General features: G+C 44.9%; 1 protein-coding gene across 7 annotated transcripts; it reads left to right on the top strand.

Moving 5' to 3' along the window:
- The first annotated feature begins 21,394 nt into the window (after positions 1 to 21,394).
- Positions 21,395 to 52,684, top strand: GABBR1 (gamma-aminobutyric acid type B receptor subunit 1). Of its 7 annotated transcripts, XM_007532279.3 has the most exons (23): positions 21,410 to 21,702; positions 22,120 to 22,213; positions 22,881 to 23,084; positions 23,878 to 24,063; positions 25,711 to 25,731; positions 27,170 to 27,330; positions 31,154 to 31,288; positions 31,658 to 31,828; positions 33,217 to 33,318; positions 34,178 to 34,243; positions 34,994 to 35,185; positions 41,426 to 41,668; positions 42,296 to 42,359; positions 43,988 to 44,065; positions 45,491 to 45,641; positions 46,052 to 46,184; positions 47,589 to 47,705; positions 47,792 to 47,899; positions 48,320 to 48,413; positions 49,131 to 49,258; positions 51,127 to 51,255; positions 51,477 to 51,620; positions 52,348 to 52,684. In XM_007532279.3, exons 2-23 carry the CDS (start codon positions 22,120 to 22,122, stop codon positions 52,519 to 52,521), a joined length of 2,895 nt encoding a protein of 964 aa, XP_007532341.1. In that variant the 5' UTR covers positions 21,410 to 21,702; the 3' UTR covers positions 52,522 to 52,684. The 7 variants fall into 7 exon arrangements, with proteins under 7 accessions (XP_060045354.1, XP_007532341.1, XP_060045351.1 ...); XM_060189368.1 differs by lacking the exon at positions 23,878 to 24,063; XM_060189367.1 differs by lacking the exon at positions 25,711 to 25,731.
- Positions 52,685 to 57,605: the final 4,921 nt, after the last annotated feature.

Raw genomic sequence — 57,605 nt, 5'->3', positions numbered from 1 at the left:
TCTCTCTCCCTCCCTTCCTCTCTGGTTCTTCTCTTTCACACGAAATAAGTAAAGCAAATCTTTAAAAAAAAAAAAAAGATCACTGAGACTTGGTTTTTTCCCTAATGTTTCATAACTGTCATTACTGGGCCATTCTTTATGTTTAAGCTCTCTCTCTCTTTTTTTCTTTTAAAAATATTTTTATTTATTTATTGTTGGATAGAGACAGAGAGAAATTGAGAAGGGAAGGAGAGATAGAGAGGGAAAAAAACAGAGAGACACCTGCAGCCCTGCTTCACCACTCATGAAGCTTTCTCCCTGCAGGTGGGGGCCAGAAACTTGAACTCGGGTCCTTGTGCACCGCAATGAGAGTGCTTAACCAGGTACGCCACCACCTGGCCCCCTAAGCTCTCTCTTTTCTACTGTAAATCCAAAGTCCAGGGCTGGGGAGACAGCATAATGGTCATGCAAAAACAAACATAAAAACAAATTCTCATGTCTGTGGAACCAAAATTCCCAGGTTCAATCCCCCACCTGTACCACTATAAGCCAGAGCTAAACAGTGCTCTGGCTTATGGTAATGTGGGGGATTGAACCCAGGACATTGGAGCCTCAGGTATGAGAGCCTGCATAACTACCTGCTTAAACTCCCTTCCTGTGTTCAGATGTCTGTTGGGTTGCTTGGACTTAGATAACCTGTTGCTCCCCAAAGCATAATCAAGTAGGAATTGGCACAACCTGTGATCAGGTACATCTACAGGAAGGAGAAGTAACAGAGTCAGCAACTGTAAACGGTGGGGCATAAGGACTGAGACAGCAGTCAGGGCCCGCTCCTTATCCACCTCTCCACCCCCCACCCCTCCAACTTGTCTGGGCATTACCTGCTGATTTCCTTAGTGTCACAGGGGAAAGCAAGACCTGGAATGGCAATATGGCCTTTCTTTCCTTCCTTCCTTTAATTATGTTTATTGATTTATTGGATAAAGGCAGCTAGAAAGCAAGAGAGAAGGGGGGAAGAGAGAGAGAGAGAGAGAGACCTGCAGCCCTGCTTCACCACTAGCAAAGCTCTCCCCCTGCAGGTGGGGACTGGGGTCTTGAACCTGGGTACTTGTGTATTGTAACATGTGTGCTCAACCAGATGCACCATCACCCTCACTCTTCCTTCCTTTCTCTCTCTCTCCTTCCTTCCTTCCTTCCTTCCTTCCTTCCTTCCTTCCTTCTTTCTTTCTTTCTTTCATTCATCTTTATTTATTTATTACATAGAGACAGCTAGAAATCAAGAGGGTAGGGGGAGATAGAAGAGAGAAAGAAACATCTTCAGCACTGCCTGTCCTCTCGAAAAGCTTTTCGCCTGCAGGTGGGGACCAGGAGCTCAAACCTGCATCCTTGTGTTTTGTAACATGTGCTCAGCCAGGTTCACCACTACTTGGCCTCTCTTTCTGTTTTTTTCTACCTTTTCCTTTCTTTCTCCCTTTCTTCTTCCCCTTTTACATTCTTTCTTTTCTTTTTATAACACACACACACATATATATATTTGATAGGACAGAGAGAAATTGAGAGGGCAAGGGGAGATAGAAAGAGAGATCCCTGAAGCCCTGTTTCACCGCGTGTGAAGCTTCCCTCCTGTAGGGGATTGGGGGCTTGAATCTAGATCTTTTCACGCTGCAATGTGTGCACTCAGTCAGGCGCACCATGACCCAGCCCTCGGTCTTTGGTCTTTTCCTTAATCCTTGAGTCTAGGGGCAAGGCACCTTTTTTTTTTTTTTCCCAACAAGGGAATACACACACACACACACACACACACACACACACACACACACACACACAATTTGCTTTCCCTTCTGCACCTTATAATACTCCTTACTTCCTTTCTTCTTTATTTATAATTGGATAGAGACAGAGAGATATTGAGAGGGGAGATAGAGAGAGGAAAACAGAGAGACACCTGCAGCCCTGGTTCACCACTTGTGAAGCTTTCTCCAGAGGCTTGAGTCTGAGTCATTGGGCACCACCGTGTTGTTAAAATTCGGAAGGCTCTTGCCGTGCGGGTTAGCTTCACGGTCAGGTAACAGAGACGCGGAGACAATGGCTGGGCAGGGAAGCTGTATTTCTTTATTCAGGAACAATGATTCATAAACTAAGACAAACTAATCACCAAACCGAACTCCGCTGTCTCTTTGCGGCGGCGCAAGCACTCTCTCTCTTACTCTGGAACTCAGGAACTCTCTCTTACTCTGTAACTCTGGAACTCTCATACTGGGGAACCCTCTCAAAACTCTGGCACTCTCGAACTCTGGCGGGTTTCCTTGGGGCAGGGCCAAGCGGGCCCGCGAAATTAGCAGGACTGATCCAATTCTCTTGGCGGGGGAGGGCTAGAACAAACCAATGTAAAGCATACGACACCACCGCCTGGCCCCCTCACTTCCTTTCTATCCCCCTGGAACTTTACTTTAAAAATTTAACATAAGATAGGGAACTTTACTTTAAAAATTTAACATAAGATAGGGAGAGGGAACATCAGAACATCACTGTGGCACATGACATGCCAGAGATAAAGCTCAGAACCTCATGCTTCCAAGTTCATTGCCTACTCACTGTGCCACCTCCCTAACCCTGACACCTTCATTTTTCGCCAGCTCCCTGAGATCTTGTGGATGAACTACCAAGACACACCCAGCCTGCCCAGCAACAGTGACTTCACGGCTTTCTCATGTTGCTAGGAACCTTTGGGGATTCTGTTGGGACAGACTGCGTTTGCAAGTCTCTTAGTGACATACAACTCCCACTAGGCCCTCTCATATCTACTGTCCTTGGCTACCGGCTTGCTTGTGGTATCTGCCTTTTTCTCTGCTTTAGTTCGTTGTGGATTATGGAGGCCAATAATGTTGCTTGATCAGTGAATAGCTCAGAGAGGGAAGACACAGGTGGTCATTCTGGTACATAGCCTAGTCTCTGAGACCATCCGTCTGGTGGTGGTCCTTTAGTCACTGCCTAGTTGCTTGGACACTGGGTGGTGACTAACTTGGAATCAGACAACTTTCATTTTGCCAGTCTCAGAACCAGGCAACTATATAGTCTTATATCTATTTTTTCTGGTTGAGAAAAATATAGGAGATCTTTCAGGACTAGTAATATTCCTATTATAAGAATATGAGGGTGTCAGGTGATAGTGCAGTGGGTTAAGCACAGGTGGCACAAAGCGCAAGGACTGGAGTAAGGATCCTGGTTTGAGCCCCCGCTTCCCCACCTGTAGGGGAGTCACTTCATAAGCAGTGAAGCAGGTCTGCAGGTGTCCATCTCTCTCCCCCGCTGTCTTCCCCTCCTCTCTCCATTTCTCTCTGTCCTCTCCAACAATGATGACATCAGTAACAACTATAATAATAACTACAACAATTAAAAACAACAAGGGCAACAAAAAGGGAATAAAAAAAAAGCATATGAAGAGGGGGCCAGGTGGTAGTGCAACGGGTTAAGCACGTGTGGCAAGAAACGTAAGGGTCAGTGTAAGGATCCTGGTTCGAGCCCCTGGCTCCCCACCTGCAGGGAGTCGCTTCATATGCGGTGAAGCAGGTCTGCAGGTGTCTATCTTTCTCTACCCCTCTCTGTCTTCCCCTTTTCTCCATTTCTCTCTGTCCTATCCAACAGCAATAACAACAACAACAACGATAAACAATGAGGGCAACAAAAGGGAAAAAATAGCCTCCAGGAGTAGTGAATTTGTAGTGTAGGCACTGAGCCCCAGCAATAACCCTGGAGGGGGAAAAAAAAGAAAATGAAGAACTCTGTATCTTCATGTGTAAAATACTTTAATTAAATTCTAGCTCCACTCAGTTGGTTGCAGAATAGGTCAGACTACTGCTCTGTGGGAAGACCTGTGACCTTGATAGACAGTTAACAATAATAACCTTGGGTTATTAACTGTAAAATGGGGATTATACCACCGACTCCCATGGCTGAAAAATACATTAAAGGAGTCAGATGGTGGTGCACCTGGCTGAGAGTACATGTTAAAATGTGCAAAGACCTGGGTTCAAGCCTCCAATCCCCACCTGCAGGGGGAAAGCTTTTATTTGAGCATATCTTTTTTTAATCTTTATTTATTTTCCCTTTTGTTGCCCTTGTTTTTTTTTTTATTGTTGTTGTAGGTATTATTGTTGTTATTGATATTGTTGTTGGATAGGACAGAGAGAAATGGAGAGAGGAGGGGAAGGCAGGGGGGGGGGGGCAAGAAAGATAGACACCTGCAGACCTGCTTCACCGCCTGTGAAGCAGCCAGGCTCCTTACTTGGTCCTTGCATTTTGCGCCACCTGAGCTTAACCCACGGCGCTACTGCCTGACTCCCTCTTCCCTTTCTTTTTAACCTTTTTCATCTCTTCTTATTTTTCCCCACTGCTAATGCCACAACTTCCAAGACTCTCCAGGATATGGATCTTTTCTGTTCATGTTCCCTCCTGTTCAGGGAAGGAGACACATTCGTATTTCCCATTAGTGGCAATAGGACATATGCCGGGGAATGTTGGTGCTTCTAGACCTCTAGCACTCAGCCCAGAGGTCCATTCAAGGGTCTTATAGGTGTGAGAGAAAGAAACTGAGATCTAGATTTTTTTTTTTAAATTTTATTTTATTTATTTATTCCCTTTTGTTGCTCTTGTTTTATTGTTGTAGTTATTATTGTTGTTGTCGTCATTGTTGGATAGGACGGAGAGAAATGGAGAGAGGAGGGGAAGACAGAGAGGAGGAGAGAAAGATAGACACCTGCAGACCTGCTTCACCGCCTGTGAAGCGACTCCCCTGCAGGTGGGGAGCCGGGGTTCGAACCGGGATCCTTATGCCGGTCCTTGTGCTTTGCGCGATCTAGATTTTTTTTTTTTTAAGTTAAACCAAACTTAGTTTTTCTTTCATAGGAGTGTAAATTTTATTTATTATTTAAAAATATTTTATATTTATTTTTATGAGAGATGCAGAGAGAAACACCAGAGCACTGCTAAGCTCTGGCTTATGTTGGTTCTGGGGATTGAACCTGGGAGTTTGGAGTCTTAGGCATGAGTAAATTTTATGACAGATATTTTGACCAACTGGAGCAATCTGAATTGTTGTCATTGCCAGCTCACTGAGTATGAAGATATGGATAGTTACAGCTTTATCCTAGAAAAAAAACTTGTGGATGGGAAAACTTTTTGGTTAATATTTCAATACTTATAAAAGATCTAACATGTTCTTTGAAACTATTGATTAAGATACTGATTTAATAAACTCACTAATATCCTGAAATTTCGCCAGGTCAGTTAGTTGGTTAGTTGACTAATGCTATTCCTTTAGGAAAGGATGAAGACTCTTATTCTCTCCCCTCCTTCCATCCTCCCTCCCTTCCTTCTTGCCTTCCTTCCTTCCTTTCTTTTGCGGGGTAGGGAGCCATGACCTCACACATGTTAACTCCTCTTGGTTGGTTTTTCATTTAGATAGGGAGAGAGAGAGAGTAAGGGGGGGAGGGAGAGGGAGAGGGAGAGACCAAGACCACAACAGCAGTGTATCCTTCAATTCCATAGCATCTCCCGTGTGGTTCTTCTTCTAGCGTTTGCCCTTCTTCCGTAGCCAGTCAACAGCATCAGGTTGAGCCTGATGTCTGCTTGTTGCTGGCTTTGAAAGTGACTGGGATCCATGTGGATTCAGTCGGCTAGGAAGGATCATCAGATTCCCCAATAAATGGGTACTCACGGGATGCACCACGAGAAGGTCGATCCAATGCATCCCTCTCGTGTGGTGTTGGAGCTGGAACCTGAGTTGTGTGGATGAAGATGCACCGTGGCCTACCCAGTGAGCTATGTCTCTGGCCCAAAGATAAGGACTTTGTAAGGAGCCATAGTGACTAAAGTTATCCATAGTTTTCTGCTTAGCATGGTTAATTAGAGCTAAAAACTGTCAAGACACTAGAAATAGAAGAATTTCCTATTTCACATAATGTCTTAAAATACTCTTACAGTGAACATATGGTTTTTATAAAATAATTAGTTTTTTTTTTTAAGTTACAAAACAAACTAATCTGAAAAATCTTAGAGAATTCTTAGAAAAACGCTCAATTTCTGGAAGAACCTAGACTCACCTTGTCACTAGTGCCATCTAGTGGTAATCCTGAGATATTGCTCTGGCGTTGGGTATAAAGCAAGCACAGTAGACTAAATGGCAATAGGCTAGCAGGTGAGTCATAGCCAGAATTTCAGAGTTTATACTTACTGAAATATTAACCAGTCATTTCACTCACATATTAAGAGTTGGTGCTGTGTAATATCCCAATATTGAATACCAATCAGTGGAGGAAATGCTAATTTAGGGGCTGGGAGGTGGCGAAACTGGTTGAGCGCACACATTAAAGTGCACAAGGACCCAAGTTCAAGCCCCTGGCCCTCACCTGCATGGGGAAAATTTCACGAGTGGTGAAAAGTGCTGCAGATGTCTTTCTTCCTCTCTATTGTTCTCTTTCCTCTCGATTTCTCTGTCTCTTTCCAATAATTAAATATAAATTAAAAAAAATTAAAAAGAAGGAAAACTAAAAAAAACTTTATTATATAAAAATAAGTACTAATTTACATTGATGTGAACATATTAATGTCTGCAAAACATTTCTATGTTTTTGGTTGTTTTTAGATTGTATTGGTGAGAGAGAGAAGAGATAGAACAGGAAGAGAGAGAGAACCAAAGCATCTCTGGCACATGTGATCTCAGGGATTGAACTCAAGCCTTCATGCTTTCAAGACCAATGCTCTAGCCACTTCTTCTTCTAGCGTTTGCCCTTCTTCCGTAGCCAGTCAACAGCGTCAGGTTGAGCCTAATGTAAAGTTTCGAGACCTCCTTTGAATCTAGCCACTGTGCCACCTCAAACATTTTCTTTGACTGTATTTGTTACTGAAAAGCACATGTGAAATAAGGACGTCAAATGGATGTTTTCACTCATAATAGCAATGCTGACATGTTTATGACTCCCAGGGAGACGAGCCTTCAGTGTTTTGGGGAAGCAACCCATCAAGCTAAGCAGGGCTGTTAGAACCAGGTAAACATATATTATTACCTTGATTTATTAAGTTAACACGTCAGACACTGTTTATATTACTAACTTCATGAGTTCCAAATTCTCAAAATGGAAAGAATAATAGTGACTATGTTAGAGAATGTCATAAGGGATAATTAATACAGTCTAGTTAAAGTACATAGCTCCTGAACTGATCATACTGAAAAAAAAAGTTAACATCACTCGATCTTGTAACTCATGGGGTGGAAGAACCTAGATGTGTGGAGAATGTACCCCTACAATGGTGTATGGTAGAGATCATTCAATTTTACCAAGACCTAGAGAGTCTGTAACAATCAACAGAAGCCACTGAGAAGATATGTGTAGGCCTGGAAGTGGTGCAATGATTCCGTATGATAGAGTGAAAATTTACCTTTGTGTCAGAAGATATTTATGTTGGTTGATCTTTTATTAAACTTTTAACCAGGTAGTGAGTTTTGTGCAGTTTTCATATTAGAGACACAGGCACCAAATATGCTCAGGGTCCTGTCCTTATAGAACTAATCAGAAAGGCAGATATTAACTAGTAATGATAAACCAAATGAATAATTATTAGTGAGAGAAATGCTTTGAAGATGCATATTGTGTCCTGTGAGAGCAGGTAGCAAGGTGGGGTGGGCTGTTGGTTAGGCTGAGGAATTCAGAGAAGTGTTTCCCCATGAGGTAACAAATGGTTAATGAGCTGATGGTGTGGAGTAAGGAGGACAGGACTAAGCACAGGTTGTGCTTCCTACCCGAATGGAAAGTATTTGAACAACATTAGAGAATACAAGAAAGTCGAACAGCTGCAACACTGTGAGTGGGAAGGAGGAGAATGTGAGACCCGAGGTTGAGTCCCAGTTCTGTTATTTATTGGCAGTGTGACCTTGGCAAGTCTTTTACTTTTTTTTCTGAGCTACACTTTTCTCATTTGACAAGTGGTGATATTACCACACAGAAATGATGAGAGGTTATGTGAGTCCTTTGTACTTATGCTCCAATAAGGTGCGATGTTTCTGTGCTGATCTAAGTGCAATTAATACTGAAAGCATCTGAAGGTGTGGATGAGTCATGCTGGCTTCAGAATTTCAGAGTGAAGGCTTAGAAGGATGGGAAGGAAGAGTTAAGACTTAGCAGGTGCTTGTTTACTCTAGATTGCTATAAGCAGAGTTTGGCTTACATTTCTTCTAGGTTTCTCTTCCGTTAAGATTTCATTGGTACATTTGGGTCTCTGGGCCAGGGTAGTTCTGCCTGATCCATTGTATCGAGGCCATGGTTTCCTTCATATTTGTTTACTGATTCTAAAAACCCTGCTCCAATCCAGGTGAGCTACTGTTGGAAAGCATCCCAAGGCTACTAGGGATCTGCCTTTCTTTCTTTTTTGACAGGACATAGAGAAATTGAGAAAGGGAGAGACAAAGAAAGACACCAGTAGTGCACCACTGGTTGTGAGGCTTCCTCCCTGCAGGTAGGGACTGGGGACTGGGGACTTGAACATGGTCCTGGAGCATGGGTAATGTGTGCACTGCCCAGCTCAACAGCTATCTGTCTTTTATTGAGAATTCAGGAGAGCAGTCCCTACCCAGGTAAGAGTTCCGTTTGGTGTAGATTCACCCTGCCACAGGTCAGGAGGCTTGACTGGGACATAGCCACCATTCCTACCCAGCAAGGTTTCTCCAGTGAAAGGCCCGTATAGGGCTTCCATGTTGGTGTTTATTTTTTCCCATATTAAAAAATTTGTGATTAATAGCAGGTTTCAAAATTGTAATATTAGAGAATGTAGTTCTACACCACACCCACTACCAAATTCTGTATCCTCACCCACCGACCTCCCAAAGATAACCACCATAGTTCTCAGCCTTAGAAATAGTTTGCTTGCGGGAGCTGGGTGGTGGAGCAGCGAGTTAAGTTCACATGGCAGAAAGTGCAAAAGCGCACAGACCAGCTTCAGGTTCCCAGTTCGAGCTCCCGGCTCCCCACCTGCCTGGGGTTTGCTTCACAGGCGGTGAAGCAGGTCTGCAAGTGTCTGTCTTTCTCTCTTTCTCTCTGTCTCCCCCTCTCTCTCCATTTATCTCTGTTCTATCCAACGTCAGTAATAACAACAATGATGATAAACAAGGGCAACAAAAGGGAATAAAAGTAGAAATGGTTTGCTTCTTTCTTTTTTTTTTCTTTCAAGTTCATCTGATTCAGATCTCTAAATTCCACATATGAATAAAACCATCCAGTAGTTGTATTTCATCCATTTTGTCCCAAAGGACACAATATAATCTTTTTTTAAATTATTATTATTATTACAGAGTAGTAGTCCATGGAATGTATATGCCATATCTTCTTCTTTTTGTCCTTCTCCTTCTCCTTCTTCTTTTAATATTTATTTACTCCCTTTTGTTGCCCTTGCTTTGTTATTGTAGTTATTATTGGTGTCATCATTGTTGGATAGAACAGACAGAAATGGAGAGAGGAGGGGAAGACAGAGAGGGGGAGAGAAAGACAGACACCTGTAGACCTGCTTCACCGCCTGTGAAGTGACCCCCCTGCAGGTAGGGAGCTGGGGGCTGGAACCGGGATCCTTAAGCTGGTCTTTGCGCTTAACCCGCTGAACTACCGCCCGACTCCCATGCCATAACTTCTTTAGCCAGTCATCTGTTAATGGGCATTTAGGCTGCTTCCACTCTTTGACTGTTGTGAATAATGCAGATATGACCATATATCCCTTCAAATGAGTGTTTGAGTGTCTTTTAGATCAATGACTATAAATGGTGTTGCTGAGTCAGAAGGTAATTCCATTTTTATTTGTTTAAGGACTCTCCATACAGTTCCGAAGGATTTGCACCAGTCTGCATTCTCATCACCATGCTGGTGTTTTTATCATACTTTCATGAACAGAATTTCTAGTCTGTTGCCTCAGATTTATTCACCCTTTTTTTTTTTCTTTCCCAGACACATACTGATCACGGGCGTCATCTATTTCTTAAAACATTTTTTTGTAAATATTTTCTCATGTGATAAATTCTTCTACAAATTCCTTTCTGTAATTCTAAAATCCATAATGCTCTGAGAACAAACAAAAATAACATTTGAAACTCTTTGATGGCAAAAAATCTGGCCTAACCTGTATTCATTGTAATGAAATATCAGACACCATGCTATTTATTTATTCTGCCTAAAGTTAGTAGCCATGCAAAATTATAACAGTACTTATTATGGACTAGACCTATTTAATACACATATTAAATAATGGGCTTTTCAGCATTCTATGGTTCCTAATTGGAAAATCTGAGTGAAGAATCTTTTTATTCTGAGTTATTGTGTTATTAGGTTATTATTATTAGGTTAATGTGATAAGAATAAAAAAACAATCTTTATCGATATATGAATTAGACATAATGGAAGAGACCCATCCGTCACAACATCAATAAGCAAAAACTACCAACCAATTGCATACATATATTACCATTCTTGTGCTTTTGGATTGGTAATAATAATTATGTTGGGCACTGTTCCTGATTCACCATCTCCTAGGCTTCTCTTCTTTCTTTCTTCCTTTCATTGATCAGCTCTGGCTTACGGTGGTGCTGGAGATTGAATCTGGGACTTTAGAGCCTTAATAATGAGTCTCTGGGAGCTGGGCAATGGCGCTGCGGGTTAAGCGCACATGGCGTGAAGCGCAAGGACCTGCTGAAGGATCCTAGTTCGAACCCCCGTTTCCCTACCTGCAGGGAGTCGCTTCACAAGCAGTGAAGCAGGTCTCCAGGTGTCTTTCTCTCTGTCTTCCCCTCCTCTCTTGATTTTCCTCTGTCCTATCCAACAACAACGACTGCAATAACAACAATAATAACAATAATGATAAACAACAAGGGCAACAAAAGGGAAAAATTAGCCTCCAGGAGCAGTGGACTCATAGTGTAGGCACCGAGTCCCAGTGATAACCCTGGAGGCAAATAATAGTAATAATAATAATAATAATGTCTCTTTGTGTAACCACTATGCTATCTACCTGTGCCCTGGGCTAGTTTTCTAAATCTGATAACCTGCTTTTATATGCCTATATTTAATTATTCATTGATATATTTATTCATTTACTTTGTAAAATATTTATTTATTTATGAGAGGGAATGAGAGAGCGAGAAATGGGAAAAGAGAAGTGGGGCAGGTGGCGGCACACCTAGTTAAGTGCACACATCATAGTGCTCAAGGGTCCACGTTCAAGCTCCTAGTTCTCACCTGCAGGGGCAAAACTTCACAAGTGGTGAAGCAGGGCTACAGGCATCTCTCTGTTTCTTTCCCTTCCTATCTTCTCAATTGCTGCCTCTATCCAATAACAAATATAATGAGAGAGAGAGTAAGAGAGAGCGAGAGGAGAGAGGACCATCGCTCTGGTACATATGATGCCAGGGACAACAAACATATGATGTCAGGCACAAAAAATGAGTTTAATCCTTGGCATCACACGTGTCAGAGTGATACTCTCATTCTCCTTTTCTTGCCCTACCTCTGTCTCCCATAAAAAATAATTTTACTATTTTAATTTTCAAAAATAGTTATTTAAATCATATGAAATAAAAATTAATAAGTTGGGAGTCGGGCTGTAGCGAAGAAGGTTAAGCGCACGTGGTGCAAAGCCCAAGGACCTGTGTAAGGATCCCGGTTCGAGCCCCCAGCTCCCCACCTCCAGGGGAGTCACTTCACAAGCAGTAAAGCAGGTCTGCAGGTGTCTTTCTTTCTTTCCCCATCTCTCTCTTCCCCTCCTCTCTCCATTTCTCTCTGTCCTTTCCAACAATGACGACATCAATAACAACAATAACTACAACAATAAAACAACAAGGGCAACACAAGGGAATAAATAAATAAATAAATAAATAAATAAATAAATAAAAATGAATAAGTTGGGGCCAGGTGGTGGCACTCCTGGTTGAAGTGCACACACTACAGTGCTCAAGGACCTGGGTTCAAGCCCTTGATCCCCACCTATAGGGGAGAAGCTTCACAAGTGGTGAAGCAGGGCTGCAGGTATCTCTCTGTCTCTTTCCCTTTTTATCTCTCCCTCCCCCTCAATTTCTCTCTGTCTCTATGCAGTAATAAATAAATATATATTTTTAAATATTTATTTTATTTATTTATTCCCTTTTGTTGTTCTTGTTGTTTTATTGTTGTAATTATTATTGTTGTTGTCGTTGTTGGATAGGACAGAGAGAAATGGAGAGAGGAGGGGAAGACAGAGAGGAGAGAAAGACAGACACCTGCAGACCTGCTTCACCGCCTGTGAAGCGACTCCCCTGCAGGTGGGGAGCCGGGGTTCGAACCAGGATCCTTATGCCGGTCCTTGTGCTTTGCGCCACCTGCGCTTAACCCGCTGCGCTACAGCCCGACTCCCATAAATAAATTTTTTAAAAAAACTAGTCATATGAGAAAGTAAGAAAAGCTGTAGAGCACCACTTCTGTATCATTTTGTTTTTTAGGCTAACCTAGTATTTAATTACATGATGTTCATTTCTTTTTCTTTTTTCTTTTTTTTTTTTTTTTTGCCTTTAGGGTTATCACTGGGGCTCGGGTGCCTGTACTATGAATCCATTGCTCCTGGCGGCTATTTTTCTCATTTACTGCCTTAGTTTTTATTGTTGTTGTTGGATAAGACAGAGAGAAATCGAGAGGAGGGGAAGACAGAGAGGGGGAGAGAAAGATAGACACCTGCAGACCTGCTTCACAGCTTGTGAAGTGATACCTGCAGGTGGGGAGCTGGGGGCTTGAACTGGGATCCTTATGCAGTCCTTGTGCTTTGTGCCATGTGCACTTAACCTGCTGCGCTACTGCCTGGCCCCCTCATTAATTTTTTTTAAATGTTTTATTTATTTTAATGAGAGCTACAGAAAGAGAGAGAAGAGCACTGCTGAGCTCTGGATTATGGTGGTGCTAGGGACTTGAACCTCGGACCTCAAGAGCCTCAGGCATCAGAGTCTTTTGTATAAACATCATGCTATCTCCTCAGCTCCATCCATTTCTTTTATTTATTTTTATTACTAGTGATTTAATATTGTTTTACAAAATTATAAGGTAAGGGTCCAGTGGTGCACCTGTTGAGTACACATTACAGTGCGCAAGGACTCAGGAGGACTCAGGTTTGAGCCCCCGGCCCTCACTTGCAGGGGAGTTGCTTCATAAGCAGTGAAGCAGGTCTGCAGGTATCTCTCTCCCTCTCTATCTTCCCTACTCTCTCAATTTCTATCTCTATCCAATAAAGATAATAAAAAAAATTACAAGATAACAGGGGTACACTTCCACACCGTTCCCACCACCAGCGTTCTGTGTCCCCATTCCCTGCGCTGGAAACTGCAGTGGTTTTCCCAAGGTCACAGATCTTTCTGTAACTACCTGTCTATCCATATTTTTGCCTATTTCTTACTACGGTCCTGCCTTTTCTTGCTTTTTAAGTCATACCTACACTTATTACTACTTCTGAATGTCCTTCCTTTTTCCCTCTTTTTCTGGGTTTTGATGGGATTGGGTTTCAGAGTCTTCTAGTCATTCCCCTAGCATATCTCCCCCTCTGGGAATATTGGCCACAATTATATATTGGGTAGAGACAGAAGGGGAAGAATGAGAGACACCTGTAGCACTGCTTCACAGCTTTTGAAGCTCCCCCCTCCCCCTGCAGGTGGGGACTGGGGGCTTGAACCCAGGTCCTTGTGCACAGTGGTGTGCTCAACCAGGTGAGCCACAATCTAGCCCAAAGTTCTCTTTTTAAAAAAGATTTTATTTAGGGTGGAAGTAGATATCATAATGGTTATGCGAAGACACTCTCATGTGTGAGGCTCCAAAGTCCCAGTCAATTGACCTGCACCACCATAAGCCAGAGCTGAGTAGTGCTCTGGTTAAAAAAAAAAAAAAAAAAAAAAAATCATTAATGAGAAAGACAGGAGGAGAGAGGGACAGAACTAGACCTCACTCTGATCACTCTGGTACATGTGCTGCCAGGGATCAAACTTGGGACTTCTTGCTTCTGTAATTGCTTCTCCACTGGACACGGCATCACATGTCTCTCCCCCTCTCTGTCTTCCCCTCATCTCTCCACTTTTCTCTGTCCTATCTAACAACAGTGACATCAGTAACAACAATAACTGCAACAATAATAAAAAACAAGGGCAACAAAAGGGGAAAGAAATTTAAAAAATTGGTAATCAGATTGAAATTTTTTAAAAGATTTTCTTTTTAAAAAAATTCTGTTTATTTATTTATTTATGATTGGATAGAGACAGAGAGAAATTGAGAAAGGAGGGGAGAAAGAAAGTGAGAGAGACAGAAAGACACCTGCAGCACTGTTTCGCCACTCATGAAGCTTTCCCCCTGCAGTGGGGACCAGGGGCTTGAACCCGGGTCCTTGTGCACTGTAGTATGTGCACTTAACCAGGTGCGCCACTGCTTGTTCCCTCAGATTGAATTTTAATGGTGGGCTTAAATTGTTAATCTCTTTCTTTCTTTCTTTCTTTTTCTTTCTTTCAATGGTGGGCTTAAATTGTTAATTTCTTTCCTTTCTTTCTTTCTTTCTTTCTTTCTTTCTTTCTTTCTTTCTTTCTTTCTTTCTCTCTCTCTCTCTCTCTCTCTCTGTTTCTTTCTTCTTAAATTTAACCAGAGCACTGCTCAGCTCTGGCTTATGGTGGTGTGGGGGGATTGAACCTGGGACTTTGGCGCCTCAGACATGAGAGTCTCTTTACATAATCATTATGCTATCTATGCCCCTCCACCCTTGTTCATCATTGCTGTTTTTATTATAGTTGTTATTGCTGTCATTGTTGTTGGATAGAACAGAAAGAACGAGAGAGGAGGGGAAGACAGAGAGGAGAAAAGTCAGACACCTGCAGACCTGCTTCATTGCTTGTGAAGCAACTCCCCTGCAGGTGGGGAGCCAGGGGCTTGAACTGGGATCTTATGCCTGTCCTTACGCTTTGCGCCATGTGCACTTAACCCGCTGTGCTACTGCCTGGTCCCCCTTTCTTTCATTCATTCATTCATTCATTCATTCATTCATTCATTCATTCATTCATTCTTTCTTTCTTTCTTTTTCTTTTTTAAAGATTTTACTTATTCATGATAAAGATAGGAGGAGAAAGAACCAGACATCACTCTGGTACATGTGTTGCTGGGGATTGAACTTAGGACCTCCTGCTTGAGAGTCCAATGCTTTATCCACTTAGTCACCTCCTGGACAACTTGTTAATACATTTCTAATGACATGTTCTTTGAAATATTAAATCTTCTAAAAGATTAGACCAGGGAGAACAGAAACAACTGGTGGTGTTACTTTACAAGATACAGCTATATGTAAATAGCATAAAAGGACATTAATTATGGTCTTGTATGATATAGCAAATGTTAACAATGGGATTTTTCAAAGTTAACTCAATTGCCAAATAATTTGGTTATAGAAATAACTATCTATTGTCTTCTTAAACAACAAGAATCTTCCCCTTTCTCGCTCTCTTTATAAAAACTTTTATTATCAGATAAAGAGAGAAATTGAGAGGGGAGGGGGAAGATAGGGAGAAAGACAGAGAGACACCTGCAGCCCTGCTTCACCACTTGTGAAGCTTTCCCCCTGCAGGTGGGGACCAAGGGCTTGAACATGGGTCCTTGTGCACTGTTGTACTGTGAGTGCTTAACCAGGTGTGCCACCACCTGGCTCCCCATTCCCCTTTCTCTATAAAGCCCATATTTTTTCTAGTCCTGGAACCTATAGGGTAGGGCTCACTTTCCTGCATGCATCTCTCAATTCATACCAACTGATACTGCATCCAATCCCTAAACAATGCAGCCAGTACCACCTTGGCATGTTACACTTTGGACTGTATCCAAAGACATCAGGTGTGGAATGCCAACCCTTCAGCTTCATTACTCTGCCACTAGGTTCCAGATGATACCATGATGTCAACTGGACTTCCCAGGGCAGACAACCCCATCAATGTGTCCTGGAGCCCCGCTTCTCCAGAGCCCTGCCCCACTAGGGAAAGAGATACAGGCTGGGAGCATGGATCGACCTGTCAACGCCCATGTTCAGTGGGGAAGCAATTACAGAAGCCAGACCTTCTACCTTCTGCATCCCATAATGATCCTGAGTCCATACTCCCAGAGGGATAAAGAATAGGGAAGCTTTCAAGGAAGGGGATTGGATACGGAGTTCTAGGGGTGGGAACTGTGTGGAATTGTACCCTTCCTATAGTCTGGTCAATATTTCCATTTTACAAATAAAAAAAATAATATTGTCTGGAACTAGAAAGCTGGATTAGGACAGAGAGTAGCTCCCCAACTTGAAAATAAATACATTTTACCATGTCAATTTGATCCAGGGTCCATGTATAGGAGCCTATAAAACCTCCAAGTCCTTGTCCGTCTGAGCTCGCAATCCATGGTCACACCTGGGAACATTCTAGGCTGTACCCATTTCAGGACCAGTCTTCCTCAAGTGGCAGTTAAAGTAAACTGACACAACCTCCCTTTGGAAAGTGAGGAAGTCCCCACCATTGTCACTTAATAGTGAGAGCATGATCCTGGAGAGGCCCTCAGAAGGGCTTCCCATCCATTTCTTATAGAAGGTCTCAATTGTAGAGAATTATTTATAGAAGCAACTCGTAGTGTCAACTTTGTCATTTAGTTTTTAACTCTAAGCACTTGTGAGACAGTATTTCTCAGACTCAGAGGAAGTGGGGCAGGAGGATAAGGGTTGGTGTAAGCATTTGAAATGTAATTTTTCACTTAATTAATTAATTATTATTATTATTTTGACTCCAGGGTTATCACCAGGGCTCAGTGCCTGCACTACAAATCCACTGCTCTTGGAGGTCATTTTTTCCCCTTTTCGCTGCACTGTTTATTATTGTTTGTTGTTATTATTGTTGTTGTATATTATTATTGTTATTGGATAGGAGAGAGAGAAATGGAGAGAGGAGGGGAAGACAGAGTGGGGGAGAGAAAGATAAACACCTGCAGACCTGCTTCACTACCTGTGAAGCGATTCCCCGGCAGGTGGGGAGCTGCGGTCTCGAACCAGGATCCTTATGTCAGTCTTTGTGCTTTGCGCCACATGTGCTTAACCCACTGCACTACCGCTCGGCCCCCAATTTTTCACTTTACTGAAGTCTTTTGAACTTCAGATTTATTCCCCTTTTATATCTTTTTTTTTTTTACTATTATTATTTTTATTTTACAAGAGCACTGCTCAGCTCTGGCTTATGGTGGCATGGGGGGACTGAACCTGGGACTTGAGCGCCTCAGGCATGAAAGTCTCTTTGCATAACCATTATGCTATACCCCCACTCCCTTTTATGTCTGAGAAGTATAATAGTGCAGGGGAGATAGCATAATGGTTTTGCAAATAGGCTATCAGGCCTGAGGCTCCCAGGTCCCAGGTTCAATTCCTTATACTACTACCATAAGCCAGAGCTGAGTGGTGCTCTGGTAAAAAAGTATAATGGCAATAACTGTAATTTCTCATTTCTTTTCTTTTTCTTTTCTTTCTTTTTAACTAGTCAAAGAACCAAGGTCAGAAGTGTCAAGAATTTTCATCATACTAGAATTGTGTATGAGGAGCAGTTGAGAGCATTTGTAAAAGAGAGAATTTCCCTTATCTCTCTGCCCTCCTCTGACCCAGTGAATGTACATGATTATTACTATCAAGAAAGGAGGAGACAGAACACAAATGAAAAATGAGGGTGAGGGCCAAACAGGAAAGGCTTAGTGATAGTAAAGTCTAACAGAAAGGGTTCAAGCCCTTTCTTAGTAAAAAGCCAGAGTGAAAGCTGACATGTAAAAAACTTTATGTTTGAATGTTAAATCTCTTCCCTTATCTCCTGCTTCTGCTTGTAAATGCATGAAGAACTACCTCTATTGACAAGACTCTATGAAGGTGGCCGGGCAGACTGTACTGGGTTAAGCATACCAAGTACAAGCACCCGCACAAGGGTCCTGGTTCAAGCCTCAGGCTCCCCATTTGTAGGGGGATTGCTTCACAAGCAGCGAAGCTGGTATGCAGGTGTTTGTCTTTCTCTCCCCCTCTTTATCTTCCCCTCCATTCTCAATTTCTCTCTTCCTATCCTATAAAAAAAAAAGGGGAGTCGGGCTGTAGCGCAGCAGGTTAAGCGCAGGTGGCGCAAAGCACAAGGACCAGCATAAGGATCCCAGTTCGAACCCCGGCTCCCCACCTGCAGGGGAGTCGCTTCACAGGCGGTGAAGCAGGTCTGCAGGTGTCTATCTTTCTCTCCTCCTCTCTGTCTTCCCCTCCTCTCTCCATTTCTCTCTGTCCTATCCAACAACGACAACAACAATAATAACTACAACAATAAAACAAGGGCAACAAAAGGGAATAAATAAATAAAATAAAATATTAAAAAAAAATGTAAAAAAAACTATTTAAAAAAAAAAAAGGCCTCCTCCAGGAGCAGTGGATTCATAGCACTGTGGACTCTCAAGTCTCTTATGTAAAACACTGTAGAATTTGCACATAGGGTTGGGAAGATGGTGTAGAGGTTATGTAAAAGGCTGCCTGAGTCCAGAAGGTCCCAGGTTTAATCCTTGGCACCATAATAAATCAGAGGTGAGCAGTGCTCTGGTAAAAAAAAAATAAAAAAATAATAAAAAACAACTTAAAAAATGCATGTAACCTGTATACTTCTTCCTATAAACTTTAAATCACTTCTAGGTTACTTATATTTAATCTAAATATTATATAGATAATCATTAAACTGTACTGTTTAGTGAATAATGTCAAGAAAAATATCTAGACATGCTCTGTACAGACTCATTTATCACAGGCCTATCTAAATTGTTCATATTTTCCTTCCCTGGTTGATTGAATCTGAGGATATGGAAACTGCAGGGGGGGCAGGTGGTGACGCACCTGGTTGAGCTCATGTATTATAATGCGCAAGGACCCAGGTTCCAGCCCCCCCTGGTCCCCACCTGCAGGGGGAAGGCTTTGTAAGTGGTGAAGCAGGGCTGCAGGTGTCTGTCTGTCTATCACCCCCTTCCCTCTTGATTTCTGGCTGTCTCTATCCAAAAAATAAAGATAATAAAAAAAATTAAAAAAAAAAAGAAACTGCAAGTATGGACAGCTGATTACACACAGTCACACATTTTGTATATTGTTTTTTACCCTTCAAACTTCCATTTTCCCATGCCATATCATTAAGTCTTTTTGAAAACAATTCTTTGAATTCCTTTGAATAAATCCACTCCAATTTCTTGGATCAACACTCTGTAATTTGTTCCTTTAGGCAGTTTCTTTTTCTGATTTATTATCAACAGTGTGACAATGAGTATAACGTTCGATTTCAAAACCATAGACTCTTCCTATTTAGAGGGGATTCCATCCTTCCGTTCTGATAATCTGAGGCAAGGCTTCAGGGACATGTTTCCAGATGGGACCTTGAGAGCTATTTAGAGAGTAGCTGCTCAGATACTCCCTGACAAAGGCCCTAGTAGATCTAGAATGTCCATTGGGCATTTACATCTTCCCACGACCACACAGGAGCACAGAGGGAGGGTGTACTCCTGGCCTACAGTTGAGTTAGCCTGCAGACATGGCACAGAGTCAGGAAACTCTAGTCTTAAAGCAGTTTGGAAAACTTCTCATTCATATGTTTTTCATGGTGCCATAACTTCCTTTTAGCTGATATCCAGAGACTTGGTTCTGCCCTGTAGAGAGGAAAGGCCACTCAGAGGAAGAGTGACTATTGTTTGAGTAATTAGGAATTTTGCCTCATTTCTTTTTTGTCCACTTTTTAGCTCTATCTTAAGCACTCCCAAGGAACCATTTGAAAAATCTGTGAATTGTCTAAGTAATTACAGTGGGGTGGGGGTGGGGGCGTTTTTTAGCATTTAGGGGCAGGGAAGGAGTGTATCATACTCTTCTTCAAAGCAAGCCTGTATAATGAACTTTCCCCACCCAGATTCTCAAATGTCCTCCAGGACATTCATGTAGGTGAAGAAAATCTGTGTTTAATTATCTGAGCCTAGAATTTAATAGTTTTTTCTTCCGAAGAAGTGTTTTTAATATACAATGATCTTTCTAGGAACGCAATTACAGTTCTTTGTAAAGTTAGGTAAGATTGACTTTGCTACTAAGTGTTGCTCAACATTTCATTAAATCACTTCATTGATGGCATCGTGCTGAAGGTAGTTGAGTCACCAACTCAGCACCTGTATCAGCCTGTGTTTATAGCAATTTCTATCCCATGATTCCGTGGATAAGTGCAAGCATCTGTCTCCTTCATTATGACTTATAGTGTAGTCAGGCCTCAATATTCACACATTAAAATATTGTTTATGTTATTTTACTACAAATTACCTTTTCCCCTCTCGTTTTCTCTTTATGCTATGAAAAGAGAAGCATATTGGTTCTTATAGTGTGTAGGTAGCTTATATTATCCATGGATAGTAAAGGAATCATTACAAATGGCTTGCTTTAAAAAAGGTTGGAAATTGAGGACCTCAGTTTGAGTCAGCTCCACAGTATTTGACTTCCCTCACCTTTTCCAAGGACAATCCAGGAAAGAGCCCCCCTTGCCACTGTCTCCTGTTGCAGTCCAGACTGGATAACAGCACCACACACCCCTTTCACCAACTGACAATAGGCAGGGACTCTGCAGCTGTCAAAAGGCCTGCACTTGGATGGGGACTGCAGAGCCTCCATTCTCCCTTAGTCAAAAAATGTTACTTGCAAGGCCCTGTTACAGTACAGAACATATAATGCTCATTTCTGCCCAATTGGAGGCTCCCCCCCAACATACTACCTCCGTTTCTTTCCTTGATGCAACACTCCCCCCTGCCTTTTGTGTCCAACCTTCTCTTTGATTTCCAGGAGCCGGCAACTAGCAATGCTGCTGGACCCATACTGATCCTCCTCTCTCTCTTCCCCACCCAACTCTTGTCACACATCAATGGCTCAGGCCTTAGCCACCAATCTGTCTCCATCCCTCCCCTGGCTGAACCTGGCTTCTTCTCTCTTCCACCTGTCTCCTCCTTCAGGCCCCGGACCTCACCTCACCTCATCCCACCTGGGGCTGCACTGTCTTTGTGTAACCGGTTTTTCTCCACCTGCACCCCAGATTCGTTGTTTCGGCGTCAACTACTCGGCCTTTGGCTCGGCCCCTCACTCCCACCCAGATATCCAGTCGCCCTGCCCCCGGGTCCCCAAGCCGTAGTGTCCCCCCTCCCTTTCCTACCTCAGACCAGCAGGTCTATGCCGCCGGCTCTCCACCCCCCACCCCCTGTGGGCGGTCCAGGGCGGGGTTGGGCTCCGGGGCGGCTCCCCGGGTTCGGGTTGTGGGAGGTGCCCTCTCCCCCCTTCTCCCCCCGCCCCGTCTTCTGCACCCTCCTTCTTCCCTCCACCCGGGAGTTTTCCCCGGTCCCCGGCGCCGCCTCCTTTCCTCCCGACTCCCGGCTCCAGTGGCCGCCGCCCGGGGGAAGGAGAGACGGGGGTGGGGTTTGGGGGCCGAGAGAGAAAGAGGGAGAGAGGGAGAGGGAGCGGGAAAGAGGAAGGAGAGACCCTGGCTGGGCTGGAGCCCAGATTTGGGGACAGGAGGGACGGGAGGAGGGACACGGTGGAGCAGACCGGAGTGGGGAGCGGGGAGGAGCGGCCGGGCCTGGGGCCTTGAGGCCCGGGAGAGCGGGGGAGCCGGGCCGGCGCGAGGTAAGAGCCGGGGCCGGGCGGCGGGGCGGCGGGGCGGCGGGGCGGCGGGGCGGCGGGGCAGCGGGCCCGGGGCTGCGGGCTGCGGAAGGCGGAGGCCGGGAGCGTGGGGAAGCGGGCTCGGTCGGCCGCGGGGGCCGGGGGAGAGGAGGTGGTGAGAGGTGGAGTCCCGGGAGGGTGGGGTGGGGGGGGACCAAGGGAGGCAGGAGGAGGGTGGGGACAGGCTTTCTCTCCTCCTTTCCCCCCACCCCTCGCGGGGCTCCGCCCCCGCCTCCTCCGCGGGCCGCTCTTCTTGTCCCCGGGCAGAGCGGGTCGGTGCCCGACAGGCCCCCGCGAGTGAGGCCGGGCCTCCCCCCCAGCCCTGGGTCCGGGCCGCTCCAACGGGGCTTGGTCAGATTCTCATGGCCGCCTCTCACTCAGATGCTGCTGCTGCTGCTGTTGCTGCTGCTGGCGCCGCTCTTCCACCGTCCTCCAGGCGCAGGCGGGGCGCAGACCCCCAATGCCACCTCCGAAGGTGCACCCTTCTCCAGCGACCTCGGTCACCCCTTCACCCTACTTTTTTCCTCTGCACACTCCCCCCTCCTCATTACTATCTTTTCACCCTGACATAGTCCACCCTCTCCCGAGCCCCACTTTTACTACTGACCTCCTTTCTATCACCCCATCATTACCCAGAACCCCCCTTTCTGTGCTCCACATGACTACACTGGTCACCTTCTTGCGGCCCCGCATAATTTCCTAAATCCCACCTCTCGTGCCTGGCCCCTTGTTACTTACTATTTCAGTTCCTCAATATGCATTGGTTCGATATTGCAATCCAGAGAGCCTTGAGAGAGCCTCCCCCACCGCCCCCATTCTAATTCCTCCAAATTCAACTCAAGCATTCACTTCTAGTTTTTCTTCACAAGCTCACAGGCTTATCATACTCCTTGATTTCTTATTTCGTCTCCTTACCCCACCTCCAGCACCCCTACCCCCACCCCAATTGGCCTCCACCCCTGCTCTTTTCTCTGTCCTTGAGCCCAGCATTCCCTGCTCATCTCCTCTGCCACCTCCTAGCGTCCCTCCCCTCGCCATTCACCTGCCCACTGACCACGCCCTATACTCCGATCTCCCGCTGCTGACTTTGCATCCCCTCATGCCCCCATTCTTCTCTTTCTGGCTCCCGGACTGACCCTCAGGTTGCCAGATCATACACCCGCCTTGGGAAGGGGGCATCAGATACAGGGGCCTGACTCGAGACCAGGTGAAGGCCATCAACTTCTTGCCGGTGGACTATGAGATCGAATATGTGTGCCGGGGGGAGCGCGAGGTGGTGGGGCCCAAGGTCCGCAAGTGCCTGGCCAACGGTTCCTGGACAGACATGGACACACCCAGCCGCTGTGGTGAGTAGCCTCACATAACCCCTTACTTATTCGAGACCACTCCTCTTCCTGCCTCAGACCTAGCATTGTTTGCAAGTTAGCACTTTAAATCCACTGTAGCTAAAATCACAAATAACATCTATTTGAAGTACTACCGAGTAAGAGGGGCGTTGCGTTGGTGTGTGCTATTGCAGCCACCAAAGTTAGTAGTTTGCACATCCCATAGTCATCCCATTCTCCCTTCATTAGGCTACTGACCATTTGATAAAATAATTTGATTATTCATGAGTTTTACTCTCTTTGAGAATCATTAGTGTAGATTTGCAAAAAAAAAAAAATCATTCTAAAATGATTTAATCACATAGTCAAAGCCTGTGTCTCCAACCCAGAGAGCATATATACTCTAGGGCAGGGAGGGGGGAACCCAATTTAACATCAGTATAAGCCAACTATAATAAGAAAGGCAGGCAGATCTGACTGTGCATCTAAAGTTACATTCATCCACACATCTCAAAGCCAGAGAACCGCCCACTACAGCCGACTTTGAAAAGATCACATTTTCTGTGCTTCTAGCTCCACCTTGGGTTCCTACAATGGAAATGCTTTTTCCATTTTTTTTTTTTCCCTTTGGGAATGTGTGGATGCTTACTGGGCTCTGGGAGGAATGGAAGCAGACAATCTTTTTTACACCAGGTTTCCTGCAGAATAGGATATGAGGGAATCCAAACCCAAATCTTTGCCCCCTGCTCTCTGAAGAGGGGGAGGAGTCTTTTCCAACTTGCCTCTCATTTTATTTTCCTACCTCTCTCCACAGTCCGAATCTGTTCCAAGTCTTATCTGGCCCTGGAGAATGGGAAGGTTTTCCTGACGGGTGGGGACCTCCCAGCTCTGGATGGAGCCCGGGTGGATTTCCGGTGTGACCCCGACTTTCATCTGGTGGGCAGCTCCTGGAGCATCTGTAGTCAGGGCCAGTGGAGCACCCCCAAGCCCCACTGCCAGGGTGAGGGGAACAGCTGCCTGCATGCAGCTGATGAGGCCGCTTGTGAGAGGATGGGGGTGGGGTGGGGTTGTATGGTGGGACTGGATGGTGGTGCATTACAAAATGGGGGTGGGGCTGTAGGGAGGTGGAGGTGAAAGGTCAGCTCCTTTCACCCACCTGCCTTAAACTTTCTCCTGTAGCCCCTAGTTTTCTCCATGCCTACTTTAAGGTTTTCACTTTATTATTATTATTTTTTAACTCTTTTTATATCTTCCATAGTTCTATGTCTTAAATCTCACATTTTTTCTTTTCTTTTGTAAATCTAATCTTTCACTGTTGTTCTTAAGGTTTAAATACTCTCCTCCTAGCCTCAGTCATTTTCTCTAAAATTAGAACTTTCCTTTTTAAGAAAGATTTATTAATGAGAGAGAGAGAGAGAGAGAGAGAGGACACTAGCACATCATTCTGGCACATGCGATGGCAGGGATTGAATTTCAAACCTTGTGTTTGAGAGTCCAATACTTCATCTCCTGAGCTGCAAACTTTGAACTTTCTATATGTCATTCTCTTCTAGAATTGATCCTTCTCATTAATTCTGTTAGTATGTTATTATAAAGAAATAAATACAAACTGATAACTGGAAAGAATAGCTGGGGTGGGAAAGTATTAGGGTAAGACTTAAAATTGGGAAGGGGAGACAGCATAATGGCTGTGCAAAAGACTTTCATGCCCGAGGCTCTGAAATCCCAGGTTCAATCCCCAGCACCACCATAAGCCAGAGCTGAGCAGTGCTCTGAAAAAAACAAAACAAAACAAACAAACAAACAAACAAACCCCAAAAAACAAAAACAAAACAGAGAACAGCAAAAAATAAAACCTTAAAATTTGGGGCAGAACTGCCAGAATATTGAGTGAAAAACAATTATTGGGTGGGGAGAGGGACATCTTTTTACTGCACCACCCAGACAACCTCCATCCTCCCCCTGGGGAATCAGTTTTCTGCCATCTACTTGTCTACCCCTTTGGGGGCACTCAGCTTCTCTCTCTACAGTCTCTTTTGAGATGCAGGCATATCTCATGCTTTCTTGAGCCTGGTTTTCCTCCCTTAATTGAATTCTTCTGCTTGTAGTTCACTGTTCCATTCTAAAAGGTGGAAATTAGAAGTCCCACTCAGGAGACTATGGGTTTACTATGAAACTAATGAAATTTCAGGGTTCCTCATGTACATAGGCCTTTCCTAGTAATGTACAGGCTCAAATCATGTATTCACGTGGCTACAGGTTTTCAAAGAAAATGCAAACAACCTTTTTTAAAACAACAATAGATCAAAAACAATTGTATTTGCATTTTAGGATATTTTTTCTCTTAAAGGAGACCCCACGTTTTATAATATTTAGACTCTAAAACTAGGAAATGCTAAGTCTTAGCTGTTGGCACTCCTGCCTCAAATTCTGTTGTCCTATGAAAAAAAAAAAAGAAGAAAACCAACAAATCCTGACCCACAGTCCCACCTTGCTCTTATCCCCAGGCACCCTCCCCTCAGAAATGCAGGCTTCTGCTCTCCCCGGTCTTCGGCTTGGACTGGTGTGGGAGGGGGCTGGGGATCTGGCCCGGGAAGCTGGGCGCCAGTGGTAACTCTTCTCTGATCCCCATCTTTCCTGCTGCCAGTGAATCGAACGCCACACTCAGGTGAGATCAGAACCCCCCCCCCCCACCCCCCATCGCGTGCACTGCAACCCCTTTACCTCTCACTCTTGAAACCTTCTTCCCAGGGATTCTGCCCCAGGTCTATGGGGGTCTGACTCTCACACCCACCCCCATCCCCACCTCACCTGGTGTTTGCGGCCCTCTCCTTCCCCTTACCTGTTTCTTGCCTCCAGTCCCTGTTTTCTGCGAGGCTGCGGTCCCTCCCATCTCCCCGCTTGGCTTTTCTGTCCTGAGCTCCGCCTCCTTCCAGACTCTGCTTCTGCTAAATGGCAGAGCCCCGGCAGGGGGCGGCAGGGTGCTGGGAGACCCGGAGCTTTCGCCTCCTCTTCCCCAGTGGGGTTCCTTCCGACCTTCTCTAGAACCTTTTCCTGCCTGCCCACCTTCCTGGGATTTCACCTGAGCACTCCTTCAGCCCAGCCCACCCATCCCGACCCTGACCAGACAACACTCTCTCTCCTTTGGCTCCTCCCCGTTTCCTATCCTTCGCTATACCCTTTCCCTTCTCTTTCATCGCAGTTTCTTCTCCGTCACCCTTGTCTACCCAGCCCATGTTCCCTTCCTCTATTCCTGTAACTTCCTTTAACGCCCCCCCCACCCCAACTGCCCGTCTCCATAGCCTTCTCCCTTACAACCTTCAGTATTCCATTCAATCTCTTCACACCCCCATTTCATACGTCCCTGCGCGCCCCCTTCCTCTCGCATCCCACTCTCCTTTCCTTCTCCATCCCTCGCTGCTCTGCGCTCCGCCCACCCCGCCCTCCTGGCACGCCCCTTCCCTCTTCCCCTGCAGTCCTCTTAGGTGGGACACCTCTGGTCCACTGTGCTCCCCGCAGGGTCACGCTTCTTTTATCGTCCCCTCCCCTCTCCTCCTCCCCTCCCCTCCCTTCCCCTCCCTTCTTACCCTCCCCTCCCCTCCGACCCTCCCCTCTCCTCTGTCTTTCCCACCTAGCGGCTCCCCGCCCCCTCCTGCCCGGCCCCTCCTGCTGCCTGTGACGTCAGAGCCCCCTCCCAGCTCCTACATCTCCCTCCTCCTCCACCTCCTCCTCCTCTCTTGTCAGTCGGTCAGTCCGTGAGGAGAGTCCGCGGTGGTGGGAGCTAGAGCCTTTGGGGCCGTAGGAAGCCAACCTCTCCTGCTCCCCGGGGCCCTATCCCCTTCTCCCCACAAAACCAGGGATGGAGACGCCGCCCCGCCAGCCCCTCCGCAGCCCACCGCAGGCGAAGTGTCCCCCCTGAGCTCCTCCCCCTCCCGAAGCCGCTACCCCCGCCCTCCCTGTCATGGGTCCTGTGGCCCCCTCTCTCCGGGTGGGGTGGCCACTGCCGCTCCTGGTGGTGATGGCGGCGGGGGTGGCTCCGGCGTGGGCCTCCCACTCCCCTCATCTCCCGCGGCCTCACCCGCGGGTCCCCCCACACCCCTCCTCAGAGCGGCGCGCTGTGTACATCGGGGCGCTGTTTCCCATGAGCGGGGGCTGGCCGGGGGGCCAGGCCTGCCAACCCGCGGTGGAGATGGCGCTGGAGGACGTGAATAGCCGCAGGGACATCCTGCCGGACTATGAGCTCAAGCTCATCCACCACGACAGCAAGGTAGACCCGGACTTGGGAGTGGGTGGGAGGTAGGGGCTTGGAGGGGTAGGGGGCCAGCTGCTTGTGCCACAGTTTGAGTGGCTTTTTGGATAACGAGGCGGACCCCTCCCTATGTGACTAGCAGGAGATAGGCTGGAGGTTCAACATGAGAGAGACGGAGTTCAGGAAAGCTAATCATGCCAGAAGGTAGACCCTTTTTCTTCCCAGACCCATGGAGGTGGTGGTGTGAGTGTGGGTGTAGGTGTGGGTGCGTGGGGGTTGGGAAAACTGATAGTAGATTTAGGATACAAGTTGATCTGGATCCCCCAGGGCTTTAACGAACTCTGGGATGGGTTGGGGGAAGATAGGAAGTGGAGAATGTGGAAGTCAGAAGTGGAGGATGTCAGAAGTGGAGAATGAAGGGTGTGGGAGCAAGGTAAATCTTGGCAGTATGTTGAAGCTGTAAGGAACAAGGACAGAATGAGGAAAATTATGAGGAACTTGAGTGGTCTAGTTTATTTATCACAGCACAAATAGCATGTGAGCTACCTGATTCATTCCTCCACCTCCAACCCTGTTGAGAATTTCTGGACTGTGGGAATACAAAGCATATTGTGTTTGTAAAAGCTAATAGGTGATAGGAGGAGGCACTGGGGAAGTGAATTGGTTTAGAAGTCTACATGGGAACCTTCCCAGCAAGAAAAAATAGGAATTAAATAGGAATGAGTAAGGAAAAATGGCAATGAGGAGGGGGCCATGGAGAAGTGGAGACAGAGAGTTTCTGGAGCATTACAGGGAAATCAGGTCTCCAGTTTGTTTTTTTCTTTATAGAATTGTGGCCTCAGGGTGTAAGAAGTGGGATGCAGGACTAGGGAAACATGGAAGGGGGGGACTGGGGGAAGGTAAGAAAATATGAGTCCAGGGTAGTAGAGGTTCATTCAGTAGGATTCTATTCCCAGCCTTATCCTCCACATGAATAATTGGGTATCTGAGGTAGGTTATGGCTCAGGGAAGGATGGAAATTTGGGACTTGAGGTTTATCTGTTTTTACATGTGACCCCAGAGACTTAAGGGACTGAGGGTGGCTACAAGATCACAGAGGTCTCCACTTCTGTTCTCAGAGGGATAAAAAATAGGAAAGCTACCAGGGGAGGGGATGGGATATAGAGTTCTGGTGGTGGGAATTGAATGGAGTTGTACCCCTCTTATCCTATGGTTCTGTCAGTGTTTCCTTTTTATAAATAGAAATTAAAAAAACAACAAGATCACAGAGGTGAGGGTTTTGGTCTTGGATTTTTATTTATTCAGAATAGCAATTTACACCTAGAAATAGGAATGTGAGGGAAGAGGTGTGTGTGGGGGTGTGAAGTTGAAGAGAAAATTCTTAGGGGAGAAGAGAATTCAAGGACTGTTAGGAGCTTGTTGAGGGAGCTTCAGTACCTTCTGACACTTGCAGTGATTCTCATACTTCATTACAGATTTTTACTCCTTAGGGATGAGTCCCAAGTATATGCATTTCTCCCTATTAAAAATCATGCTGTGTAGCTAAGCCCAGGATGCCTGTGGGAAAATCAGTGGGTTACAGGGAAAGAGTCAGGCATCTGCATGGAAGAGTTATCAGAGAAAAAGGGCTAGATCTTCTGGAGAGGTCAAACTTGGGACACAGGAGGTCTTGGTTGAGAAAATGGTTTGGGGGGAGACATGGGGAGGGATTAGTAGTCTCTCTGATATGGATCACAGGGAGCCAGGGGAGTCCTATGTGTGAGCTCAAACTCATCCACCATGACAGGTGATTCCCTGGAGGTGCTGGGGAGCAGATGGGGAACCGAGAGAAGGGGAGAGAAGGGACATGGAGGAGAAATTAGCAGAGGCAGCAAGAGGGAGATGGAAAGACAGACAGGCTGGAATGTGTCAACTGGAATGTGTTGGTTCCTGCCTGCAAGTCTTGATCTTGTAAGAGCAGAGGAGAGGGAGAACAGAGGAAGTATGCTGAGGAGGGCGTGAGAATCCCACGGTGCAAAGAATAATCAGTGATGAATAAGATGTGGAAGGGGGAAGGGGATGGAAGGAAAAATGAGAGGGAGTGGAGAAACAAAAGAAAAAAAATGTGAAAGATAGCATAATTGCCCAGTTTGTATATATCTCATTCCTACTAAGATTTTTTTTTTAAATGATATATTTATTTTCTTTTTAATTTACCAGAGCACTGCTCAGCTCTGGTTTATGGTGCTGCTGGGGACTGAACCTGGGACCTTGGTGCCTCAGGCATTAAAGTCTCTTTGCATCACCATTATGCTGTCTCGTTAGCCCTTTTAAAAACATTTTATTTTAATATTTACTTGTGTATTTATTTGGGTAGAAACAGAAACTGAGAGGAAAAGGGGAGAGACACCTGCAACATTCCTTTACCACTTGTGAAGCTTTTCCCCTGTAAGTGGGGACCAGGGGCTTGAACCTGGGTCCTTGTGCATGGTAACATGTGCTGTACCAGCTGCATTACCACCCAGTCCCTTCCTACTAAGCTTTTCATCAGAAAAGGTGGGGGGAGGGCACTGGACCTTGGGAGAAGCTGGGAGCAGGATTTGGAGTGATAGAAGCTAGAAAAAGTCAGGAAGGTGAGACTGGAGAATGGCAAGCATGCACAAAGATATGCCCAAATGAGAGATGAAGTTCAAAAAACTGCATTGAATAGCGCTGGCCTTAGCAGGGGCTCTGGTGGATGGACAGCAGTGAGTTCTAGGTGAGTGTTGGTTCTTCAGACTCTGCTAGCCTCCCTTGGCTCCCCTCTTCCAACTTCCCACAGTGTCCCAAATGTCAGGTCTCAGTGGGAAGTGAGCCAACTCTGGGGTAGGGCTTCTTTATTTGCTTGCTATTTGTCCCCCCCACTTCACCCTTCCCAGTCCCCTGGACCTCCTGTCTCCTGTGCCCTGGCTTCCTGCTGGCTTTCATTTCTTCTTCACTCCCTTTGGGCTCCAGCAGTTTCTGAAATGTCATATTTCAGCAGGAGGGGAACCAGGCAGTGGGAGACCTGGCTGGCTGGCTCCTCCTCCTCCTCTTCCCCTCCTCTCATTATTCCTTTCCTCTGTAGCTTTCTGCATTGCTTACTATCCCTAGTTCTGTGCCTCTCTTCAGCACCCTGAAAAGCATCTGGCTTCCGGAGAGCCCTCTTTTGTTTATCCTCCCAGTTGTTTTCTCCCCCCCTCTAACCCTCACTAACTTCCACCCCTGAATGTCTTTTAAAAAATCTTTTTTTCTTCTAATAAACCCTTCAAATGTCAGGACCCAGCAGGAGAGGATGAATTGCTGAGTGGAACCCTAGTGGTCTTGTTCCTGTTTTCTCTAGTTTATTTATCACTAACCCTGGAGAGAGAAGGGGGTGGGGTGGGGAAAGAGGCAGGGAGAGGGATTTTACAGAGGTGAGGGTGGAATTTTCATGATACTGTTTTGTGGAGGTCTTCTAAAGACTTAGAGAGTTTATTCATATACCTACAGACTCTTTTCTACTTACAGATATTAAGAGCATAGAAAGATGGGGCAGGAAGCAGGGATGCTAGAGGGAAAGTGAACTAGGCAGTGTCTGAGGATGAACTGAGGAAGGAATGTGCTATCGATAGGTATTGATATTGAAAGGGGGCACCTGCATATTGTGTATTAGACCTCAGGTGGAAGATAGAACAAAGTGTTTAAGGCATGAGGGGGAATAGAAACTTGACTAGAGAAGATGTCAGGAAGAAGAAAATGCAAATCAGGAAAGAAGACTTTCGGCAGAAGGATGGGTGGTACTGAAGAAGTAACTCCTAACCCCACCCTGTCCCTTCTCTCCTTTTCTCTGACCCCCATTTAGTGTGACCCCGGCCAAGCTACCAAATACTTATATGAGCTGCTTTACAATGACCCTATCAAGATCATCCTCATGCCTGGCTGCAGCTCCGTCTCCACACTTGTGGCCGAGGCTGCCAGGATGTGGAACCTCATTGTGGTAAGCTGTCTGGGGTGGGGGTGTCGGAAGGCGGGGCTGTATCAGAAATGGGCTGTATCTTGAGTTGGTCTTTAAGAAGATTGTGAAGGACTGACTGCCAGGATGCCAGAGTGCTTTGCAAACCTGAGCTGGTTGGCCTCCTAGCAACAGAGGCCTAGCCAAGCTGCAGCTGACCGCCTTCATTAGTAGGAACTGAAGTGAAATCAGTGAAAGATGCTCTGATTAAGAAGGCGTGCTTAGACAGGTCTCTGAGAAGTACTTTCCTAGGGCAGGAGTCGGGGGTTTAGAGTTGAGAGGAGGTTTGAAGGCAATCTCAACAGCTCTTAGTCCTTGAATAAACATGTCCTGCATTGCTCCTGTCTCTCATAGCTTTCCTACGGCTCGAGCTCACCAGCCCTGTCCAACCGGCAGCGATTCCCTACATTCTTTCGGACTCATCCGTCAGCCACACTCCACAATCCTACCCGAGTGAAACTCTTTGAAAAGTGGGGCTGGAAGAAGATTGCCACCATCCAGCAGACCACTGAGGTCTTCACTTCGGTGAGGAGTTCAGAGTAAAAGGGACATCCCCTCAAACCCCATTGCAGCTTGCTGTAACTGGGACTCATTGATTCAGTCTGAGGGGACAGATCTTGTTTTCTTTCTTTCTTTCTTTCTTTCTTTCTTTCTTTCTTTCTTTCTTTCTTTCTTTCTTTCTTGTCAAAAGAGAAGATATTTGAGTGGGTTCAAGGCAGGTTCTTTCTGTGGTCAGAGAGATGAGCAAGTTGAATTACTAGGATCGCATGCTTTTTGGCTCCAGGACTTTTTGTTTTCTCCATTGATACCGTGCTTCACAGGCACAACACCCCCACCCCAAATCCTGTTAACATTGGTGCTCTCCAATGCTGAGCCACAGTAAGAGAAAAAATATGGTAGGAACCCAGGAAGGTAGCAGACTCCTGAGGTACTCAGTGTGTATATGTTTGAGAAAGGGAATGAAATAATGGGAAAGGATGTAATGCAACTATAGAAATCTTTATTGAGGGAGTTGGGTGGTAGCACGCAGTGGGTTAAGTGCATGTGGCACGAAGTGCAAGGACTGGTCTAAGGACCTGGTTGGAGCCTCTGGCTCCCCACTTACAGGGGAGTCGATTCACAAGTGATGAAGCAGGTCTGCAGGTGTCTATCTCTCTCCCTCTCCTCCTTTCCTCTCTCCATTTCTCTCTGTCCTATCCAGCAACGACAGCAACAATAATAACTATAACAATAAAACAACAAGGGCAACAAAAGAGAATAAATAAGTATTAAAAAATATTTATTGTATTAGAAAGAGGAATAAGGGAAGGGAGATGGACAGAGAGGGAGTGAGAAGCAGAGGGAGAGACAGAGAAGAGAAACAGATGTATATACGTGACTCTGAGGAGGGAGATGACAAGATATGTAAGTGGGGAGGAGAGTGTAGAAGGTAGAAAATACCTTGAATATTGTCTGCTCCCTCTCTTTTATTCTATTCTTTGTATCTTTTCCTCAGTGACCCTCTAATCCTCCTTTCACTTCTTCTCAGTGATTCAGGGCATTCTGTTTGTCACTTTCCTCTTAAGGTTGACATCTTCCATTCTGTCCCAGCACTGCTTTGTCTTTTCCTGGTTCTTTTATCCTTTCCCTATTCATGATTTCTGACGGGGGGTGGGGTGGGTGAGTGGGAGTGACATCACGTTCCTGGACACGAGTACTCAGGAGGGACTCACCATTTATCTTTCCACTTAAAAACCACATTTTAAGACTCCATATACTTTTCTTTCAAACTCTCCCCACCCTAGACACAGAATTTGCAGAAGGAAGGTTCAGAAATGCTTGTCCCTTTGCTCTGAGTATGCAGGCCTCAGATAACATCTTTACGCTGTTATGGACTCTGTGTTTTTTCTACTTATTTTTCATTCCTACTCAAGACTTTGGATGACCTAGAGGAACGAGTGAAGGAGGCTGGAATTGAGATTACCTTCCGCCAGAGTTTCTTCTCAGATCCAGCTGTGCCTGTCAAGAACCTTAAGGTAGGATGGCTAGGAGTTTGCAGAGGGACTGGGTGGGTGGGTATCGGCAGTGGTGGATTATAGGGGAGGGCCAGATGGGGCAGGCTGGCTATCTTGCTATTGAGTTTTTTTTTTTGTTTGTTTTTTCTATTAGCATTTTTTATTTATTATTTATTTTGGATAGAGGCAGAAATTGAGAGGGGAGGAGGTGACAGAGAAGGAGATACCTGTAAGCATTGTGTTACCACTTGTGAAACTTTTTCCTCCCCCTGCAGGTGGGGACCAGGGGTTTAAACCAGTCCTTGTGCTGTGTAACACATGTGTTCCATCCAGTGAGCCACTGCCCAGTCCCCAGTCACTACTGGGTTTTAGTTGACATATAACATTGAATGGGCCGACAAAATAGCTCACTTGGATGATGTGTTGCTTTGCCATGTGCATAGCCCATGTTTGAGCCCAGCTCTCACTGCATTGAAGGAAGCTTTGGTTTTGTGGTCTCTTTCATTCTCCCTTTGCCTCTCTGTCTCTCTATATAAAAAGAATATATATATATATATATATATATATATATATATATATATATATATAAAACATTGTACAAATTTAAGTCTAAGGTATACAACTGTGGTGGTTTGACACGTTTATATATTGTAATGTGATTATCATAGTAGCATTAGTTAACATCTTAATTAAGTCATGTTACTTTGAATCTGTAGAATCTCCTGGGGACATTTAACTCCCTCTTCCAGTTGACATTTATCCACTACCCATTGAACAGAACCCTGCACTGAGTGCTTTGGGACAGGACATGTTAGCCATGAAAACATGTGGCTTAGTTTCCAGGTATCTTTCAAAAGCTGTTTCTCTTCGTATTCCATAGCGCCAGGATGCCCGGATCATCGTGGGACTTTTCTATGAAACCGAAGCCCGGAAAGTTTTTTGTGAGGTGGAATTGCAGTCTGAAGAGGGAGGAGGGGTTGGGGGGACTTTTTGTCCTGGGTGTCTCATGGGATCTGTTCTGCAATTTCTGCTCTGATCTGAGGGCATTGTTAATATCTGGCTCATGTCTGTCTGCTCTGTCTCCATCTTTTGGCTTCTCTCATGCATGACATTATGAATTTTCCTACTGATTCCATGTTTTCTACGAAGCTCATCAACCCTATTTTTTTTTTTAAAGAATTTATTTATTTCCTTTTGTTGCCCTTGTTGTAGTTATTGTTGTTGTTATTGCTGTTGTTGTTGGACAGGTCAGAGAGAAATGGAGAGAGGAGGGGAAGACAGAGAGGGGGAGAGAAAGATAGACACCTGCAGATCTGCTTCACCGCCTGTGAAGCAACTCCCTTGCAGGTGGGGAGCCGGGGGCTCGAACTGGGATCCTTATGCTTGCGCTTTGCACCATGTGCGCTTAACCCGCTGTGCTACCGCCCGACTCCCTTCAATCCTATTTTCTCCCAACTCAGGAATATGGGTACCTAGAAGGGGAAGAACTTAGAGGGAAAAATTAGTTGTTGTGTCTTTCATGCTTCTCTCAAGGCTTGTAGAATTCTCTAATTCTCTGTTCACCTCTGATTCCCATCAGGCTGAATTGTGTCAAATAAGATCACACACACAAAAAAAAAAAAAAAAAAAAGAAAGAAAGAAAGAAAGAAAGAAAGAAAAATTGAAACAAAGACCCAGTTCCACCCTCTGCATGCAGGTGTACAAGGAACGTCTCTTTGGGAAGAAGTATGTCTGGTTCCTCATTGGATGGTATGCTGACAATTGGTTCAAGATCTATGACCCATCTATCAACTGTACAGTGGATGAGATGACCGAGGCCGTGGAGGGCCACATCACCACTGAGATTGTCATGCTGAACCCTGCCAACACACGCAGCATCTCCAACATGGTGAGAGTGTGGGGACAAAGAAGCCAGCACCTGGGTGGGTGCAGAGGGCATCTCTGAGGTGGTGGGTGGGGGAGTTGGTGTGGAGTCTGGAGGTACAAGAGGTGAAGGGGCCTCCACCCACCTAAACTAGTCTGCGTCATGTTCCCTGTGGATTCTACCTCTTTAGGGACTTCCTTGGGTAGCAAAGAGAAAGAAATGAGAATGGTATGCTCAGTAGGCTCCTGATGAGTACAAGGGCTGTTACCATGGAAACAAGGAGCAGTTGGCAAGAAATCAAATAAAGGAGAGGCGTTAATGATAATATAGATGTAAGCACACCTTTACAGGAATGCTGTTTGTTCTTGGGCAGAAGTAACTTTTATTTACTTGGCTCCTGATGATTTTTAAATAGTTTTCTTCTGGAATTTTATATTTTAAAGGGACTTTTGAAACCATTTAGTCCTGGATAGCTAGTTAGTGACAGACCTGGAGGTAGACAACAGATCTAGTTAGAAAGTCTGTATTTCAGGGTTGCAAGTGAGTAGGGCAAGGTGGAGGGAAGGGGAGAAAGGAGTGCAAGGGGAAGACTAATTTCTTGCTCAGCACTGCATGCTGAAGAATAAGAGTCTTGGGCAAGCTTGCTAGACAACCTGTATGTCTCCTTATTAGAGCAAAGGTAGCCCTGGGTCTGGAATAGCTGCTTTGGAGACTATGCTGGGGTGAGTTAGTGGTTATAAAACATCTGTATTTCTTATTTTAAAAAGTTATAGTAATGTTTGCTATTAAGGAGTAAACCACAAGCTTATATATATTCAGTGATCTTTATAGCAATACTCTTTTTTTTTTAACATTTTATTTATTTTTTAAAGTATTTATTTTTGAGAGAGAAAGACACAGAGAGGAACACCAGGGCACTGTACAGCTCTGGCTTATTGTGGTGCAGGGGATTGAACCTGGGACTTCAAAGCCTCAGGCATGAGAGTCTCTTTGCATAACCACTATGCTATCTAACCCCACCCTTTTATTTTTTATTTTATTTCTGAGAGAGATGCAGAGAGAGACAGAGAAACACCAGAGCACTGCTCAGCTCTGGCTTATTATGGTGGTGCAGGGGATTGAACCTGGGACTTTGGAGCCTCAGGCATGAGAGTCTCTTTGCATAACTGTTATGCTATCTACCCCCTCCCCCTATAGCAATACTCTTATGTAGGTTTATCATTTCCATCTGATAGACCAGGACATTAAGACTCCAAGAGGTTAGGTGGCTTGTTGCAAGTCATGTAGCTACAGAGTGGCCAGACTGGAATGAATCCTAGTTGAATTTAACTTCACACCACTCTGCCACATCATGTTCCTATGAAAACCATAAAATTGGACCAAAATGTTTGTATATCTATTGGCTAACACTATTTAGCCCATGGCAATTTTGGGGCAAATGAAAAGAAGACTTAGGAAGTTTATTTGACAATGAATCGTGATCAAAGGATCAGGTACCATGTGAAATCTGATCATAGATACTGATCTGGCATATTCTACGGGGCTTTGTAGTTAAGGTATCTTAGCTGAAAAACACAGTGGAAAATTTGTGGAAGTTCATTTGTGGAGCATCGGGGAGGCGAGTCACCTGCAAGTCACAGGAAGTAGAGAAACCAATAACTGACGCTAGAATGACTTGTTGATGCCTTGTTCAGGGTCTGCCAGTGGTTATATAACAGGGCCCTAAAGAAACAAGATAAGAAGTAGAGATTTGTTTGGGCGAAAGCCACATCTGAGCTTTAGAGAGGGTGAATTGGAGGGTTTCTTTCTAATTCTTGGTTTCTAGAGAAAGATTGTACCTGCCTTTTTGGCCTGGAGGTGTCAGTAGACTTTCCTGGTTGCTTAAAATACCAGATAGAGGAGCTGGGCAGTAGTGCACCCAGTTGAATGCACACGTTATAATGTGCAGGTACCCAGGTTCAAGCTTCTGGTCTTCACCTGAAGGGAGGAAGTTTCACAAGTAGTGAAGACACTACTGTGTCTTGATCTCTGTCTCTCTCCCTATTTCCTCTTTCCCTCTCGATTTCTGTCTCTATCCAATAAATAATAAAAACTAGGAAACAAATAAAAAAAAATACCAGGTGGAGGAAAGTAGTAGCCTTGACGACTGATTAAGGAAGTGATTATGTGAGTGAATCAAACAGGACCAAAAGAAGGGATCAGAAGCAAGGAGGGGGCTGAGTGGGCCCAGAGACATGGAGATTTATAAAAGCAGAGTTACTTTCACTCTGTATAGGTGACTTTACATTGAGTTCAGTAGTCCTTTTATTTTTTTTTTAGAAATGGAACCATTTAAAAAAAATATTTATTTACTTTTCCTTTTGTTGCTCTTGCTTTTTTATTGTTGTAGTTATTATTGTTGTTGTTATTGATATTATCATTGTTGGATAGGACAGAGAGAAATGGACAGAGGAGGGGAAGACAGAGAGGGGGAGAGAAAGATAGACACCTGCAGACTTGCTTCACCGCCTGTGAAGCGACTCCCTTGCAGGTGGGGATCCGGGGGCTTGAGCTGGGATCCTTAAGCCATGTGTGCTTAACCCTTATTTTTTATTGTTATAATCTACTCAATTAAAACATTTAAACAATTGCATTATCTTTATTTATTGGATAGTAACAGCCAGAAATGGAGAGGAAATGGGGTGATAAGGAGAGAGACAGAGAGACACCTGCAGCACTATCTCACCACTTGCAAAGCTTTCCCCCTGTAGGTGGGGACCTTGAACCTGGTCCTTGAACCTGGGTCCTTGTGCATTTAGCATGTACGCTCAACCAGGTGTGCCATCCTCAGCCCCTCAACTAATTTTTAAAAAATATATATATTTATTTATTAATGAGAAGCATAGGAGGAGAGAGAGAGAGAAAGAACCAGACATCACTCTAGTACATGTGCTGCCAGGGATTGAACTCAGGTCCTCATGCTTGAGACTCTCATGCTTTATCCACTGCACCACCTTCTGTACCACTTAATACTAGAGGATTGTTCACCTCTGGCTTATCGTAGTCCTGGGGATTGAACCTGGAAACTCTAAACTTCAGGCATGAGAGTCTTTTTGCATAGTCATTGTGCTATCTCCCTAGCCCTTAACTAATTTTTAAAAGGATTTTCTTTCATATGACAGAGTTTCATCTGAGATAGAGACAAACTAGAGCACCACTCTGGTACATGTGTGATCCAGCTGAAACCTCACGTCATGCACGTCTGATGCTCTTCTAATGGCTGAGATACCTTCCCAGCTGCTACTTCAGTAGTCTTTAAAAATTTCAACTTCCCTCAGATCCTTCCTGGAGATTACTGAGTCTATAGATTACTAAACTCTTCCCTGTGATGTAGGTCTAGGAATTTACATTTCTTTTATTTATTAAACTATTTGTTCATGAGAAAGAGCAGGAAAGAGAAAGAGAACCACCACCTGGCCCCCTCCAATGTTTTATCCACTGTGTGATTTACCTAGTCATGGATTTTATATTTCTTTTTTTTTTTTTAATGTTTTTTTAAATTTTTTATATTTATTTTTATTTATTTATTCCCTTTTGTTGCCCTTGTTGTTTTTTATTGGTGTAGTTATTATTGTTGTCATTGTTGTTGGATAGGACAGAGAGAAATGGAGAGGGGAGGGGGAAGACAGAGAGAGGGAGAGAAAGATAGACACCTGCAGACCTGTTTCACCGCTTGTGAAGCGACACCCCTGCAGGTGGGGAGCTAGGGCTTGAACCAGGATCCTTATGCGGGTCCTTGTGCTTAGGGATTTTATATTTCTAACAAGTTTCATGAGGATGTTGATGCTACTGTTTTGGGGACCACACTTTCAAGGCTGCTAGACTATGAATTTCAACCAGAAATTGCAATGTCTGAAGATAATTCCAAATGTCTCAACTAAGGAATAGAAGAAGAATAAGTCTTTCTGCTGTAATGGGTAGAGGTCAGGGATGCTTCTAAATATCTTATAATGCATAGTGTAGTGCTCCACAACAAAGACTGATTCTAACCCAATTGTTAATAGTGTAGAGATTGAGAAACCTTGGTTTAAAGAATGAGTGCTTAGGAGATGGGCATGAGAGAGTAGGTTACAGTGATTTCAGAAACATATTATAGATCTGGGAGATCTGGGCTAGAGGGGGAGGTGGGTGATAGCATACCTGGAGATAAAGTTGTGAGTAAATTTGATTGGAACAGAGGACAGTACAAAATAAAAACATAGGAGGCCAGGTGGTGGCGCACCTAGTTAAGTGCTCACATTATAGTATGCAAGGATCCAGGTTCAAGTCCCTGGTCCCCACCTGCAGGGGGGAAGCTTTAACTGTGCTACACGTGTCTCTTTCTCTCTGTCCCTCTCTATCTCCCTTACCGTCTCAATTTCTCTCTGTCTCTACTTAATAATAAATAAATAAATATTCAAAAAATGTTACCCTAGATTATACATTTTATATATATGTCACTGTTGAGCGTTTGATCTTATAGATAGGGTCAGAAAAGCTTTGTTAAAAATTAGAATTGAGACTTCATACTTGGTTGCTTTATTAATTTGTATGGATTGTGGAATTTTGTTGCTCTGTTTTTCTTAGGCTACCTGTTAGCATTTTCATTTGAAAACTTTGCAGCTTTGTCTTTGCTGACCCAAAGAGGAAATTCTTTTTGGGTGGTGGTGGTGAAGGACATTGATCTTCCCAGTGGCAGCTCTGGCTTATGGTGGTGGGAATTGAACCTGGGACCTCAGGGCTTCAGGCATTAAAATAGTTTTTTATAACAATTATGCTATCTCCCCGTCCCTGTTCTTTTCTTTTCTTTTTAAATATTTATTTATTCCCTTTTGTTGCCCTTGTTGTTTTATTGTTGCAGTTATTATTGTTGTTGATGTTGTTGGATAGAACAGAAGTAGAGAGAGGAGCGGAAGACAGAGGGGCAGAGAAAGACACCTGCAGACCTGCTTCACTGCCTGTGAAGTGACTCCCCTATAGGTGGGATTCATTATGATGAGTGCTGTTTTTTTTTTTTTAAAGATATTTATTATATAGAGACAGAGAGAAATTGAGAGGGGAGGGGAGGATAGAGAGGGAAAAAGACAGAGAGACATCTGCAGCCCTGCTTCACCACTTGCAGGTGGGGATCAGGGACTTGAACCTGAGTCCTTATGTACTTGTAATCTGTGTGCTTAACCAGGCGTACTAACTACCACATGGCCCTAGATGAGTGTTTACTCATTAAACTTCCATATAGTTATGAGCTAGCTCTTGTGCTTACTAAAACCAATGGATTCAGCTAATCCCTGTTCTATTCCTGTAGCTTTTGATCTAAGGCAGACACGTGGATATAGTTAAAAGTTCTTTTGTGTGTGAAGAACTGAAACCTTGTGTATGTGCGATTTCATTGCTTTGGGATACTTTTTCATTCAGGGAGAGTTGGAGAAAGGGAAATAGACCATAACACCTGAATTTCCTACATTGCCATAGCACCTCTCATATATTGTAGGAACTTGAACCTGAGTTGCATGCATGGCAAAATACATGCCTTGTCAACTGAGCTATTTCTGTGGTCTAGTTAAAGATTTTGAAAAAAATGAACACAGACTCACTCATTTAAGTTGAAGTGTCAGAGACAAAATCTGATGGCCACTTAAAATTTTTTTTTCTCACCAAAGTAATCTGCTCTCAGCAGTCATTTTATTTTATTTTATTTTATTTTATTTTATTTTATTTTATTTTTTTAGATAGAGGGTAAGAGAGAGAGTGAGAGAAACAGAATGAGGAGTCACCAGAGCACTGCTTAGTCATTCAAGTTTCCTCCCTGCAGATGCTCTCCCATGTGGTGACCTGGTACTTGAACCTTGGTCCAACATGTGTGCTTTACTGGGTGAGCCACCTACTCATCCCGACCCCCACTTTTAAAAGAAATATTTATTTTCCCTTTTGTTGCCCTTGTTTTTATTGTTGTAGTTATTATTGTTGTTATTGATGTCATCATTGTTGGATAGGACTGAGAAATGGAGAGAGGAGGAGAAGACAGAGAGGGGGAGAGACAGATAGACACCTGCAGACCTGCTTCACCGCCTGTGAAGCAACCCCCCTGCAGGTGGGGAGCCGGGGGCTCCTTACGCTGGCCTCCTTAAGCTGGTCCTTGTGCTTTGCATCACCTGCGCTTAACCTGCTGTGCTACCGCCTGAGTCCCCCGACCCCTACTTCTATCATTGAACCCCACTAACCTTTTCCTTATTTTTTCTTCTCCAGACTTCACAGGAATTTGTGGAGAAATTGACCAAACGACTAAAAAGACACCCTGAGGAGACAGGAGGCTTCCAGGAGGCACCACTGGCCTATGATGCCATCTGGGCTCTGGCATTGGCTCTGAACAAGACATCTGGAGGGGGTGGCCGTTCAGGTGTGCGCCTGGAAGAGTTCAATTACAACAACCAGACTATTACTGACCAAATCTACCGGGCTATGAACTCCTCATCATTTGAAGGTGTCTCTGTGAGTTTCAGCACTCTCCTGATACTCCCCTGTCCTCCCATTGAGACCCCTTTCCTTCTTCTGGGAACTTATGTCCCATGTCTCTATCACATCTCCATAATACTTGATATGAAGTAGGGTACTTTCCTTCCCCCCCCTAAAACAAAGTATAAAAGACTAGAAGGGAAACATGATATATTCTACTTCTTTCAACTCTTCCTCTTAAAGATCTCTGTCTCATCAGTCCAGATATTTATGAGTCAGATAAGAATCATAGGATTTTAAAAGAGAAAGCAGACTAAAAGACCAGCTTCTTATTCCTTTTAAAGTGGGGAGATGAGTATCTAGAGGGATTTGGTGACCTACTCAGGCCACACAGCCAGAAGCCGGGTCTCCTGGTGTTCTATCTGGGGGATTTTTTTCCCATTCAAATCTCATGGGTGAAGTATCTTTTCAGAAGAAGAATGTTTTAGAAATCTAGGGTATGGACATCTGGGGTATGTCCTATATGCAGGCAAATGCCATAAATAGAATTCATTCAGAAGCTCAATTACATCAAAAACATAAGGATTCAAAGAGTCCCTGATGTTCTGTTTTTGCTCTTGCTTTTATCCCCTTTGCCTTCCTCCACATGTTCCTCTCCCTTAGGGCCATGTGGTGTTTGATGCCAGTGGCTCGCGGATGGCATGGACACTTATCGAGCAGCTACAGGGTGAGCACAGGGGCATGAAAGGGGGGGGGACCAAGGGACTGGGCAGGTTGTGACTGGGCTAGAGAAAGGCACTAGGAGACAGCACGAGATCCCCTAGTGCCTCCCGCCTCCCACCTCCCACTTTTCTCTTTAAATTATGTTTAGTGAGCTTTTAAATGGTAGTATGGGTGAGTTTTTTTTAAGTTGCAGTAATTTTTTTTTTTTTTTGAGTTGAAAAAGCATATACATTGAAAACAGCCACTTTAAAATACTTATTTTAAAAGATTTACTTATTTGTTAATGAGCAAGAGGGCCAGAGTATCACACTTGTACATGCTATGCTGGGAATCGAACCTGAGACCTCATGTTTGAGACTCCAGTACTGGTATCCACTGTGCCTAAATATTTATTTTTTGCGAGCTGGAGAGGGAACCAGAACACCACTCTGGTGCATGCAGTGCTGAGAACTGAACTCTGGACCTCATGGTGGAGATCCATTACCTTATTCACTATACCACTTCCCAAGCCATGAAGATAGTCACTCTTATTTTCTGAAATTTTAATTTCAGGAATTTACTTTATGTCACATGGGTTGAGGGATTAAGGTTGCATGCATATTCACTACACCACTTCCCAAGCCATGAAGATAGTCACTCTTATTTTCTGAAATTTTAATTTCAGGAATTTACTTTATGTCACATGGGTTGAGGGATTGAGGGATTAAGGTTGAATGCATATTCAGGAATCTAAGGGAAGATGATGAGTCTAAGAACTTGCTCTTTTCAAAGGACCTATTGCATTTCCTTGTGATATATAGACAATCATTTCTAATTTTTCAGTAGTATGTATAGTTTGACTTTTCTAGCTTATCTATTTTTTGTTATAACTTTGCATACTTAAGTATTTGAAAAACTTCTGAGTTAATTTTTGAACTCCATCCCACTCCCAGCCTGCTATAGCATGGCCAGGAGCCATTTCTTGGCCTCCTGTGAAAAGTTTCTTTCTTTGCTCTCCCCATCTTTCACATCCACTCACATCTTCTTTGTAACCAGCACAAGAGAGGATGAACTTCAGTCATGGAGAAGGGGTGTGAGTTGGCTTTTGAAGGGAAAGTCATGGTAACTGGGACAGTGCTGGAACAGAAATCTTAAGAGTGACTGGATTTCACTTTTGTGCCTCTTTAAGAGGCAGATGCAACTTATCTAAGGAATTAATTAGAACCAAGGCCAATGAAGAGGGATTTCTAAAATTAAAATAAAAACCTCTGGGGGAAAATAGATCCTGTGATTTTGTCTAACATAAGAGGGAGAATAAGAAGAAATGTGTTTAAAGCTTTAGAAGCCAGAATCAAAGTTAGGAACATTTTTTTTCCAAGTGAGGTGTGAGGCTGTGGAATGGGTGACAGACATACTGTGGATCCTTCTTCATGGAAGAACTTTTGTTTTCATTGCCTTAGGATCCACCTTGTATTACTTTAAAGTCAGGTTACTGTTTCAGGTATCACGTCAGTTCCTTCCAAGCATCTTTTAGGGATACTTAGAAAATGAGATAAGAAAGATGTGGAAACTACTTCAGGGTCGTGGGATGTTAAGATTGCCTACAGCTGGCTCTTCAACTATCTGCGGTCCTTCCTATTGTCATCTGCTCAGGCGGCAGTTATAAGAAGATTGGCTATTATGACAGCACGAAGGATGATCTTTCCTGGTCCAAAACAGATAAGTGGATTGGTGAGTGAATCCTGTTTATATTTTCCTTCCACCCCTATGAACAATTGAGAAAAGGGTCAGGCATTTGAATGAGGTCTCTGTGGTGGTATCAGGGACTGGGGTTAAGAAAAGTGGAATAAAGCCTCCAAGACGTGGCTAGGGGAGACTGGTATATTTGGGGAGGGATTAGGCAATTAAAAATAGTACATTGCTGGCGTAACTGGGGATTAGAGATAGGTGGTTGGCAGGGGGCAGGAAATGGAGACTCCACTTAGGCTTCTCAGATGTCCTGGGGCCTTGATATTTTTTGAGCTGGCTACTTTAAGCCTGGAATTGCCTCTTCATCTTTGTCAGGAAAATAGTTACATAAACTTCAGGTGATGAGACTAAAATCTTAAAATTTTCATTTGCCAAAATGTGCTTTTTAAAGAGAGAATGAAAGTAATTTTTTTGTAAGTGTTTTTGGTGGATTAAACTAGTAAAGATGAACAAAAGGAAATCCCTACTGTTAAAATAAGGGCTGAGTATCATGAAAATGGAAGTAAGCACAGACATTGAAGGAAGCTGCCAACTGCCCTACCCAACTGAAAACTGAAGTCTACTAGTCCCTGACATGGCTGGAGTTTAATTTTGTTTTTTTAATAGTTTGAATTTAGGACAATGTTCTATATTGCTATAAATGCTGCATGGCATGGCCTAAATTACTCCTCTTTTTTTTTTTTTAAGGCTAAGCAAATTGAATCATGTACGTGTATATACTGACAAGTTTGAACTTCCCCTTAGTAATAACCGAAAAAGCACCACTGGGAATATTACCCTGCCAGGCTAAGATCAGATTAGTTCCCCCCCCCTTGCAAATTTAGGAGATCAGAAACTAGATATGACTCTATAATTTTCATTCTAACCTTTCGATTTGATTTGAGTTGTATGAGAACTCATAAAATTTATTTCTCCATCATCTTTCTTTCCTCTGCTATTTTCCTTTTCTTTAAGAAAGACAGGAAGAACAAACAATAATAAAAGATTCTACGAGGAGGGAAGGGAAGTGAAGGGGGTAAAAAAGAAAAGATTCTACAACTCTACAATATTTCTCAGTTTGTAGATTCAGTTTCTTCTCTTATTTCTGGTCTCTCTTTCTTTCCCTCCTCTCTCTTCTTTCTCTCTCCTCTTCTCTCTCTCTCTCTCAACTCTGGCTTATGGTGGTGCCAGGGATAACCACTATATTATCTTCCTGACTCTCTCATCACTTTCTAAGAGTCCAAGTGTCAAAGAGCATTCCACCCACACCAGGCCCTATTCTGGGCCTTTAGGCCCTATGTCCTCAGAGTCAGAGATGAGAGTGCCTGTTATCACCCTGTCCGTAACCTCTTCTTCCTGTCCCATCTTCATTCCTTTGTTCTCCTTTCTTTCTGTTCTCCTCTCTGCACCCTTCCCTGTGCTGTGCAGGAGGGTCCCCCCCAGCTGACCAGACTCTAGTCATCAAGACGTTCCGCTTCCTGTCACAGAAACTCTTTATCTCCGTCTCGGTTCTCTCCAGCCTGGGCATTGTCCTAGCTGTTGTCTGTCTGTCCTTTAACATCTACAACTCCCATGTCCGGTAAGTTTCTCTTCAGACATTTTCTTTGTCCTGCCTGCCTCCAATATAATGATCATGCCTCTTGAAGGGTATGAGAACAATAACTTTAACTTCTGAGTTCTTATAGTGTAGAGGCATTCATTCACTCACACTGTTTTACTAATTGCTGACAATGCATCCATCCCTTCCCAAAGTAGCTACGTGAAAAAAGTAGGAAAACCTCTGGGGCCAGGTAACATAGTGGGGGCTCTAGGTTATATCTCCAGTCCTGTGACCCAGTTGGCTTTGTGTCTAATCTCCATTGCCTGCTCCAAGCCTCTTTTCCTTTGCCCCATGACCCTGAGGTTGGGTCAGGCCATCTCAGGCTTTTGGAGAGCTGAGAGAATGATTCTGCTCTTTTCCCTCTGCCTCCCTTCTTGCTTCTGCCCTAGTTATATCCAGAACTCGCAGCCCAACCTCAACAATCTGACAGCTGTGGGCTGCTCGTTGGCGTTAGCTGCTGTCTTTCCCCTTGGACTGGACGGTTACCATATTGGGGGAAACCAGTTTCCCTTTGTCTGCCAGGTGAGGAGGGGGCGGGCAGGCGGGGGTGGGGTGGGGATCACCCTCTATAATACAGAGTTCCTTACTTACCGAGTCCTTCTCGTCTCTTCCTGACTCTTGTTCTTGCTTCTTCCAATATCACCTCTCTGGTTTCTGGCCTGTGCCTTCACTCTGCACCTTCCAATTTTTTTTCCACTCTAGTTTTTACTTGTCAGTTCCAAGGTTGCCATGGCACACTGTGAGAGAAGAGGAGGGCAGTATTGAAGGCACAGGAGGGAGGGTTCTGCATAAAGAACCCCTGAACAGTGGTGGTCTGTGTGTGTGTGGGCTGAGAATAAGAACTGTGGATTTCCCACGGGAGCCTTAGTTGGGGTATGTTGGGGGTGAGGGCGGTAGGGGGATGTTGGAAGGGAAGAGTAGAGCCAGATCTGAATTTACAGCCAGGAAGCTGGGGGTGGGGGTGGGGGAGGGATTACTGTTATACAGGGAGGAAAGCCAAAGGGACTGTTGTTATGGAATGTTCTGGGGCTTTGGAGAAAGACTGGTTTCAACAGTGATACTTGCATGGTTCTCTATTATGCTGGTGGGAAACATCTAATATTCCCCCCGCCTCCCGCTTTGTTATTCCTTCTTTTTTTTCTGTGCTCTCTGCCTATCCTGACCACACGTGCACATACGATTTATCAGAGGCTGTCTGTGCCACTGACACCAGAGTGCAGCTAGTTAGCTGTAATGCGTTAAGATATGAGAGGTATCAGAACAGGAATCTGCATATAGTGCTGTGCAAATAAAGAAGAGAAAGTGTCGCATAGAGTAGTTGAGTGGATATCTCCAAAGAGGTAGCACTTGGATATTGAAGGCTGCATTTTTTTTTTTTTTTACCAAAGCACTGCTCAGCTCTGGTTTGTGGTATAGGGGATTGAACCTGCAACTTTGGAGCCTCAGGCATGAGAGTCTCTTTGCATAACCATTATGCTATCTACCCTTGACCAGCATGGGGTTTTTGCTAGCTGGAAGCATAAAGGATTTACTGCAGGACAAAGGTGGCATATGTCACTAGCAAAGACATGGGAGACAGTAGGTCAAAGGAGGGTAAGCAGGCCAGGTGTGACTGGAGCCTAGGGGATGCACCTGGAAAGGTGGGTTGGGACCTTGCTGTGAAGGGTCTCATACCATATCTGGAGGTGTTCTGGTGGTAACCTTTTGGCACTGGGGGAGCTGGTGACTGGCTATTTGAACCAAAAGCTTTTAGCAAGATTACTGTGATGGCTTCTAGATGGGAGGAATTTGTTGAAGGTAGGGACATTGTCCCTTATTGTCTATACCCTGTCTGCCTTTTCTGTCCCTTCTATAGCCCTGTCCGTCCTGACCACAGTTTTACCTACTGCCCACACTACTCTACCCTGCACTCTCTTTTTTTCTTAGGCCCGCCTTTGGCTCCTGGGTTTGGGCTTTAGTCTGGGATATGGGTCCATGTTCACCAAGATCTGGTGGGTACACACTGTCTTCACAAAGAAGGAGGAAAAGAAGGAGTGGAGGAAGGTGAGCTGCTTCTGACCCCCTCGCCCCTTGGCTCTCAGGGTTTACATGACTTTCCTGATATGCCTGTGCTCTGTGTGTTTCCCCAGACCCTGGAGCCCTGGAAGCTGTATGCCACTGTGGGTCTGCTGGTGGGCATGGATGTCCTCACTCTAGCCATTTGGCAGATTGTGGACCCTTTGCATCGGACTATTGAGGTACTCCTTAAGAGGAGGCACTGGGGTCTGGAGGCTGAGTGGTGCTAATTGGTGGTCAGAGCATCTGGGGCCGAAGCTAGTTTTCATTGGGAGAGCATTTCTTGGCTTTCTACCCAATAGCACTTTCTTCCTTCCTAGAAGGAGCTCTACCAGAAATCTTTGGATTCCTGTGAAGAGAGAAGTGGTGGGAATCTGGGAAGGACCTTAGACTTTGCAAGCATCATAGAAAGTAGGGGAACAAGCTTTCTCTACATGATCAGGAAAACACTGCTAGTCTCAGAGTAGGACTTGGTTTCTGTATTGAGAGTTTTAGAGGAAAGAAGGGCCAGGGCTGGGAGTCAGGGACTGAACAGAGCTGGGGGAATGTTAAGGAGAATGGCAACCTGTTTCTCCAATGCTGTGGTCCTGTTTCTCCCTTAGACTTTTGCCAAGGAGGAACCAAAGGAAGATATTGATGTATCGATTCTGCCACAGTTGGAGCATTGTAGTTCCAAGAAGATGAATACATGGCTTGGTACATTGGGTGTTGGGAGAATGATACTGCAAAGGTAGAGGAATAGAGGGAGAAGGGCCTTTGAAAGGAGAAACGGAGAGCTCGTCAACCCAATCTGAATGCCGTCTTTGAGATTATACTCCCCCTTTCTGAGAATGGGTGAAAGTTTGTCTTGTGACATGAGGAGCTTGGTCTGTGGTAGGGATGAGGTTGCACATGTCTTCAGTGGAGAGATTGATAGATCAGTGACTACCGGGCTGTTGGCATGGCCATCACCTTCATTTCCATCCTTGATACTTTGTATATCTGTATAATCTTGTTGAGTAAGACCAGAGCTATGAGGGCAAATATCTGGGCTCCCTTTGGCCTGTTTTACATTGCTCTGATTTGTGACCCCACATGGCAGGGCCATCTTCCCACCTGCAGAGTAAAGAGATGATGATATGCTGTGTGTGGCACTTGCTTGTCAGATTGCTGCTCGTGACTGTCATATTCCAGTGTGCCTAGCCCCATACTCCCAGGAGGAAACAGAGGTCTGAGCAAGTAGGATGGATATGAAGTAGGGAGTGGACTGGGTTGAATGCTGAGTCAGAAGGGCTTTGTTGGAGAGGAGGCCTGCTTTCCACTGTGAAGCTATAAGAAGTAGCAACAGTAGGTGAAGAACATAGTGAAGATGAAAGGGGAGAGAATGGGAGTGTTGAGGTCTTGTACCCAGGTGACACTTTCCTGTCATTCTAGGCATATTCTATGGTTACAAGGGGCTGCTGCTGCTGCTAGGCATCTTTCTTGCTTATGAGACCAAGAGTGTTTCCACTGAGAAGATCAATGACCACCGGGCTGTGGGCATGGCCATCTATAATGTGGCGGTGAGCTCCCTGGACATGGAATCGACTGAGGGGCCTGACTATAGCAACCCAGATGGGAGGGTCTGGGACGAATAAGATACTAAGTCTAGGATCAATTGAGTAGAAGTTTAAAAAAATTTTTTTAAATTTTTTTCATTAGTGATTTAATAATGATTAACATGATGGTAAGATAACAGGGGTATAATTCCTTACAGTTCCCACTGCCAGAGTTCCATGTTCCATCCCTTCTATCGGAAGGTTCCCTTTCTTTATCCCTCTTGGAGTATGGACTGAAATTCTTTATGGGGTGCAAAAGGTGGAAAGTCTGGCTTCTGTAATTGCTTCTCTGATGGACATGGACATTGGCAGGTTGACCCATACCCTCAGCCTGTTTCTATCATTCTCTAGTAGAGTAGGGCTCTTGAGAGATGAGCCTTTGGGACACATTGGTGAAGTCTGCCCAGGGAAGTCAGGATGGTGTCATGGTAGGATCTGCAACTTGGTGGCTGGAAGGTAGTAAGATATAAAGCAGGGCAAATGTTTAATAAACAGGAACCAAAAAGTAGGAATAGAGCAGATGTGAATAGAAATCTTAGGGTGGAGAGAAGCTGAGAAGTCTATTTTAGGTATGGTCCTAGGGGTCCATGACTTTAGTAATTTTTGCTTGAGCTTGATAGCTAACATGTAGGTGACCTAAAACAAATTGTCTGGGAAGATGGTGTTAGAGTTGAGAATAGGACTAGGAAACTGGATTAGGGCAGAGAGTAACTCCCAAACTTGAAGAAAATATATAAATACAATGAACTCTTTACACTATCAATCTGACCCATGGTCCATATATATTCATATTTAGCTCAGGAGTCTGTGTAATGTCCAAGTCTCTATCATTCTGATCTTGCAGTCCATGGTCACAGCTGGGGACATTCTAGGCTATACTCATTTCAGGACCAGTCTTCCTTGAGTGGCAGAGTAGGATGACCCAGCCTTCCTTCAGAGAGTGGGGCAGCCCCTATTATTGCTGTTCTACATTGAGGGCAAGGTCCTGTAGAGGCCCACAAGGCTTTTGATGATGTTCCTGATGGAAGTGACCAGTGATGGTGGAGAGGGGATCTATTAGAGGTCTAGGCCCATCATATCTATGTGTGAATCCAAGGATTTCCTGACTAGGGTCCTAAGACACTATCTTGTCACTCTTTATATAGTTCCCTCATGAAGATAGCAGTCTCCTTCTGATCTATGCGAGGAAGCAGTCATAGGCTAAATTGTCTGTGGCTGACAAGCTGGAGGCTTCCTTCTAGGTTTCCTTAGGGAGTGACTCTCCGTGACCCTGATTATGTACGGAGACATGGGAGGCCGTGCCTGGAGGGAGGGGGTGCTGTAGAGTGAGAACTACTTTGAGACAGCCTATTTGAATTCTTCTCCCTCTAGAGTTGAGCTTAGAGCGCTTTTTCTTTTTATTTATTTATTTAAAATATTTATTTATTTATTTCCTTTTTGTTGCCCTTGTTGTTTCCATTGTTGTTGTAGCTATTATTGTTGTTGATGTCTTCGTTGTTGGATAGGACAGAGAGAAATGGAGAGAGGAGGGGAAGACAGAGAGGGGGGAGAGAAAGACAGACACCTGCAGACCTGCTTCACCACTTGTGAAGCGACTCCCCTGCAGGTGGGGAGCTGGGGGCTTGAACCGGGATCCTTGAGCCGGTCCCTGCGCTTTGCGCCACGTGCGCTTAACCTGCTGCGCTACCGCCCGACTCCCTAGAGCGTTTTTTAAATGGAAAGTTCTCTAGATTTGGTGTCGGGGGTCCTGAGATTCTTGGGGGACAAAGACCCTGGATGTTGTCTGAGGTAGCAGATAAGGCTGAGGCTCCCCAAACATGTGCTGCCCCCAGGTCCTGTGCCTCATCACCGCTCCTGTCACCATGATCCTGTCCAGCCAGCAGGATGCAGCCTTTGCCTTCGCCTCTCTCGCCATAGTCTTCTCCTCCTACATCACTCTGGTTGTGCTCTTTGTGCCCAAGGTAAGGCTTGGTTGCTCTCTCACCATCTCCAGCTCATGCACCTCCCTCCCTCCCTCCTTCCTTGCTGAGACACTGCTTCCCTGCCCCTCCTCCCATGCCTTCCCTTGTTAGGGATCCAGCTTGTCCTTTTTCAGTTTCACGCCTTCCAATTCCAGTCCACCATTAGCTAACCCCTGACAATTGTCGCTTAGCATCCCATGCCCCAAATATTCATCCGCCAGATGCGCAGGCTGATCACCCGAGGGGAATGGCAGTCTGAGGCTCAGGACACCATGAAAACAGGGTCTTCGACCAACAACAATGAGGAGGAGAAATCCCGGCTGTTGGAAAAGGAGAACCGTGAATTGGAGAAGATCATTGCTGAGGTGTGTGGTGATGGTAGAGGGGGTGGCAGAGCTCAGAAGGGCTGCTTCTCAGGTTGAGTTTTCTGAAGCAGCACCTAAGATAGTGGTTCTGGTGTGTGTGATCCATTGGTGGTGGGGGGGAGTATCAGGAGAAAACCTGTCAAGGATTAAGTGGAGGAGGACGGCGTGGGAAAGGGCTGAGCAAGGACTCTGTCACGGATAAAAACCGTGTTGGCTTCCTTGTGGGGAGGGCCCTCTGCAATGAGAACTGCGATTTTCACTTTACCCTGGAGGTGAGGGGGTGGCCGTGGGCTGTGGGGCCCTGGCGACAGCTGGATGTTGAGTGTACCCTCCAGTGAAGGGGATCTGGGCAAGTACCCACTGTGTCTGTTACATCCAGGGTTGTAATTAGGGACTAATTACATGATGCAGCCTGCCAGAATGGTAGTACTGAAACTGGGATGGCACAGATCTGTGCACGAGTTAATGGAAGCTGTGTGCCCTGAATTCCCCTTCTCCACCCCACCTCCCATTTCTCTCTGATCTCTTTTCTTCAATTGGTGGCTCCCCTCCCCCATATTCATTTGGCTTTCTTTGCTTGTTCTTTTTCTGGCTCCTCACTTTAATTTCCTGTCCAGCACCCCTGTATTCCCCCCACATTTTGCTTTGTCCAATCCCCCCATCCCCTCCTCTCCACCCTTTCTTGACTTCCCCCTTTCCCACTCTCCAATAGTTTTTTTCCTTCCAGAAAGAGGAGCGTGTCTCTGAACTGCGCCATCAGCTCCAGTCTCGGCAACAACTCCGCTCACGACGTCACCCTACAACACCTCCAGACCCTTCTGGGGGCCTGCCCAGGGGGCCCTCTGAGCCCCCCGATCGGCTTAGCTGTGATGGGAGTCGAGTTCATTTGCTTTACAAGTGAGGGTGTGTGTGTGTGTGTGTGTGTGTGTGTATGTGTGTATGTGTGTGTGTAGGAAAGTGAGGGGTGAAGGGAGAAGAGGAGGAGCAGGTAGGGGATCCCTACTCCCAGATAGGAAGAACATGCCAGCCCGTCCCTTCTTGTGTAAATACATGCTCTTCTGTGAGGACTGGGGCCATCTGGCTTTCAAGTACTTTGGGAAATCGACCCTACTCTTTCTCTCTCTCTCTCTCTCTCTCTCTCTCTCACACACACACCCACACACCCATTCGTATCATTTTCTATCACAGCTTCATATTTAGTTTCTACCTTGCTTGAAGCCTCTCACCCCCTGGTTCCTCACTGCCTCACATCTTTCTCTTATACAAGGGCCTCTGCCTTGTTGCCGTGGCAACCTCCAGCTCCCCCTGCCTTTGCAGCTCTGCTCTCATCAAGCAGGATGGAATTTCTTCGAAGTGCTCTCTCTGTTGCAACAGGGTCTCTCCATTTCTGGAAGAATCCTCCTTGCCCCTCCACACATTCACAAGTTGTCTCCTTGATTTCCTTTTTATTGTGTGTGTGTGTGTGTGGGGGGGTGTGTGCACTCTTTTTTATTTTTTATTTTTGCCGAGGTTTCTATCCTCCTCGCTCTTGCTCTGTGTGCTTTCCAGCACACATGTATGCTCCCCTCCCCGCTTGCTCTCTCTGGATACACTTAGGCGCTTGCATGCCTTTCACATGTGCTTTCTTTACCCTGTCTGTGATCACATGTGCTCCTTCTTACGCCTGCCACTCATAGCTGTGGGTGCTCCCCTCCTGGGCATGTCTTTGTGTGTCTGAGTAGACATGTGCTGCTTGTCCAGCATGCCGAGCTGAGTTCTCCCTACTTGCACAACCCACATTTAGCCCATGCATTTCCTCTGTGTGCCCTCAGGGTACTTTTGGTACCTTTGCCCCTTTGCACCTTTAAACTCATCATAGCCTTCCAACAGCCGTAGAGCATCCATTTTGCACATCACAGCTACATTGCTCCCTGATTCTCGGGTGGGCCAGCCTCACACTCTCCTTCTCACACTTGGTTTCTGCTAGAACTTTCCCTCCTTTCTCCTTTGCATTCATGCACCACCCTCAATCCACTTGCTGTTACCTGCTCCCAAGATTGCCCCCTTTGGATTTTTAATTTTTTAATTTTTTTGGGGGGGGATTAAGGGAGAAGAAATGGAGGCAGGATTTGGGGTCTGCTTCTGGAGGATAGTTTAGTGAGAATTCTGACCAAAGGAAGGCACCCCTGACTATTGAACTAGGCAAATGGACCTGTGGGGCCATAGGGCAGCCCTGTCACACTGTGGTGTCTCCTGGGGAAGGATCTCCCCAAATCTCAATAAACCAGTGAACAGTCTGCCTCAGCACCTTGTCCCTTAATGTGAACAGACTGAACTTCAGTTAAAGACTTGGAGTACTGTATGTTACTAAAAATCCATTAAAGAGGGTCATCGGGTGGGGTGGGGGAGGAATTTGATTAATCTACTGAAGGTTTAGTAGGGCAATGCAAGACATAATGAGGGATGAGCTTAGTGAATGATGACATTAGTGATTGGAAGTGTGGTTTCTGGAGTCAGATTCCACCCTATTTAAACAACAACAACAACAAACAACTCTCTATTCTCCATGTCCTTGTTTGTGAAGGTAATAGTATGGTCATCACTATTACAATCCCCCATAGAGAAGATACAAGAACTAGTGCTCAGGCGTTTGATGGCCCATGATGTATATTATTAGGTAAATGTTGGCTACCGTTACTGCTGCTCAGTGAGTTCTCTGACAGTGATGGGCATGTCCTAGGAGCCTAGGATATGTGACTGAACAGATGTGAGGATTCTCCTTCTTAGGAATTGAGAACAACAACAATGTGGGGACTGCAAGGAGACTGTGGATGAGATTGCCCCTGAGTGCTTCCAACCTTAAAAGTCCTTAAGAACTTTGGGCATCTTGATAGGAGTTTGTGGTCCAGCTGAAGAACAGCATTTGTAACATGCATTCAGCTGGGTGTTGCCACTGCCTGGCCTCACAAAAAAAAGTATTTGAATGACCAACAGAAAAAAAAAGATAATAAACTTGCCTGGGGCTTTTGTATTTCCTTGTGTTTTCTTGGAGAAGTACTTTTTTTTTTGAAGCTCAAACTTTTTTCTTTCCATTTAGCACTGATTCTAAAAGCAGTTCATACTTTTTTTTTTTTTTTTTTTTAAATAAGAGCTACAGTGATTGGAGGGGCCCTCTCATTTCATCAGCCTGTTTAAAATTCCATCTCTTTGGGAGCCGGGCGGTAGCACAGCGGGTTAAGCGCAGGTGGCGCTAAGCGCAAGGACCAGCATGAGGATCCTGGTTCGAGGCCCCGGCTCCCCACCTGCAGGGGAGTCGCTTCACAGGTGGTGAAGCGGATCTGCAGGTGTCTGTCTTTCTCTCCTCCCCTCTGTCTTCCCCTCCTCTCTCCATTTCTCTCTGTCCTATCCAACAACGACAACGTCAACTACAACAACAATAAAAAGACAACAAGGGCAACAAAAGGGAAGATAAATAAATAAAATTACAAAAAAAAAAAATTACAAAAAAAAAAATAAAATAAAATAAAATTCCATCTCTTTAAAAGCTGCAGTGGAGCTACTACTACCAGCATGGGATGGGGGGAGGGGGATCTAAAAGATCAGAATTACCATCTCAAACTTAAAAAATTTATTACTTTTTTTTGAAGTTTTTAAATTTTTTTTTTTTATTTATATATAAAAAGGAAACACTGACAAAAACCATAGGATAAGAGGGGTTCAACTCCACACAATTCCCACCATCAGAATTCTATATCCCACTCCCTCCCCTGATAGCTTTCCTATTCTTTAACCCTCTGGGAGTATGGACCCAAGGACATTGAGATGCAGAAAGTGGAAGGTCTGGCTTCTGTAATTGCTTCCCCGCTGAACATGGGCATTGACAGGTTGATCATGTTCCCAGCCTGTCTCTCTCTTTCCTTAGTGGGGTGGGGCTCTGAGGAAGCAATAATTTTTTTTTTTAAATCTTTATTTATTGGATAGAGACAGCCAGAACTTGAGAGGGGAGGGGGTGATAGGAATAGGCCGACACCTGCAAACACTGCTTTACCACTTGCAGAGCATTCCCCCTGCAGGGGACCAGGGGCTTGAACCCGGGTTCTTGTGCAGTGTAATATGTGCACTCAGCCAGGTGTGCCACCATCTGGCCCCAAAAAGTTTATTTTATTTTTTTATTATCTTTATTTATTTATTGGAGACAGCCAGAAATCAAGAGGGATGGGAGAGACAGAGAGAGGGAGGGAGACAGAGAGGGAGGGAGACAGAGAGACACCTGCAACCCTGCTTCACCTCTTGCAAAGCTTACCTCCTGCAGGTGGGGGCCAGGAGCTTGAACCCGGGTCTTTGCACATTGTAAATGGGCACCCAACCAGGTGTGCCATCAGCTGCCCCCCACCCCCAAGTTTATTTTATTTAGAAAGACAGGCTGGACCACCACTCCAGTATATGCAGTGCTAGGGTCTCACACTTAGGGTCTCAAGCATGCAAGTCCTACTCTAGCTCCTCTGATTCACTTTTGTACTTCACTGTGTATTAGAAAAATGATAAAAAAAACTTTTTTTTTTTTGCTGGAGTTTATAAAATGGCACATTTATTAGTTTCTAAAAATCATGGTAAGGAAATAAGTAAAGGAGGAAGCGATTTAAAAACCCAAGCAACAGTGTTCGGGGAGGTGGTGCAGTGGATAAAGCATTAGACTTGCAAGCATGAGTTCCTGAGTTCAATCCCCAGCAGCACATGTACCAGAGTGATGTCTGGCTCTTTCTCTCTCTACTCTATCTTTCTAATAATTAAAAATAAATAAATCTTGAAAAAAAAAATAGCAACCAAAAAACCAAGCAGCTAACACATGAGTTACTTTTAGCAATACGTCCATTCTTCCAACATTCAGCTTCCACAGTGTGCTGATCCCAGAAGACGAGAAGATGGGGTGAAGAGCAAAAAGGCGAAAGGATCTCTTTTCACCAGACGTGTCCTTAAATAATCTTGACTGGGCAAATTACTGTAGTAGGCCGTTGTGGCATAGAGGTGGGTTTCTTGGGGGTGCACATTCTCAAGAATGGGGAGATAAAATAAAGCAGGTGAAATAAATATGAAATCTGGGGGGCTGGGTGGCGGCACACGTGATTAAGCTTACACAGTGTGCAAGGACCTGAGCAAGGGCCTGGGTTTAAATCCTTGCTTCCCACCTGCAGCCAGGATGCTTCTCTGAGTGGTGAAGCAGGTCTGCAGGTCTCTAGCTTTCTTTCCCTCTCAATTTCTCTCTCCATATTGAATAAAACAGAAGAAAAGAAAAGAAAAAAAAAATGGCTGCCAGGAGCAGTGGATCTGTAGTATGGCACTGAGCCCCAGGGCTAACCCAGGAGACAAAAAACAAACTCATGTAATCTTAAAGCAGCCAGGTGATCAGGGCTACTCTGTTACTGCTCTGGACAGATATATATATATGACTTATTTTCATATATATATATATATATACATATATATATATATATATATATATGACTTACATATACTGACTTACGGTCTTGCTGTGACGGAGCCTGTGACCTTTGGTGTCTCAAGCAGGGAAGTTATTTTTTTGTACAACCATTAACACTATCTCACTGGCTCTGTATATAGTTCTAACAGTAATGTCCAGGACAATTCTGTAGGGATGGCGTTTGCTTATAGCCACTATTTGACAAGGAGACTACAGCTCAGGGACAGAACTTATCCAGAGTTAATAAGAAGAGCAGCATTTAAGCTGGATAGTGTTATTTGCTGTTGCATGGCCCAATGCCCTCAAACAGTGGCATAAAATACTACTCATATCTCTTAAGATTCTGCGGGCTAAGAACTCCCACAGTAGGGAGACATCTGGAAGATTTAAAGTGTTGAGGGATGGAGTAATATTTGTGTTGACTGTCAGCTATAGCCTATACATGTGGCCTTTTTATATGACTTGGAATTCCTCATGACATGATCAGGTTCCAAAGGCAATGATCCTGCTCCTGAGAAGGATGGAAG

The sequence above is a fragment of the Erinaceus europaeus genome, chromosome 4, assembly GCF_950295315.1.
Source record: "Erinaceus europaeus chromosome 4, mEriEur2.1, whole genome shotgun sequence".
Classification (NCBI taxonomy): domain Eukaryota; kingdom Metazoa; phylum Chordata; class Mammalia; order Eulipotyphla; family Erinaceidae; genus Erinaceus; species Erinaceus europaeus.
This window is presented reverse-complemented; position numbering and strand designations above follow the sequence as displayed.

Excerpts from the sequence above, each read along its gene's own strand:
- GABBR1 (XM_007532279.3), top strand. The coding sequence starts at position 22,120 with ATGCTGCTGCTGCTGCTGTTGCTGCTGCTGGCGCCGCTCTTCCACCGT. Across the intron at positions 31,289-31,657 it reads GGATGTGGAACCTCATTGTG|CTTTCCTACGGCTCGAGCTC; the intron begins GTAAGCTGTCTG and ends TGTCTCTCATAG. Across the intron at positions 45,642-46,051 it reads ATCTACAACTCCCATGTCCG|TTATATCCAGAACTCGCAGC; the intron begins GTAAGTTTCTCT and ends CTTCTGCCCTAG.